Genomic DNA, 72,089 nt, shown 5'->3' on the forward strand with positions numbered 1-72,089 from the left:
ATTTGCATATCACAGCATCTTCTTCCTGTCAGTTAAATTTCGCGTCTGTAGCACGTCATCTTCATGGTGTACCAATATTAATGGCCAGTAGTGTATTAAAGGTTTGGGGGTGAAAAGCAGTATATCCCACGTCACGTCAATATCCACAACATTATTTTAGAAAGAGAGCTTTTAGCGCCCTGTGAAAAAATTTACAAAAAGTTTCAAACCTTTACAAAACTTTTTCTCGCTGACGATTTACCAAATGATAAAAGGAGGGAAGTTTATCGCTTACTAGATTTTCGCTGTTCATACAGTAAAACTGCTGCATGAGGCATGACGTTTTAATTTATTATTTCTGTAGTGGTGACTGTATTAGCGTAACTTTTTGCAGACAGTATTGACGTATACCACTGAATGTACCTTAAAAATTGTATCGTTGTGCAACATATAGTTCAGGAGATATGATGTCGGATACACTGAGATGCATGAAAAACTGCCGCATCATACAAGACGTTCAAATTTATTCCATTGTTGCTGCTAACTCTATTCGCAACACTTTTCTCAGACAGTATCCACATCTCCCGCAGGATGTACCTACAAAAATATATGGTTGTGTGAAATGTAATTCAAGATATATGACGTCATAAACAATGAGAGGGGTCAGAACCTGCGGCATCATGCATAACACATTAATTTATTATGTCTTTACTACTGACTATATTTGCAATAAATTTCGAAAACAGTATCCAAATATACCACTGGATGTACCTGCAAAATTGTGTTATTGCATAGTACGTAGTTTAGGATAGATGGCATGAAAATTGAGCTACGTGAAAACGAAACTGAAGGGCGAAATTCGCTAGAGATACAGGTGAAATATGTATACAAATACGTGTGAAAAATGTTAATTATATCTGAAATACCGGCTGATTTTTTCCACCGTGTACAGACTCTAGGGATTGATCGATGAAAGGAAGCGGAACAAAAAAGGCCTAATGTACTTACGTCCGGAATTGCGTAGTTTCCATGCTCCGTTTGTTCAGTCACACAATATTACAAAGCCTGTGGTGTAATACGCACTGTAACAAGCAGCCACAGTTACAATATGTGCTGAAAATGGTTTCCATGTGCCTGAGGGCATGCATATACTCTCTGTAGCATGTTCTATCTCGTAAGTTCACATCGGCCAGGCTGCAACCGAACAGTGTCAAAGGCAACATGAATAAGCCGCTCCAGTGTCTCCATATCTGGAATGGGCTCTGCATACGCGATACCTTTGAGATGACCCCTTAATCAGAAAGCGCGTGGGTTGAGATCCAGTGAACGAGCAGGCCATGCAACCAGACCCCCTCGTCCGGTCCATTGACCAGGGAAGACACGATTGAGATGCCTCCCGACGTTAACGGCGAAGTGGGCTAGAGGACCATCATGTAGCAGCCACATAACCCTTCGAATCATCAATGGCACTTCTTCCAGCAAGAGAGGCAAAGTCACCCGCAAGAAACGCCGATAGTTCCAGCCTGCTACGCGACGTGGAAGGAAAACTGGTCCCAAAATACGGTCGCCAATTATCCCGGCCCACACATTCCAACTGCACCGACGCTGGTGATTCGCTGTCAGCATACCACAGGGGTCCTGCACACTATCCCACAGATGACTGTTATGAAAGTTAAAGATACCACTCAGCACAAAGGTGGCCTCTTCTGTGTATTGGATGGATGACACATATCCTGGAATTGTGGTTGCCTGGTGAAGAAACCAATGACAAAAATGCTCCAGGGATGTGGAAAGTCCGTCGCTAGTAAGCCCTGTACACGCTCTAAGTGATAAGAGTAGTAAAAATTATCATGGAGAATATTCCACGCGGTCGCCTAGCTTACCCTGTACTGGCGGGCCAACTGCCTTGTTCTGACTCGGAGGTTGTCTCCCACAGTGTTAATCATATTTTCCTCCAAGTCTTGTGTCCGAACATTTCGGCTACATTCTTCGTGATTTCCTGCTTCCTGAAAATACCCTATCTCAGACAAAAGGCGAAACACTGTTGCAAACACTGAATGCTGTCGTTGATGTCGGCAGGGATAGGTCTCCTGATAGAACTTTGCTGCCCGCCACCAGTTGCCATTTGCCTTTCCGTAAGTAAACACTGTGTCGGCAAGCTCTCGATTTGAATACGGAACCATTGTGTACAAGGCTGTATCACACCCATTACAAGGTGAGTCAGCAAGAGAATTGAATCGGACACAACATTACCAAGGAGAGGACGTTGGGGATGACAAATGAGGAACAGTACCTATCTCTTGGAAGAACCATGCATACTGTAACTGTGGCTGCATTGTACAGCGCAATTTTGACCGCAGTCTCTGTAACAAAGCATAACTGAATAAATGGTCTCTAGCATGTAAACCACTCATATCCGGACATAAGTTTATTAGACTTTCTTTGTTCCGTATCCTCTCATCAGAGTTTATACACGGTTTAAAAAATCACCCTGTATATCTGATATGCGTGTACGTAGGCAAAACCACGGATAAAAGGCTCATCCTAAACAACTCGACGATTTCAACGGAATTTGCACTCGAGAGAGGGGATGGGTACATGGACAGCGAGAGGCGAAAGGAGGAGAGGGACAGAGACAGATGGAGCAAGAAATAGGCAGAGAGAGAGAGGAGAGGAGGAGATGGACAAAGGGAAGGAGAAATGGACAGAGAGAGGTAGGAGATGGACAGCGAGAGGGGAGAGGAGGAGATGGACAGAGGAAGGAACGCGGAGGAGACGACAGGGAGAGGGGGAGGAGTAGATGTACAGAGAGAGGGGGGAGCTGGAGAAGAGAGAGGGGAAGAGAAACAGACAAAGGGAGGAGGGCGGAGAAGATGACATTAGAGGGTGGGGGAGGAGGTGGATAGAAGTGGAAGGAGCAAGTGGACAGAGGGGGTACAAGGAGGTTGACAGAGTGATGGTGGAGGAGTAGATGGACAGAGAGAGAGAGACAGGAGGAGATGGACAGAGTATGGGAGTGGAGGTGGTGGATAGAAAAAAATGGCTGGAGTATGTCAACAGAGAGAGGAGGAATGAGAAGATGGGTAAAAATAAGATTAGTATAAACACACACTTGAGCTATGCTAGATATTAAGCTAGTCCTACACAGACGGATAATGATGAGCCGAAAAATTATCACTGTCCAGCGTGAGGTACGTGCCACTTGGTGGCGTTGCGGGTACGTGACGAGTTGAGAAAAATTGATAAGCGAAGCAAAGACAAATGGGTATCATTTCCACCGACGAAATGCGCCGCAAATGGCTAAATCCATCACTTAAGAAACTCTGTAAAAAGACGAACTGTTATAGACCGGCAGCATGGAAGTAGGACCTCGGAATTGCCGAAGCTGGTCTGCTGTTGGAGTGATATCGTCGCGAGCGTCTACGGCAAGTAATTGAAGGACGGTGAAATCACGAGAACGCGACAATGTGTTGGATGTTCACGCCTCTTCACAGAACGTGGAGGTCGGAGGCTTCCCTACCCTGTAAAGCAGATTTGTGACAGACCTCACGACAGTGTACAATTGTGGTGCATGGACAAGTGTTTTGGAAGACACTGCATAGCGCCAGTTGCAGACCATGGGATTCCTCGACAGACAATCGCTATGTGTTCCGGTGTTGAGCCATCGGCATCGTCAGTTACGATTGCATTGGGCAAGGGATCATCAAGCTTGCACAGTGGACCTATGGAAACTTCGTGAAATGGACAACCATCAGCTGTGTAGTGGAAAGACGACAATGAAAATTAATACCGGACCAGGACTCGAACCAGAATTTCCCCCTTATCGCGAGCGGTCCCTTACCAACTGGCTATCCGAGCATGACTTAGCTAGACCCAAAGTTCCGTATGTCGTCAACGGATTCGAGTCCCGGTAGGGCATAAATTTTCATTGTCGTCATTCCATTATACAGATGATGGTTATCCACACTCGTAACTGCGAATACGTTTCATGTATTTCATAACTGCTGTAGTCGCCGAATTCGTGCATGTCCGAAGGAACATTTCATCGTAATTCGGAATAACACAGGCACTGAAATACCGTACTATGAAAAATTGTCGGTTGCTCGGATGAATCACTTTTTCTTAAATTGTTCGGTCGTCGTTTGTAGATACACGCTCATACAGGCGCAAAGATGCTCGAAACATGCAGCGCGCCACGTACGCAAGCTTGTGGAGCCAGGATTATGCTATGGATGACAATCATTTGGACATTCACGGAATTTGTAACAATAATCGGAGGCACCATTACAGCTGTGAACAACTTGAACAATGTTACAAGCCATATGCGGCCCTTCATGTTTGATGATCTCCCTGACCAGGAAGACTATCCTTGTCACAAGATCAAAGCTGCTCTGCAGTGATCTGAGCGGGGTGACAGTGAATTCATGTTGATTTCTCGGCTACTAAATTCACATGATCTGAACCCAATGAAATACATCTGGGAACCCATCTGGCCCCTAAACCACTGACCTCTAATATACGGGCGTACACATCTGGTACTATATTTTTCTGGAAACTTTCCAACGACATCTGGGATTCATGCCACGCATTCGCGATACAGTCACACTGTCTACTGCTGTGGATGAGTTGGTGATTACCATTTTGATGTGGCGTTATAGGTTTCAAGCTTGTACCCATCATCAGGTACAGTTACGAGCAGGTTTTGTTACTACAAGTTGCATTGCAACATCTTGTCCGTAGACAATAGGTACTAAAAGTAGCTTAGTAACTTAAAGTAAACATTTTTTGCAGCTAATGCACCAGCTGAGCGATGTAATGTTTAATCGCTCAGTCAAATGTTAATCTGATTAACATCACTCACAATGTGGCTTTTAATTATTTTTTGGTTTTCTGTAATGTCAATTTTATTTCTGAGGTTCTGAACAGATTTAAACACTGTATATAAAGAATTACAATTTTGTGTTGTGGTATCGTGCAGAGAGTGTGGTGTCACACCAAAGTCGACACCGCATATCGATACCACAGACATCAGCGTGGGCTCCCTACAGTAAACCAATAGGAAGCTCTCCAGAAGACCACGCCTCCCTCTCAACATAGCAGGGCTCTTACGCTGAGGTCAATATAGTGTCGAGAACGCGATAGGTCTGCCCAAATTCGTGACTTCATCTGGAGGAGTCAACATCATAGTGTAGGACCAACGATTTGTGGAAGTTCAGATCAAATTGTACTGCCGTAATTGTCGAACATTGTACTTCAAGAGAACAGTTTGTTACCTAGTGATTCTTTCATAGTAGGTGGCAGTTCTGATTATCAAGCATTCCTGTTGCAAAAGAATAGGTGTCGAAATTAAGTAAATCTTTTATTCATTTACGTAGAAAGGTGAACGAATATTTCATGTGTGTTAATTTGATGAGCCTTCCCCGAAAGCTGTCAGAGTACCCACAGTTATGGCCGGACGAAAATGGTTTCATCTGGTCGAAACACAAGTAAATTTGAAAAAACGATCTACATTAATATATTTTGAATAAATTAAATGTGTTGACAGTGTTTACATTGTTTTGAGGTAGATGCCACTATTAATATAAAATTTAATAAAGAGTTTCAAATGCTTTTAAAATATTGTATTTGTATCTATTGAGTTGGAAGTATTAATTATGTTATGTAGCAGTACATTTTATTAGTGTTACTACGTGAAGTCTTACCAGATGCCTAGAAACGATTAAGAGACATTGGCATATATTATAAAAATATGTGATACTGAAATGTAAGCAACAGATATATCTTAGGCCACAAATCATAAAATTTCCCATACCGCACACTGAAAATGCTATTGCAAGAAAAAAATAAGCGTAGTACTGGAAAGCAGTTGGCAAATTAGATATCATGAATGCTTCCATAAGATGGCAGAACCAATGTCAAAATTTTTTACGATAAACACCAGTGTGAAGTTAACTTTAGGAAGCTAAACGGCAGTACTATGATATAAAAATATGCACGACGTGACATGAACTGGAACGTGCAAATAAATTAAAACTGGGCTATTAGGCCCAAATTAATCACCATGTCAGACATCGCTATGGATTACGAGGAAAAGCTATACACAATGTAAAAACCTCTCACTACTGAGGTTAATGTATTTTTTTATGAAATGATATCTCAACAAATCTGATTTAGTTCATATATTTCCCGAAACACGAGGCACATCTGCCACTATACGATGAAAACAGGCGTTACCACAGATGTTGTTTATGCTACCACCTTTCTTTCCGTCCGGAACATGCGATACCAGCTCTGCGACTGTGGTGGTATATACTGATGTGACAAAACTCACGGGATAACGATACGCACCTACACCGGCGGCGGTAGTATCTCGTATGTAAGTTATAAAGGGGCGGTTCACTGTCCAAACTGTCATTTGCTCTCAGGTTTTTCATGAGAAATGGTTTCCGACGTAATCGTGACCGTACGACCGGAATTAACAGACTTAGAAAGAAGAATGGTAGTTGGACCTACATTCATGGCAGGATCCATTTCAGAAATCGTCATGTTCCCACACGACGATGGAATTTTTTTGGTTGACGATGCTCCATGGCGCTGGGCCACAACTGTTCTCAATTAGTTTGAAGACTATTCCGGACAGATCGAGATCCACAATCTAAAGAATGTGGCGAGAATACCAGATTTCAGGCATTACCTCTCACCACGGACAACGAGGTGGCCGACAGCCTTTACTAAACGACCGAAAACACCGGCGTTTGCGTAGAACTGTCAGTGCTAGGTGACAGGTAACTCTGCGTGACAAAGCCGCAGAAATCGGTGTGGAATGTACGATGAATGTATCGTTTAGGACAGTGCGGCGAAACTTGGCGTTAATAGGCTATGACCGCAGACGATCAACGCAAGTGCCTTTGCTAACAGCACGAAATTTCCCGCAGCGCCTCTCCTGGGCTTGTGACATTATCAGTTGAACCCTAGACGACTGTAAAACTGTGGGCTTGTCAGGAAAGTCATGATTTCAAATGGTAAGAGATCATGGTAGGTTTCGAGAGTGGCCCCACGAAGCGATAGACTCAGGTTGCCAACAACGAACGGTGCAAGCTGCTTGTGGCTACGACCTCTGGTGCAACTGAACCGATCACTAGCTAGAAATAGTAATGTTCGACTACTTGGACATCATTTGCAGCCGTTCAAGAACTTCATTTTCCCACACAACGATGGAATTTTTTTGGGTGACAATGGTCCATCGCACTGGGCCACAACTGTTCTCAATTAGTTTGAAGACCATTCTGGACAGATTGAGCGAATGATTTGGTCAACGAGATCGCCCGTCGTAAACCTCGTCGAACATTTATGGGACATAATCGAGAGGCCGGTTAGTGCATAAAATCCTGCAGCGGCAATACTTTTCAATTATGGACGGCTGTAGGATCAGCATGGCTCAAAAAAGTATTTCTGCAGGGAACTTCCAACGACTGGTTGAGTCCATGTCACTTCGAGTTGCTGCACTACGCAGGGAAAAAGTAGTTCGACGTGATATTAGGTGGTATCCCATGTCTTCTGTCACCTAAGTGCTGCTAACCGTACACCTGCCCAACGGCACTTCTTTAATGTTACTGAATGGGGGGCGTCTGTAGTTACGCTACACTAGGACTTTAAGCCGCTTTAGTGTCTCTGTCGTCGCACCGTAATACTTGTCCATTAGTTTTTAGGCGCATGATAATTATAACTTACATAACCGTTTAAAATTAATCGAGTTTTGGCTTTATACAATGTGTGAATAAACCTTATGAGTGTGTAACACTGTAGCAGTACGCCATTGTTTTGCTAATCATTTTCGACTGCTACGGTAACAGCGCGTTGAAACAGTGGCCATATAAAGGGCGTTTCAAAAACAGTTTTATGAACTTTGGGGAAAGGGTTCCTTACATCAAAAGAAGAAGAAAAAGTTCACAAAAAGCATCCGTTAGGAAATCCTTCGTTTTCGAGTTATTAATGAATGTTTACATTGTTGGTGAGTGGAGCTCATTACCACATAAACTCATAATAAATACTGTAGACGTTCCCTTCTGGCTTATAAACACGCACGCACTCGTCGAATCATGGAATTTCGCACCCTTTTAAATACTCCGTAATGGTTCCAAATGTTTTCACAGGCTTCCAAGACACGTCGAAGAAGAGTTTCTGCCTCCAAGTGGTATGCTGCATAGAAAAATTGTTTAAGGGTCCCCAGAGATAATAAACCGAAATACTGATGTTGGGCTTTGGAACTGGTCCTTATTTACCTATTCGTCTATCGTGGTAGATATAAGCCAGTACACCACGAACACTGAGATCGAAATGTGCTGGATCTTCATCATGCATAAACCACATGTTGCTTCTTATTTGCAAAGGCACATCCTCTAGTAGATCTTGGAGAGTTTTCTGAATAAAGTCTCCGCAGACAGAAATTGTAAGAGTGCCGAGAGAACGTGAGGCACTACCCGACAGTCATCTGCAGTTCCACCCCACACGTTAATTTTAATTGTTGCTGATGTCTAATCTGTTCTGCAGCATGAGGATTGCGATCGGCCCATATGTGTTGTGTCAGGTGAAAAATTAATAAGGAAACGAGGAAATAAAATTTTCTGTCTGAACAACTGGCGTTCACTCGATCACGCGGAAGTATCAGCAGCTGCCAGCCAAGAAGCGTAATCACTGCAACACCGTTCCTCGGCCAGGAAGGAAGACAGCAATCTTAGGATTCGAGCGAGCTCAGCACAGAATCATTAGAATAGTGCAAATCGTAACTTTATGTAAGAGACACTAGGTAGAGCACAACAGTGTCTAACAGGGCTCTGACTAAGCAGTAAGGGCTCTGTAGCAAATTTGTTAAGCAAATGTAGCGTAAATGAGGACCACTGGCTACTCGAGAAGAACAGAATCAAATCATTCACCACAAATGATGTCGTACGTAATATTGGTAATTTTCTCCTGACAAACATTAGTATACAAACATTAGTAAGCGCCTGATGGCCTGAAGTTATCAAAAAATTGTGATGTAAAAGAAATGAACCGTCGCATAACAGCAACAGAATATATTATTCTTTACCTTTCCGGCTGTAAATCTCTATGTACAAGTTTTCAGAACGTGCTTGAGTAGCTCAGTTGGTAGAGCACTTGCCCGCGAAAAGCAAAGGTCCAGAGTTCGAGTCTCGGTCCGACACACAGTTTTAATCTGCCAGGAAGTTTCTATGTACAAGTATCGATTAATGATATAAAAAGAATTCTTTTGTTTCAAGACCAATGAGGCCTTGAGGGCTTCGCCTTTTACTGTTTCTGTTCCATGAAAGGCGGTCGTGGTCTTGCAGCGTTCCGCAATCTGTATTTTATAATTTGTGCAAAATAGTTTGTAAATGTGCTAATTGTCTTCTCAATCAGAAAATATAGTTTTACGTAATTAATTGGGAGCAGGCACCATCAGGAGGACATTAATCTCAAGTATTGCCTGTGATGTGCGAAGCTTTTGTTAATACGCACTAGCTATTGTAACTGTAATGTAAAACGGTACGTACCATTAAAAAATCTGTGTTATATATTAAGTGTGCTTATTTAGACAAATTATCCTTAATTATCTCCATCTCCTCTTTACTTGAATGTTAATCATTTTGTATCAGTTTATCTCCAGAAATTACGATCACGCTGATGGACCGAACGCAGCATTGAGACAGGAGGAACATTATCGTTTTCCTATCATTTCTTAAACAATCCTTTTCAATTGTGTAGTGTTGATTTATTTTAAAGTCAGGAACCTTTTGGTCCCTTAGTTTCGATCCGGGTATGACTGCATTGCGGTCATGAAAATGAGTGGAAATGATAGTATTGCTTCCTACCAATCTCAAATAAATTAATCTGCCGTTCCATGTCCAAAGGGTGTCAGGTATTTAGTGACTTGTTACTATAAGATAATTCAATCAATCTCTGATTCTGTCACCAAGTAACACAAAACATCATTATATCTTCAACACACACACACACACACACACACACACACATATATATATATATATATATATATATATATATATATATATATATATATATATATATATATACGGGTTCCATTGATCGTGACCCGGCCAAATATCTCACGAAATAAGCCAAAGAACGAAAATTGTCTAGCTTGAAAGGGGAAACCATACGGCGCTATGGTTGGCCCACTAGATGGCACTGCCATAGATCAAACGGATGTCAACTGCGTTTTTTAAAATAGGAAGCCCCATTTTTGTTACATATTCATGTAGAACGTAAGGAAATATGAATGTTTTAGTTGGACAACTTTTTTCGCTTTGTGATAGATGGCGCTGGAATAGTCACAAACGTGTAAGTACGTGGTATCACGTAACATTCCGCCAGTGCGGACGGTATTTGCTTCGTGATACATTATCCCTGTTAAAATGGACCGTTTACCAATTGCGGAAAAGGTCGATATCTTGTTGATGTATGGCTACTGTGATCAAAATGCCCAACAGGCATGTGCTATGAATGTTGCTCGGTTCCTGGACGACATCATCCAAGTATCAAGACCGTTCGCCGGATAGTTACGTTATTTAAGGAAACAGGAAGTGTTCAGCCACATGTGAAACGTCAACCACGACCTGCAACAAATGATGATGCCCAAGTAGGTGTTTTAGCTGCTGTCGCGGCTAATCGACACATCAGTAGCAGACAAATTGCGCGAGAATCGGGAATCTCAAAACCGTCGGTGTTGAGAATGCTACATCAACATCGATTGCACCCGTACCATATTTCTATGCACCAGGAATTGCATGGTGACGACTTTGAACGTCGTGTACAGTTCTGCCACTTGGCACAATAGAAATTGCGGGACGATGACAGATTTTTTGGACGCGTTCTATTTAGCGACGAAGCGTCACTCACCAACAGCGGTAACGTAAACCGGCATAATATGCAGTATTGGGCAACGGAAAATCCACAATGACTGCGACAAGTGGAACATCAGCGACCTTGGCAGGTTAATGTATTGTGCGGCATTATTGGAGGAAGGATAATTGGCCCCCATTTTATCGATGGCAATCTAAATGGTGCAATGTATGTTGATTTCCTACGTAATGTTCTACTGATGTTACTACAAGATGTTTCACTGCATGACAGAATGGCGATGTACTTCCAACATGATGAATGTCCGGCACATAGCTCGCGTGCGGTTGAAGCGGTATTGAATAGCACATTTAATGACAGGTGGATTGGTCGTCGAAGCACAATACCATGTCCGCACGTTTACCGGATCTGGCGTCCCCGGATTTTTTTCTGTGGGGAGAGTTGACGGATATTTGCCACCGTGATCCACCGACAACGCCTGACAACATGCGTCAGCACATTGTCAATGCGAAGGGGAACTACTCGCTGTTGAGAGGAATGTCGTTACATGTATTGCCAAATGTATTGAGGTTGACGGACATCATTTTGAGCATTTATTGCATTAATGTGGTATTTACCGGTAATCACGCTGTAACAGCATGCGTTCTCAGAAATGATAAGTTCGCAAAGGTACATGTATCACATTGGAACAGGCGAAATACAATGTTCAAACATACCTACGTTCTGTATTTTAATTTAAAAACCTACCTGTTACCAACTGTTCGTCTAAAATTGTGAGCTATATGTTTGTGACTATTAAAGCGCCATCTATCACAAAGCGAAAAAAGTGGTCCAACTAAAACATTCATATTTCTTTACGTACTACACGAATATGTAATAAAACATGGGGGTTCCTATTTAAAAAAGCGCAGTTGCTACCCGTTTGACCCATGGCAGCGCCATCTAGCGGGCCAACCATAGCGCCATCTGGTTTTCCCCTTCAAGCCAGATAATTTTCGTTCTTTGTAGTTTTTTCGTTCTTTGGCTTATTTCGTGAGATATTTGGCCCAGTCACGATCAATGGACCAACACTACACGCACAGCGGAGCCTCTCCTAGACGGCATAAACTATCCATCCCCATTAACATAGAGCACTCATTCAGTAGGATCGATTGCGTTCGTATCGTTCGCACTCGACTCTATGATTATGCTTTGGTAACATCTTGTGTGTGAGATTTTTCTTGTATTGGTCTTACACTTGCTGTGTTACCAGAGAATCAGCGATCCGTAGCCAAATGTAAAGAAGTCCAACATCCCGTACTGAAGTCAGCACAGCAGCCAGCACCGATGGTACTCCAGGAGTGTACCAGCATAGCTCCGGTCCACGGCAGAAGCGTCCTAGTTACTGCAGTGTTGCATGAGTCTGACGGCCTACCGTACCGGCGAGCCGAGCTCAGAGTTCAGTACATCACGACATCCGACATCGTGGTCACCCTGACGGAACAACGCATGCACTGATCTAGGAGGAATTGGGTGCTCCCCGAAACGGCGTGTGAATGAAACATACACATCGTAGTCACCGCCAATTCCAAGAAGGGCTACCGATGGGCGTGCTTACCTCGCCAGCAGGTAGGAAACCACCGCAACAAGGTAGCAACAAGTGTGTCAACGACTTTCAGTCTGAGCTGATGTTGCGTCCTTGACAGCTTTGAGTTTGCTCTTAGATTCATCGGATTCCTCTCCGGTTTACGCAGCCACCAACCATCGCAGAAGACATGGAAACGATTTGTATTCTGAGAAATATACAGAATAATCTTGAATACTGTTTTATTCTCTAACGACGCCACACAGGTCTCCGGTCTGCACCTTGACAAAATGGTAGGGCGGCCCCTACAGTTGATTGTGGAAATGTGTTATTCCATCCCTACTTAACGTAGCGTCATCTTTAAACAAAACTGAAAAGACAAACAACGGATTGGCAGTTTGTGCAACAAACCATCAGTAAACGTTCTCCCGTGGTGGGTGATCGGCAGGCATAAGGCCCTGCACACAATGAAGGTGAAACGGATGCATGAGTTGCTCATGATGTATACCCCACGCTGACCTTGGAGATGTACTACATGCCAGGGCGACTTGTCTTGCGGTGATACCTGGGTCTTTTTCGACAGTCCATAGAATGTGCTCTCTCTGGTCAAGAGTACGAACAACACGTGTGCTGCCTCAGTCAGTAGCAGGTGATGCTACGGATCCTCTCCCAACAGCGCTGCGATATACAGCACCAAACTTGGGATGACTCAGCTGGCTTTGGTCCGGAAAGCCATCTGATACAACCGCGCAGCCTCGTGTCCATTACCATTCAAACAGCTGTACGTAAAAATCATGCCTGACTGCTCACGAAATGAATGCATTGCCATGTTTGGACGGAGGACTTCCGGTTAACTCACTACCTCTAGAACCTGTACACAATTGAACCGTTGAAGACAGAAAAATGACGAATGTGAAGAATACTTCCTGGCAACACAAAGCCATGTAGCATACAATGAATGAAACAGATGACGATATAAGTGAAATTGTTGGATTGTACCCGTAAAGGCATTGTTGGTCGCGTTTAATTAATAACTCGAAAACGTAGGATTTTCGGGCACATGCTTATATTAACTTTTTCTCTTGTCCACGAAGTTTGCAAAAGTATTTTTATAACCCCCTGTAATACACTAAGCAGTGAGAAAATTTTCAAGTAACGACAGTGCATAGTACCGAGATGACGTAAGTGTGGAGCCCGTTCAATCAAAAACTCCCCAAAAAATTTTTACAGCTAGTTGGGAATCAAAATACCGCATGATAGCTGAAGAAAGGAGGATATAAGAAGCAGTCAAACAGACAAAGTGGCTATTTCTTGCGGGAAAAGGCCTACTAATGTCGAAGATAGGCCTTAATTTGAGTACTAAATTTACGAGCACGTGGCTGAGGAGTAGAATATTATGTGGATGTGAGTTATGCACTGTGTGAAAATTGGAAAGATTAGAATTGAAAAGTTGGAGATGTGGTGCTAAAGATGGATGTTAAAACTTAGGGTGACTGTTAATAAATGAGGAGATTCTGCGCAGAATCGACGAGGAAAAGAATACGTGGAAGTACAGGGTGTATTAGATACAGTCATCCGATTTAAAAAAAAAAAAAAAAAAAATCATACGTGGAAGTACAGGATTATCAGATACAGTAATACTATTTTAAAAAAAAAAATTATAACTAGAGTGTTATTTGAGATATGTGCGTGAACAACGTACTGTTGGAAAGAGCAAACTCCCGAGTCCTACATGGGTCCTTCTAGGTAGCAGCAGTGTGCGGCCACTTCACTTCCAGTATAAAAATGGTGTCGGGACAACAGAAAGCATATTGTGTTTTAAGTTTTGTGCAGTGCGAGCCAGTAATAATTGTTCAGCGTGACTTTCTTACTTGCTGTGGTGTTGATCCTCCTACAGCACAGAGCATTAGACATTGGCTTGAACAATTCCGAGAAACAGTTTGTTTGTGTAAAGGCAAATCGTCAGGCCGTCCCTTAATGTCTGACAGAGACATCGAACGCATCCGCCATAGTTTCACAAGCATTTCACAGGAATCCGTTCGCCGTGCAGCTCGACAGCTCAACATGCACCCGACGTCCGTCTAGCGTGTGTTGTCTGTTGCGTCGACGTTTACGCACGAAACCATACAAAATTCAGCTACTGCAAGCTCTTCGTTAAGGTGACAAACAACAACATGTGGAGTTCTGTAAGTTAGTTCTCGGCAGGATGGAAGATGACAGTTTTCTTCCACGTCTGTGTTTAGTCATGAGGCAACATTCCATTTAAATGGAAAGGTGAACCGTCATAATGTGAGAATATGGGGTACGTACGGAAAAACCACATGAAGTTTTACGAGATTAGAGGGACTCTCCAAAATTTAAAGTTTTTTTTGTGCAGTTTCCCGGGGAAAGATGTATGGTCCATTTTTGCTTGCTGACAACACTGTTACAGGAGGCAAATCTCTCGACACGCTTGAACACTTTCTTTTCCCACAGTTCGAGACTGATTTGAGCGACTTCATTTACCAACAGGGTGGAACACCGCCCTCTTGTAACTGGAAATGCTGGAATTTTTAAATCAAAGGATTACTGAGTGATGGATCGGTCGCACTGGACCAAATGATTCAGCCTTACATTACTGACCTCCAGAGTCACTGGACATGACTGTAAGTGATTATTTCCTGTGGGAGTTTAAATAGACTCTGTTTTTGTGCCTCCGTTACCAAAAACAATGAATGAACTGAGACTTGGCGTAACAGCAAATGTGAAAGCAGTAAATCAAGACATGATCGCTGCAGTATGGGAAGAATGTGAATACCGCATTGACATATGCCGTGCATCTCAATGGCGGCACATGAACAACTACGAAAAGGTATGACAAAAAAGAACTTTTTCAGTTTCCTGTTCATCAAAAAACAAAATTATTAGTTTCAGAAGTATAGACGTGCCAAATTGGATGATTATTTTTGGTACACCCTGAATATCAACTATAAGAAGGAATCGGATCAATGAACATGAAGCCGCGTGGGGTATCCGCACGGTCTAAGGAGCCTTGTCACGGTACGTGCGGCTCCCCCCGTCGGAGGTTCGAGTCCTCCTTCGGGCATGGGTGTGTGTGTTGTCCATAGCGTAAGTTAAAGTTAGATTAAGTAGTCTTTAGGCTTAGGGACCAATGACCTCCTTGTTACTATAGGAAGCCACAGAAAGCAAGAACGGTAGGGAAGGACAGATATAGCAATATAAACGATTGAATATGTTAATTGTAGTAAGTCTGAGATGAAGAGAGGGTACAGGGCAGGTGGAAGTCGCGGTGGACCACATCAGACCAGTCAGAAGACTGATAAAAGAGAGAGAGGGAGAGAGAAACAGAGAAAATTTGAACACAGGACATTTGTTGTAGTAGGCCAGGGATCGTGACGCATACGGAAACAAATTTTCTTAGATTATAGCTTTAAGGTTCGCCGATGACATTTTAATTCTGTCAGAGACAGCAAAGGACTTGGAAGAGCAGTTGAACGGAATGGACAGTGTCTTGAAACGAAGATATAAGATGAACATCAACAAAAGCAAAACGAGGATAATGGAATGTAGTCGAGTTAACTCGGGTGATGCTGAGGGAATTAGATTAGGAAATGAGACACTTAAAGTAGTAAAGGAGTTTTGCTATTTAGGGAGCAAAATAACTGATGATGGTCGAAGTAGAGAGGATATAAAATGTAGACTGGCAATGGCAAGGAAAGCGTTTCTGAAGAAGAGAAATTTGTTAACTTCGAGTATAAATTTAAGTATCAGGAAGTCGTTTCTGAAAGTATTTGTATGGAGTGTAGCCATGTATGGAAGTGAAACATGGACGATAACCAGTTTGGACAAGAAGAGATTAGAAGCTTTCGAAATGTGGTGCTACAGAAGAATGCTGAAGATTAGATGGGTAGATCACATAACTAATAAGGAGGTACTGAATAGAATTGGGGAGAAGAGGAGTTTGTGGCACAACTTGTCTGGAAGAAGGGATCGGTTGGTAGCACAAGTTCTGAGGCATCAAGGGATCACCAATTTAGTATTGGAGGGCAGCGTGGAGGGTAAAAATCGTAGAGGGAGACCAAGAGATGAATACACTAAGCAGGTTCCGAAGGATGTAGGCTGCAGTACGTACTGGGAGATGAAGCAGCTTGCACAGGATAGAGTAGCATGGAGAGCTGCATCAAACCAGTCTCAGGGCTGAAGACCACAACAACGACAACAACATAGTATTGTTAGTCAAATGGTGTCAAATTAAATAATTTTATTTTTCAGAGGATTTCTGTAAACTAAGAATACTTGACAATTTTTCTAATGTTCTCATTCCTTTCGAACACTGCTTTTGCATTAGCAGGAGCTTCCTTGGAAAGTGAAGTGAAACCTCAGAGATTGGTGGTGACATAATAGAAATTAAGAGTGCTACCAAAAGCGTTAGAAGATTTGATCGTAACAAATCGAGGACCTCAGAATATGTAGCGAATTTCTCAGGCGCCTGACCTGTGAGACTCGAACTCAAGTGTCTCGCGTGGGCGAAAACGGCCGTGGTACAGGGAGCTAACGACACCAGAAAATATTTGCGAGTATCAGCAGTTCGCTTTTTCTGCGCTGATGGCACTAGGACCTATTTCCATTCCGTTTTGCCTCTTTGTGGCGCGCGCCCTGCTTTTCTCTGTATAGCAGAAGAGCAAACTCTGCGCGTCCAGAGGTTACAGAACGGAACGGGTTCAGCGTTGGCGCTCGCGAGCTCTCGGCCGGTATTTACCTGCGCTGCCCGCGTGTTTGACTGGCGCGTGCCCCGCTCTCTGACATTTGCGCGTGTTATTTCTGCGGAGACCTGACACGACAATGTAACGCACACCACGCCGTGGTACGTGACCGCTTGTTTGCCCTGCCGAATGCTCGAGACTTAAACGAAGGCGATCTGCTTGTTTACTCCGGTAATGGAAGCACACATAATCTATGGACGTTGTTCGTTAGAACAGTGCTGCAGTATAAGAGGAATATTTAGCGCTCCTGAATTAGAACCGAGAGTATTTACTGATTTTGGTAGTCACTTCAAAGAGTGCCACAATGCCACTTTACTTTGAAGGTTGTTAGATTTATCCGCCACCTGCTGCATTCATGAACATCGTTGTTGCTGTGGCCTCTGGCTCAAAGACTCGTTTGACGCCGCACCCGTCAGTATTCTATCGTCTGCAGACCTGTTCATCTGTACATGACTGCTGCAGTCTACACTCATTTGAACCTGTCTCCTGTTGTCGTTCAGGGATCTCCCTCTGTAGTCCCCCCCCCCCCCCCCTCGCCTGCCGCTGTGGCAGAGCGGTTCTAGGCACTTCAGTTGGGAGCCGCGCTGCTACTACGGTCGCAGGTTCGAATCCTGCCTCGGGCATGGGTGTGTGTGATGTCCTTAGGTTAGTTAGGTTTAAGTAGTTCTAAGTTCTAGGGGACTGATGACCTCAGAAGTCCCATAATGCTTAGAGCTATTTGAACCATTTGGAACCCCCCCCCCTCCCACCTTCACCCCCGCCAGACGCATACACACTGCAAGACGCCACTGGGGCTACAGCTGTAATCAACATGATTTGCCATTGACACGCAGTGAGAATCACCGCTCGAGGAGATACAAGTCCTCACTACGGTGGCAGGTTGGAATTCTGCCTCTGGCATGGATGTGTGTGATGTCCTTAGATTAGTTAGGTTTAAGTAGTTCTAAGTTCTAGGGGACTGGTGACCTCAGAAGTTAAGTCCCATAGTGCTCAGAGCCATTTGAACCATTTGGAACTAGCACGTGAATCGTAGCTGTATGCCATGATAAATATTAACAATACTAAGTAATGATATGGTCTGTCAGCTACTGTAATGAAACGCGGGCTACAAATCACCTTCATTTATTGGTTGCAGATTCAGTGATTCCTCAGAACAAATAAGGATCAAATACTCGTCACGGGAAAGTGAGTGTACATAAAGATATGAACATATGATAATTGTGGATCTTTGTGAAGGAAAGAAAAGGAAAAGTTCTCTCAGAAGAGACCGAAGCAACAAGAAACCGTGGTACCTGATTGCTAATCATGAAATTAAATTGGTGGTGATGACAGCATTAGAAGATTAGTGAGCCAAGAGAAATAGAACCCGAAAGACAAAAATCATGCCTGAGAGGTGACAGTGACTGATTAATTAATCTGAAACAACCGTTCTATCATCCTGTATGAATTTCGTGCAAAATTTTGCTACGAGACTTACATCAATCGCTGGAGACGAGGCATGGCGATGGACGCTGACATGGTTTGGCCCATCTGCTTGCAAATCGACTGCTACTCTCTAAGTACAGACTTTGACCCTGCATCAGCTACAGACATCAACTACCTTACTCCGGATCCTAATACCGAGGTGTTGCTCTCTCTACCACTAGAGACGAAGAAGTTCCTTGATACTTTGCTATTCTGCTCCTTCGCGCTATGAGGCCGCCAAAATTGCCATTTTTGGCCAATCTGAGATTGCATACTTAACTTCTCCAATTCGAAAACTTAAGTTTTATTCTGGAACGTTTGGTGCCGCTTTTTGGAAGACTGCAAGTGCAGGCCTACCACAACCCGTTTCATAAACTTGTGGATGCCGTCCTATGGAAAATCGTCGCTCCCATAGATTGCGAGCGCCTGTCTATCAAAAGACATGCCGGCAAAACTTCCTGTAACTTTGCCTTCTTAGTGTTGACACATGATGTGCTAGCGGCCCAGCGGCACGAGACCAAAGACTCCCATGTGGAGGCGGCTCGTGGCTACTTCACAACAGTGAGATGTTATCTTCCAGGACACGCCTCCAGCCGGAGGTTCGAGTCCTCCCTCGGGCATGAGTGTGTGTGTTGTTCTTAGCATAGGTTACTTTAAGTTAGTTTAAGTAGTGTGTAAGTCTAGGGACCGATGATCTCTGCAGTTTGGTCCCTTAAGAACTCACACACATATGAACATTTATGAACAGGACACGCCGTTTGCGTGGATGGCCTGCTTCCTTTCGAGGAAACTCCGTATCCCTATTTGTCATGCAGCGAGAATTGGAGGACTTCACTAAACTCACCAGGCAAGCGCTTTCTTCCGCCAGTTTTTGCTAATTCTGTCAAAGATGCACGCCGCCCTCTGCCACTGTGAAGCGGCGGCTGCGGCGGCTGCGCCCAGTGACTCGCGCGTTCAGTGTGTAGCCCCGGTCAAAGTGAGTGGTCACTCGCCTCGCCTGCTGAGGGCAAGCTGAAGCGAGAGAAACCGTCACAGTGACTGAAGCGAGAGAAAACTGCAAAAGCCATGCTTTCACTCCCCACTAACTACCGGAAGAGTGAGTTCAATATGCATTATAGAATTAAAAGAAATTAAAGGAAATCCTCTACAGTCATCATCTACTCACATGGATAATACTGCTCCTTTGCATGTATGTCGGAAATTATCGATTGAGTAAACCTATCATATCGAGGAATTGAGTATACTGAGTGAAAAAGTATGAAACATGAAGCTGGCCACAGTCTGACACGTTTCAACACACCCACAAACGCTCTCTCCTTTACAATATTAACTTGATGCCTCAGGATGTAAACTATCAACGTGCCCTTCTTTAGGTCAGATTTTACCACGAAGACTTTTTCTCCCAGAATCGTTGCAATAACTATTCATTAGTGACCCCATTTACCCATCTAAGTTTTAGTATTCTTATTTAGCACTATATATCAAATCTCCTGTCCCCTTATTGACTTAACTGTTTATTTTCAACATTTTACTTTCAGAGAAGGCCATACTCGGAACAAACTTTCAGAAAATACTTCCAAAATCTTTAATTTATGTTAGATACGATGGGAATTCAGTAAGTTAAGCAACAGGTTTTTTTTTTCTGGGAGCAGTTTGCTTTTATTTGTGATTCCAATACATCACTTTGTTCCCCACTCTTCTGATTACAAAATCCTATTTTTCATTACAATCTCTGTTCAATACTATGGTCTTACACCACTGACTGGGAGGGCCTCTATGCCCGCATGATACCACGCAAGTTGTCGACATCAGAGCCAACGTCCTACTGCATCAGTAACATCCACATCAACCACGTACTACTTCATTGGGCCAAACAAATGAAATTCGGAAGGTGCGAGATCCGGGCTGTAGTGTGAATGAGGAAGAACATTATAGTAATTTGTGAGCTCCTCCTGGATGTGCAGACTTGTGTGAGGCCTTCCGTTGTCATGAAGAAGAAGTTCGTTTGCATTTTTGTGGCGGCTGACAAACTGAAGTAGGAGTCACAGCAGTGTGTGCGGGCGGCTTCCACGCAGGAGATCGGACTGGTCCGCGAGACCTTGTTGCAATGATAAACACTTCACCCAACGACACAGCGTGCTTTTGTTCGCTGCCAGGTCTCCGTAGATATTCTGCAAGCGTCTATGAATGTTTGCAATGCTTTGGTTTTTTACCAAAAGAAACTCAGTGGCAACTCTTTGCTTGGAAAGCCCTTCCGTTACAGACGCCCTTTTGAAGTAGCACCGCCACCGATCGGTTCGTTAGTTGGTTGATATGGGGGAAGGGACCAAACAGCGATATCATCCGTACCACCGGATTATGGAAGGATGGGGAAGGAAGTCGGCCGTGCCCTATCCAAGGAAACAGCCCGACATTTGCCTGAAGTGATTTACGGAAATCACGGAAAACCTAAATGAGGATCTCCGACGCGGATTTGAACCGTCGTCCTTCCGTATGCAAGTCCAGTGTGCTAACCACTGAGCCACCTCTCTTAGTGCCAGCGATCGGAGCTTCATGGAACTGTAGGGGTTGAAGCGAGAATATTCCATGATGCTCCATATCAAATCCTGCATATCTTCAACCGAAATTAGCCGAGAAAAAAATATTACATTACTTATTCAACGTCTCTTGGATTAACAAAATATTCTTTGTCAAAAACACTTTTCTGGCCATTGCAAGCCCGTATTTTGCACCCTGTATATTTCTACCGTCCTTAGTTATTTAGCTGTCGAAATATCTACTGTTTTTAGTTTCTCATTTTCTAGCCTAAATCCCTCAACAACATCTGACTTGTTTCAGCTACCACTTTTGGAGGTACCCAGTGCTCCCGCCCAGTACTGGTGAAATGCATACTTGAGTTTTCAGAGAAGCTCCTGAGTTGGAGACGATTTGAGTATGTTGTCCTTAGATCAATTATCCAACATTTTTTCTCGTCAATGAAGCGCACTAACGCAGCACTGTATTCATCATCTGCCGACTAAGCACATTGTCCCTTGTTAATATCTAGTTTCGTTTCCGAGTAATTATTGTTTTTTAGTGAAAGGTGGTAAGATGCTACTTTTTCTTGAAATGTCTAATTAACGAGAACAATCACAATTCTTGAAATATGGTGTAGAAGCGGGAGCTTTCAAGAAAATGTTTGAATTTTGATAACACGTAATAGAGATAAAGCTCTAGATGTAACACTGAGTCACGAACAGTTTTACCTATTCACAAGTGGCCAGTATGATGAAAAAGGGCATCGAACTTAACCAACCACGTTCTTCTAAGTAAATGCTGGGCAGTTTGTCATCGGATTTATGATTGACAACACACAGCTTTTCATAGCTGAAAGTTAGTGATGCGTCACAAAATCCTCTTAATAGTCTGCCTCCATTTTTCCGAGTGTTGTGCATCCCGGAATAGCTGGCCTCATATTTGGTCTTTCTTCTCCTTTATCTGGTCCACCCAGCGTCGTGGTGGTCTTTCCCTGCAATTTTCCCGCGTCAACTTTGCCTTTGATGATCATCTTTCACAAGTTATCGTCCTGACGTAGAATTACGTGACCAAAGAACTGAAGGATTCTCTGGAAACAAATACTTGACATTATCCTCTTCATCCTGCGTTCTTGAAGGATTGATTTGTTGGTCTGTTTGTCCATCCGTGATATTCTGAACGACCTTCTAAACGTGCACATCTCAAAAGCATACATTCTTTTGCAGTCGGTTCATCTTTCAGCACCATAAAGGAAAATTGGAAACACCAGACATTTCGTTGTGAAATCTGATTGGAACTCCATTACAACGTGGTGTCTTCTAGGTCCTAAGTAGTGATAATTATAATTGTAATGGTACCATGATCACCTTCCTTTGCAACATATAGATGCAGATAAAGATGTAAAAATTTTCGGTTACGTTTAGTGTAACACCGAAAATGCAGGATGCATGGCACCTGCTACCGAATATATATATATTTTTTGCTAAATTTTATGTAAATATTTGCAGTTTAAATGCTTTCTTTTAATAAGTAAGGACATTGCCTCACTGTATGTGTAAATTTAGGTAGAACTCTGTTGACATTTCATTGTATTTATCTGTTGTGTCTTACTGTGAAACTTATAAGCTCTGGGGAAAAGCCAAAAGACTTTTTATTTGCATCGACTAGCAAAGATAATAGCCGTGCTTGTGCGTTGTAACATCTTTGGGTACGGAGTTTTTGCGCGGAGCGCGCAGAGAGAGGGAGACGGGTTCCAGCGCTTGTAGTGTGCGGAAGTGTGGTGTTAACGCTCTCGCAGTAGAGAGTACCATTTTCGGCGCCACCATGTACGCGCGCCGGCCAGATGTGTAGTATCAGGAGTACGGGCAGTGGACGGGCGGAAGAGGCAGTATTAATTACGATTGCCCGTTCCTGTAACTAGCTGAGGCTCCACAAGATGCTACCTTCTTCGACAACAGCAGCGGTTCCCGCAATACAGTTTCGTCGTCGGTTCCGAGTTTCGTCGTATGCAGAGCACTGAAGTAAGACTGTTCATTGGCAGAAAGTATTAACGGCTAACCCAGCAGCACAATTGAATGTGGTTTGATTGATAAAATTTATTTAAATAATAATCAGTTAAACTCAGGGCGATTGTGTCTTCATTGCCCACAGACATTGTTAGCAAGCAGGATCCTTGTTACTTTTTTTTCCTTATGTGCTAACTGAGTGTCAAAGAAACAAACTGAATAGTTACAGCCAGTTTATTAATGAATAATTTCACTTTTGAGAATTTTAACCTCAGTCTACTTTCAATTAACTGTTGTACAACAGAGGCTTCAGTATATGACTAAAGTAAAGCAATTTCATTTTTCAATCACTGCAAAAAAAAAAAGAAAAAATCTAAAGAAATGCACAAATTAAGAATGCGGAAGTTTTATTTATTTTACATATAGCTTGAAGCACATGGCTGTTTGGTTTGGTACGTATTCTAGCATTTAGTTCTGTTCAAGTCAGTAAAAAAGGCTCAGTTGTTCAGACAATAATACGAAATCCAATTTGCAAAATAAGTAACTGCAAAGTAAAAGTGCTTGCTTTTGTTTTATAAATTTCTTTGATGACGTTATGTTGAGGTCACTGAAAGTCATTATTCACGTAACGAAGTTCAATACTAACATACAGTTTAAGTGCATATTTTCAAATCATTACTCGATTGCCTTTTCCAAAATTTAATGCCAAACACAAAGCAAAAGTGACTTCTCAGTATTCTTTGTCATTACATACTCACTTAAAGTAAGAGTCAAAAAGAAATGTGACAACCTTCAGTTGCCACGTCAGTGTTTAATAATACATGTCTTTTCTTTCGCATCATCTTGTGCAGGAATTTGGATGTAAATTTCCATAGTGGCCTGGCGACAGTTAATTATTTCCTTTTCGTTCATTAGTGTAACTTTTTGATTCATGACCATGGTACCCCTTTTCTGTCCAGTGTTGTTCGTGAGTGAATGCACAAAATAACTTCCATTTTTTTCAAATTGTAGCCCTGTTCGGTTTAATTTCTTTTTATTTTATTTTTTTATTTTTTTATGTAGACTTTTCCATCAGAAGGGTCGGTTGTACACTTTCCTCCTACTTATCGGTATTACTTCTTCGGGAGAGACAGCCTTATCCAATCAGTAGAAATCTATTAGTCATACACGCGATCCACGGTCATATTTTATATTGCAAGCAGAATATGCCGATTAGTAAGGGGGTGGTTACATTAGAATTGACCTAACATGAGAGGTGCCTGTCTATGACGCAGAACCTACTTTTTATGGAACGCCAACTTGCCACTCTCACACTTAACTCCATGTAGTTTCGTGAGTGTCTCGACTTGATGAAATGAAACTTGACTGTCAGTTGCCAAAGAGCGGTAACCGATTGCACTGGCTCCAGACCACACGAGTCTCTCATATGTAACACAGCGGAGCCGGCGGGCGAGTGCTGCTCTGTGATTAATCCTGGGACGACAGCGCAATGTCCAGGTTATGGGAGTGGAGCACCTCGGCACAGGAACACGGTGAGAGGCTGCGGGCATGTACGGGTGATCAGCCTTCAGTGACACGTAATATCCATAGCGGCCGGCCTTTGACAGCTGTTGCCACCGTCGCTATGCTCGGAGCCATGACAACAACAAAGCCCCTCTCTCAGAACATAGGCAATATTAAGAGCTGACTGCAGACTCCGTGACCGCTGCGACACGTCATATCCTCACACAAAGCGCCTCTCAGACAGATTTTTATGTCCCGAGATGCTTTAAAGGCAGTTTGCTACAAGACGAAAATATGCAGTGCGTGTCGAAGGAAAGAAAAAGTACCAGTTTGTCATTTACCACTAACCTTAACTAGCTGTTGAAGATGCTACCTATGGTTACCTTGAAACACCAATGCTTTATACCACCGATGTTGCCACAACATCTTACACCAGTTATGTACATATCACTGTATTATGAATTTTGTACGCTTTCACTTCTGTGTACCTATTTTACTGAATGTTATTAGGAGATTTATTTCGGTCTGTATGTTAGTGTGAGAAACATATTATGTAGCCTCACTGGAGATGCATAGTGAACTTAGAATTGTAATCGATAGCAAATGTGTGGAAAGTCTCTCTGTGCCTTGTGTAATAAAACGTTCTAAAGGAAAATGTTGACTAGCGTGATCCAACGCATGAACGATGGCCACACATTGGAGTATTCGCTACGTGCAGTGGAAGGCGAGGCTAAATTACATACTAAGTGAGTCTCAGGTGGACATAATTTTTATATTTTGCAGCGGGGATATTTATTGATTATTCTAAATTATTTTGACGTCGCTAAGACGAGTTTTTGTAGAACATTGTACATGGAGCATCAAAGTTTCATATTACTGTCCAGCGCCACCGCCACCACACCGTTTCTTCAACACCTCCAGGCAAAGTAACAATTTTTTTTTATCAGAACTGTACTAGTGCACGAATCAGTGGTTTCATAGCATTTGTTTAACAGAAGTGTAATGTAAAACTATGTGGGTTAGGTGTATGTCATTGACCTACATCAGGTTACTTATGTCAAGGTCCTGTTCCTAATCCATGAATATTTTGGAGTGATCACAACAGTGAGAATAGTTGTTTGAACAGTTAATTACAGCAACTGCTGAAGTAGTCAAAACCTAGAGTAAAATCCGTTTTCCAACCAGAGAGATAAAGCTGTCTTCAACTGCTACAGTGTTCAGAAAGCTAAAGAACTGCTTAAAATGTGTGGCTAAATTTGCTTGCTTTTCTTTAAATTAGTATTACAAAATATGTTTTATGTGCTCTGTGTTTGTAAGTATGAAAAGTGAAGCTCTTATTGCTGTTGAAAGCCTAATCAGATGTAGGACCCCCATATTCTATGCACTTTGCTGGTGAATAATTAGTGGCCTTTATCACAGAGTGTTGAGTTTAAATTCTATGTGTATGTTTATAGCAAAAGTTCTTCCGGAAGTGTAGTTGGATACCATAGCAGTTTTATGGTAGTCACATGCCAGACAACGTTTTCAGCCATTAATCAATTAATTTTCATTACAGAAACTTGTGTTTATCAACTTGATCAGCTAGTAAGCAGTAGCTTGACACAATATGTTGCTTCATTCATGTTTAATGATAGGCAACTTCATGGTGGTAATAAGTGATTCATTCTGTTAACATATTCTCTTCTTCTCACATTTTCATTTTGACTTCAGAACATAAAAAATGTTAAAAGCTTAAATTGTATTTTTGAAGTCTGAAAGCTGCTAGCACTTAACCCAAAATATTTGCTGGTTTTCTACTGACAACCGTTTCATTGCCCTTGTCACGTATTATTGTTATTGCTGGAGGAAACTTGGTTTCGTATTCCGTTACTGGTTCATTCTCTCTCTCTCTCTTTCTTTCTCTTTCTCTCTCTCTCTCTCTATTACGAGGCTATGTCAGGAAAAAACGAAGTTTACCGCCCGATTGCTTTAACCCTTTAGCCACATGTTAAGGTCTTTTAATCCTCTAAAAGGGGTAACATATAATATTTTACATAAAGTAACTTAAGCCGTAGTATTATACCTGCTATTACCGTGATGTAAACTGTGCTAAAGTATGTTTAGACCAGTAAATTAATCAGTCAATGATCTAAAATTGCATTAATATTCAGCACCCAGTTGCTTAACGCTACATGCTTGGTTATTCTAAATGAACGTCGAAGTTTCGTGATTTTTTTTAGAGGCATACGATTAGTGTCGTTTCAGGGACGGATATACACAAACTAACGAAATTTTGTTGTGCATCGATTGTGAGTACCTCAGTGAGTGAAGTAAAATATTCCAAGGGTCCAGTAGTAGGTTTTTCTTGACAGAGAACACTGCTAGTTATAGACATCGTGAAATACAAAAGGTCTCCAGTCCTCTCGGGCACTCATTATTTCAGAGTAATTGGCCATAAGCGCAAACTTTGTCCACTTCTAGCGCAGACTAAAACTACACGTATATTCCTTTAAATTTTCGAGGATCATGTACAGCTGCAATACACGTTAAAACAACTATGAGTGCCTATTAATTTTTAAATACGTGAAACCATTACTTGTAAACAAAGAGAAATTAATCGTCAGAAAATTTAATTATTGTGACTTGAACAAACTCACGACACGTTAACATATACTTCGGCAAAGAACCTACTTACAATATTGGGAACCAAATACACCTTGTTCATGCAGTTTGCCACTAATATTTCAATATGAACAATTTTCACGCAAAAAATAATCCAATCAGTCTAGCTGTGTGTTACATAGCTTTATACAGAATCACGAAGATGCATATTCTAAGTCATCTGTGCAGTATAATGTAGATAATCCTATCGAGAACTCGCATTAAAAGCCAAGAAACCAACAGAGAATTGCAAACAGTTCTACAGAGTAGAAAAATCGGCTACATAGCTCTTTTTATTAACCCATGTGGAGCACTGTGGTGCCAGAACGAAGTTTGTACGTAGGCTCTGATATTACGTTACACCAGCAAATCAGTAAAAATATTTCCAGGTATTGTTGGAAGTAAGTTCCGCCAGTTATGCAAACACATTAAATCTGTAAAGTGAACATTTTTACCAAATGATTATAAAATTACGGAAAATTTAGTTCAAACAACTATTTTTTACTGTTAATACTTTTACATTCGGTTTGCATGGTTTTTCAGGACCACTTGCGTATTATTTCGTACTGGTAGCTTATCATCTGCAAGCAAACGATGTTGAGAAATTTTGTTGGTAGTTAACCTATCATTTTGTGCTTTGAATGTAATTTAGTTCGTCGCGATATTTCGCGCATATATTAGTTTTTACTTACGTTTGCGTGCGGCAATCCCTTTTCTCTCAGCATCCTGATGAGTTTTTGTTAAGCACACGTAAATGTAACACTTATTTTCAGAAATTTGGTCGTAAAAAGCGCTTTATACTTCACCAAGGCACACAGCAATCGTGGTTGTTGTGTGTCCCAGCCCAGTCAGTGTTCATTTGTTCTCCAGTGAGTTTGGCGCCAAATTTTAATTTTATTTACATTTTACTTGTGTGTGTGTGTGTGTGTGTGTGTGTGTGTGTGTGTGTGTGTGCGCGCGCTTGTGTTCTGTCTGCTTCTTAGCTGTTTACGTGGGGTTTCTTTAGTGTGTTTAGCAAGACAACACAAACAGCTAAAAGTCTACCATCTGCAACAATATTCGATCGCGAGAACTCGCTTTTAAGAAACTGAAGGCTTACTCGCTCGGCTGCCGGATCCTAGCAAGCGAGCGACCGTACAAAGTATATAACGACGCCTATGATTTTCAAATTAGATTTTCTGGAAATGGTTGAGGTTGCGTCTTCCTGTTTAGATATGTGTAAGTCTGCCTTGAACACTATGTCCGTGGACGGAACGTTAGACAATGAATAATTCCACACACCATTACGTAATATCCATGCAACAAAAATCACCAAAGATATAATGCAGGATATTTTCCTCCTCAAAAGCAAAAGAAATTCTTAGGTCTCGTGTGTGTTTTATTACGTGGTGTATGCTTTACATCTCGATAAAAATCAAGCATTCGCAACATCTCTTTTCCTTCAAGATAGTAAGGACTTCCAGTTTGTGGCGAATGTTAATAATCTTTGCTTGATTCGTAATGATACGAACGCTGTTCAGCATCAGGTTACTGGCACCCAAATGCTCATCTACAACTTCAGTGCACGGCGCGCCTGGACGCAGATTACACGCGCAATACAGTTGCAACTTGGGTTAACTACAAGCAGAAAACGGAGATTCGGGGCCTCGAAGCTGCGTTCATACTCGTATTTCTGCCACAAATTCTATACATTCCACACAATCATAAAATACATGTCTTCACCGAGGGAAATGAAATGTTTATTAAACATTTCCGAGCTTTTGAACCGTAGTCGAATGAAATTTCTTGATAAATCCTCTCGACATAATGTTGTAGGAAAATAGAGCAGTATTAACTTACAAATATAAGTGTTACAAAGATATTCATTTGATTTCAAAGGTTGTAGATTCTAAATTATTGAATATAATATCTTGGGGCGCAGTGTAAATCAAGTTTACAAAACTAAACTGGAAGTTTACGTCGGCTCCAGTTTTATGTGGCCGGTTTCTGTGGCTGTCTGTAGAGGTGATCCGGTTCGCTCGCTAATCACCGAATGTACGTCAATTCGAGACGGCGACAGCACAACAACAGTAGGCAGTTTTCGTTCTCTTCTTCAGCAGGTGGGACTCAGTTACAGCTGTGCGGCGTGATTTTTGCCGAGAGTTCACCAGTGAACTTTCTATAACTGAAAGCACTCGATGATATCAGTAGTTCCAAGACACTTGATGTTTATGTAAAGGAAATCCACAGACCACCTACGTGTGGTCATTTAAGAGGTAGAGCTCATGTGTCAGGCATTTTTACGTGGCCCACAGGATTCTATTCGTTATGCCAGCCGTTATTTAGCTATATTTCGTGTACCTGTCTGGTGTGTTTTGAGGCGAAGTCTGTGTTTCGAACCTTGCAGGATTCAACTGCTACAGGTCCTTGGTGATGGTGGCAAAGAACAACTTGCAGAATTTTGTAACTAAGTTCTTGATGAGCAGATGGACTAAACAGGTTACATTCAAGTTTAGTGTTCGGTGATGAGGCTACGTTCAATTTAAGTGGAAAGGTGAACCGTGACAACAGCAGCCGTGTATCATAATCGAAAAGGAAAGAGACGCTTCAAAGCTTCACGTATTTCACGGTCTTTCCAGAAAACATATTTACAGCTTGTTCTTTTTTGTGGAAAGGATGGTTGCAGGAATCACGTACCTGGTTATGTTGGAGGTCGACTTTTCAGAAATTTGCGGAAACACAGAAAACTTCATTTTTTCGACAGAACGGAGCACCAGATCATAGACTTAACGATGTGGTGCTACAACGATGGATCGGCTCAAAGCGCCTGCTACGGACGGATGTCAGATGTACTGGCCGGCGAGTTATCCATTAGTTCTTTACTCTTGTTTTCAAACAAGAGTTGTGTTTGCTTCTTATCAGTCAATCTTGTCGGTAAATCTTAATTAAAAAGAAGATAACTGCGCTCCGTATTTAATATAAAACCTGTATTGAGTTCCGGAACCTGTACAGAAAATTGAAATAGAGATCAACAGAAACATCATTTACGCCCTTTTTATTGCTCATGTAAACCACACGTTGCATGTTGTACCACCATACAGCAAGACCTTCATAGGTGGCGGTCCAGATTGCTGTACACACCGATACCTCTGATACCCAGTAGCATGTCCTCTTGCATTGTTGCAGGCCTGTATTCGTAGTGGCATACCATCCACAAGTTCATCAAGGCACTGTTGGTCCAGATTGTCCCACTTCTAAACGGCGATTCGGCGTAGATCCCTCAGAGTGGTTGGTGGGTCACGTCGTCCATAAACAGCTCTTTTCAATCTATCCTAGGCATGTTCAATAGGGTTTATGTCAGGAGAACATGATGGCCACTCTAATCGAGCGATGTTGTTATCCTGAAGGAAGTCATTCACAAGATGTGCACAACGGGGGTGCGAATTTACGAAGACCAATGCCTCGCTAATATGCTGCCTATATGATTGCACTATCGGTCGGAGGATGGCATTCACGTATCGTGCAGCCGTTACGGTGCCTTCCATGACCATCAGCGGTGTACGTTGGCCCCACATAACGCCACCCCAAAACAGCAGCGAACATCCATGTTGCTGCGCTCGCTAGACAGTGTGTCTAATGCGTTCAGCCTGACCGGGTTGCCTTCAAACACGTCTCCGACGATTGTCTATTTGAAGGCATGTGCGACACTCATCGGTGAAGAGAACGTGATACCAATCTTGAGCTGTCCATTCGGCATGTTGTTGGTCCCATCTGTACCGCACTGCATGGTGTCGTGGTTGTAAAAGTGGAACTCACCATGGACGTCGGGTATGAAGTTGTGCTCCATGCACCCTATTGCGCCCAGCTTGAGTCGTAATACGACGTTCTGTGGCTGCACCAAAAGCATTATTCAACATGGTGGCGTTGCTGTCAGAGTTCGTCCGAGCCATAATCCGTAGGTGGCGGTCATCCACTGCAGTAGTAGCCCTTGGGCGGCCTGACCGAGGTGTGTTATCGACAGTTCCTGTCTCTGTGTATCTCCCCCATGTCCGAAGAACATCGCTTTGGTTCACTCTGATACGCCTGGACACTTATCTTGCTGAGAGCCCTTCCTGGCACAAAGCAACCTTGTAGACGCGATCGAACCGCAGTTTTGCCTGTCTAGGCGTGGTTGAACTGCAGACAACACGAACCGTGTACCTCCTTCCTGGTGGAATGACTGGAAGTGATCGGCCTCGGTCCCCATCCGTCTAATAGGCGCTTATCATACATGGTTGTTTACACCTTTGGGCGGGTTTAGTGACATATCTGAACAGTCAAAGGGACTGTGTCTGTGCTACAATATTCACAGTCAACGTCTGTCTTCAGGAGTTCTGGGAACCGGGGTGATGCAAAACTTTTTTGTTGGGTGTTTGAAGTGGATCAATATTTCTACGAAACCTTGTCGACAAATTGTGAACATTGCTCTAAATTCTTTGGGGGAATGTATTATGTATTGCAAGTCGCCTCGTTCAGAAGTCGTTCTCTTCTACGAGTTTCGCACTGTTTTTTTATTTTTTTATTTTTGGGATTGGCGGAGGCGTGGGGGGGGGGGGGGGGCCTTAATAAACTGACGTCAAAGTGTTCATCTTTGCCACACAACTGAATACAGCATCACAAAGCATACTAAGTTCAAAATTCATCCACTGCGCACGTTTATGTGGATATACTGTATAAGCCGACGTCCAGTAGTTCTTTTGCTCGCATGTCATACCATGTGTGTCACGTAAATTCTGGAACCTAACGTTTTACAAGAGGAAGGCAGGAAAGCGCCGCCGTCTCAGCAATAGACAGGGCAAACGCCCCTGACAACCGGCGAGTCTTCCTCAGCCGTAGACGTCGTCGAACCCCGGTATGGAGAGCTGTGGGAGTCAGCACACTATTCTCCGGTCGCTGTTGGGTTATCAGACCTACTGGGTCAAATAACTCCTCAACTGAAACGTCCTGGCAGATTAAAACTGTGTTACGGATCGAGACTCGAACTCGAGACCTCTGCCAACTGAGCTACCCAAGCACGAGTCAGGACCCGGCCTCACAAGTTTACTTCCGCCAGTACCTCGTCTCCAACCTTCCAAATTTCACGGGTCGTGAGTCGTGCTTGGCTAGCTCAGTTGGTAGAGCACTTGCCCACGAAAGGCAAAGATCCCGAGTTCGAGTCTCGGTCGGGCACACAGTTTTAATCTGCCAGTAAGTTTCAAAATCAGCGCACACTCCGCTGCAGAGCGAAAATTTCATTCTGAACTCCTTAACTGTCATCAAGAGGCTGAGTGCATCCCCTCCCAGCCCTCCCATTGAGGAAAAATCCCTGGCAGTACCGGTAATCGAAACCAGATCCCCAGATAGCAGTCAACCGTATTGGTCAGCCAGCTACAGAGGCGGACAACATTTTACATAGCTGTACAATTTAAATGGATTGTTCGAGTTACTGTCTCACTACCTGTAACTGACTGTATCAAAAATTGTACGTGTGTTGTGGTTATAATGAGTATAAGTAGAGTGGTATGAAAAACGTAATACGAGAGTCATTTCAAAACTCCTGCACTCAGCGGATGAGCGACCGTTACGGTGGCGTGGTGAAGTTGGAATTCATGTCAGTTGTGAGCGAGATCTTACGTGTGACTCTTGTACGTGTTTGCTGGTTAGGATTGCTGCGTCGTGAGTAATTCAGCTGAATCAGAATCAGCTTGGATTACACATAGTAACCAGCATTCCTACATCAAAATCGAATCCCTGCGTGGACAGAACCCAACTGAAATAAACGTTTTGAGAGAAGTGTGGAGGAATAGTACAGTGTATCGTAGGACAGTGTCACGGTGGTCAGTTCTTTTGCGTGAAGGTCGGGTAAGCACTGAGAACAATCCCAAGAAGTGGAAAGGCATCAACTGCAACAGCCTACTTCTCTCAGGTTATTGTTGGTTACATTTTGAGAGAGAATCGACGTAAAACATGTGAGGACATTACATATGAGGCCAGAATGTCTGTCACTTCAGTTTACAGAACCAAAACTAAAACGTTAAAGATGAGAAAAGTTGCCGCTAATGGCTTCCAGATGATCTGAGTGGAGAGCAGATCTCAGGTCGCAAAAGAATCACGGAACGTTGTCGGAGGAGAACAGTTTCTGAGAAGGACTATTGGACATGGAACTTGGATACATGATTTTGAGCCAGAGGTGAAGTCTCAGTTGTCACAGTGGAAAAATTGCGACTCACCAAGGGCGAAAACATTCCGCCATCACCAACGGTAATACTGACGATGACTTTTGCATATGACATGTATGGAGTCATAGCTACAAACGGAGTGCCTCATGGGACGTCTGTAACAGGTGCTTACTGCAAGCTGTTCCTGCAAAATCTTTTGTTCCCGAAAATTAGTCGAAGAGGGTCTGACATTCTTGCAGCTGGTGTCCTCATTTTGCACTATAATGCAACTGAGCCGTGACTTCCTGCGATGCTCTTGGCAGGATAGTTTCTCTGTCGAAGTTACACGCTTTGCGGCGTCCTGGTTGTCTAGCGCCCTCTATTTAGGACGGCCGTGGCTCGCGACCGGGACTCGGTCAGGGGCAGTGACGGAGTCTCGGTTGGCGGCAGTGACAGAGGGAAGACAGCGCACGGAGCATCGCGAGTAGTCAGTCGGCGCTTGGTATACTGCGAGGGCCCTCGGTGTTGACATTCCGGCGTCTGGGTCTGGCGGCGAGCGGAACTGGAGTGCGGAAGCAGTCACTGGTCAACATAGGCTCTGTTTAAGAGTCGTGGCTATCTCGAGTCCTGAGGAGAGCGCGAGAGTTCACCCTGGCGTGCATGTTAACAGCGAGCTCCTGGACTAACTTTAAATGGTGAGCCACTTTGTGGTGGAACTTTTGGATGTGATTGTTCCGTGTAGCCATTTTTATTTTCGCTAGTCATTCCTTAAACCACCTGGACGTGGGTCCGATATACTTGCTATTGCAAGTCCATGTGCCCCGGTTCCATTGAATTTATTTTGAATTAAAAGTGTGGCCGATATACGGCGATTCCATTTTTTATATCTATTGTTAATATGTTAAGTGGTCAGTTTTATGAATCAAAGTTTATTCTTTGTATAAAGCTTCAGCCGCTAATTTAAATTGGAATTGCAAACGTCTTCCTTACTGATAACTATAATAGTAACAATTTTGCGCCGTCAAACGGTGCTTTGGTATTTAAGGTTGTGTGCAGATTGTCTGGTCATTATCACCTTGAGCTAGTTGTGGTTTATAAATTTATGAAGGTAAAATTTCACGTTATTGGAGATTGTTTAATGAACTGTTGCTTTAGTAGTAACTGCAGTTGTCGCACTATAACGTTTAACATCTCTTCCTGCATTTGGAGCTACCCTTTGCTCGGCTGTTGGTTTTAGTGGTTTTGTTAACTGTGTATTAATGTTGGGTTTGTGTGTTCTAGAAGCCGTTATTGGTGTGCGCGGGCCCTCCTGCCTGTTGTTGTCACTTGAGCTCTCGAGGACGGAATTCAAACGCGCAGCTCATGTGAACGCCAAACTTCGAGAATGTGCTGATTGCTGTGTAGATCTTTCAGGCTATCATAACACCATATTGCCGAATGTTTTCCATAATACTTAATTCACATGTTTATGGGATCTTGCTATTTGAGTATTTTTGGAACTTGATAGCTTTTCCAAACCGTTATTTTTCATATTCACAAGGCCTGATAATTGACTTAATTTCACAATAGTAAGCTCAGATCTGCAGTTATATGAAAGTTATATTTGTGTAAGTTATTGTTTTATTAATTTAAAGTTGGGGCCATAAGGCTGTTTAGTTTTTAAAAATTTTTGAATTATTCCCGCTGCTTTTATCACCGTAATTTGCAAATGCTAATTAATCATTGTATGTTGCTAGTGCTTTGTTTTAATTAAGGTGGTGAAAATAAATTTTTCTATCCTCAAGTGTGATCAGCATTCCACTGCAGCAGCCTATGTGCCCTGCTTACCAATCCTATTTCTTACCAGCAACAACGCATATTGCCCTACTATTGGGAGAAACGCTCTACAAATATGGATGGAAAATACTTCACCACCCACCATACAGACCAGATATGAGCCCACAAAACATTGATTCCTTTCCCAAATTGAAGGAACAACTCCGCAGGAAACGTTTCGATACAACTAATGAAGTTTCCCGTGAAGTGACACGAGTAATCAGAAAGCTCTACAATGAAGGTACCTTATCCGGACTACAGAAGTTGCCAAATTGGTGGGAAGCTGTCATAAGCAAGAATGGAGATTCTGTTGGAGGTCTATAAAGAAATTATGTAAAATATATTCTATCTTACAGTGTACAGAAATTTTGAAGTGACTCTGGTATTTCATCAGTTATGAACAATATTTTTGGTTTCCACGAATTTTGTTTGTCCTCGTTCAGCCAATTATTATTCATAATGACACGGTGTATTTACACGGATACAGAATTATTTTTGAGACTTCTCGAATTTTACAAGTATCATGCATGACTATTTCATAGTAAACTGATGACTGTGAGTTATAGCTGCTTCTTCTACAAATCTTATTACGATTATCTGGTTTGGAAAACCATTTCACTATAATTCCAGTGTAAGTACTTTCGTAGATGATGTAATATTTCCACCTTTCGTGCTTGTTGGTCAGTATCTTCCAAGGAAGTGCTGAATATTTTACAGTCGTGGTGTAATAAAAGTTCATGTCCATTAGAATTATCCGGGTTGTTATGCCGTGGTCGGTTGGTGAATTCTTTGTCAAATCCCAATGTTTTGTCCCCGTCTGCGGGAGGCATCTTCAAGTGGGTCTACAGGATCCGCAAGCATATAGGAAGCTGAATGAGGACCCCACTAAGAACGTTCTTAGAACTGTGTCACGGTTAATAAAAAAGTCCTCCATTGAAGAGAGTGTACAGAAATGTCTCTGCAATTCGGTTGCACTACCACCGAGCCTTTATGGACTGCCCAAAATTCATAAAGAAAATGTACCGTTAAGACCGATTCTAAGTGCCATTGGTTCGCCCACCTACTCATTAGCCAAGTTTTTGACTACGCTGTTAACACCACATGTGGGACGTTGGGGCTCTTATATAAAGAATTCGACACATTTCATCAGCAGATTGAATGGCATAGTGGTCCTGCGGGAGAACATATTGGTCAGCTTCTATGTGGTATCGCTGTTTACCATGGTTCCACTTAATGATGTATAGGAACAGCTGGATCGAATTTTTCCTGCCTATATTTCAGAACTGTTTAAGTGTTGTTTGACGACCACATACTTCAAGTGGAATGAACAGTTTTATGAGCAAACGGATGGCGTGGCTATGGGAAGCCCCGTAATTGCAAACTTCTTTGTGGAGAAATTCGAAGAACAGGCCTTAGGTACTGCCAGCAAAAAACCAAATGTATGATTCCGATACGTGGATGACACGTTTGTGCTGTGGAGACATGGCAGGGAGGAACTAAGCCGGTTCCACGAACATCTGAATAGTATAAACTCGAGAAATCAGTTTACAATGGAGGAGGAGGTAGACGGCAAATTACATTTCCTCGATGTGCTTGTTTTTAGAAACGAAAATGGTAGTTTGGGACACTCAGTATACCGCAAACCCACGCACACGGACCGTTATTTGCACCGGGATTCGAACCACTACCCACAACAGAAGCGGAGTGTTATCAAGACGTTAGCGGACAGGGCTAGAAATATTTGTGAACCTGAGTTGCTCGACGCTGAGATGGAACATCTCCACAATGCACTAATGAAGAAAGGATATACGTCCACCGAAATAAAACGTGCGTTGGGACAGCCACGCAGAAATCATAGTGTCGTACAGGCTACTGCAAAATCTAAGGTTTTCCTGCCGTTTGTTAAAAATGTAACGGAAAGAATAGGAAGGATCTTGACGAAGCGGAATATCATCGTAATTTACAAGACCAGCAGGAAGGTACAGGAATACCTTAATCCTGCCAAGGACGCTCGCAAACCATTGGAAAAAGCTGGAGTGTATAGGATCCCATGCAGCTGTGGAGATGTTTATGTGGGTACCACTAAAAGAACGGTTTCAAAACGTTTGGAAGAGCACAAGGGCAATTGTAGAAGAGGAGAAACGAAACGATCAGCTGTTGCGGAGCATGCTTTCCAGCCAGGGAACCATCGTATTCGTTTCGAGGAGACGCAAGTACTAGCGGCCACAAGCGGATATTACGAAAGGCTCTACAGAGAGGCAATCGAAATCGCTAAACACCCTAATAATTTCAATCGTAAGGAGGAGGGCGTGAAATTAAACGGTATATGGATGCCGGTGTTAAAGAAGATGTGTACCACCCGTCCACTACTGGGTAATGGCAACGGCGATCGACGGCAACGGACAACGGCCAATTGAACTGACGTTTTCAAAATACGTCACGTCACGCCGCGGCGCGGGAGCGCGCGGACACGGAATTTAGCGGCAGTCAGCAGCGAGAGAGTGGGTGTGTTGGACCTTCCATCGAGCTACAGACCGCCTTGAAGATGGCTCCCGCAGACGGGGACGAAACGTTGCAATTTGACAAAGAAATCACCAACCGACCACGGCATAACAGCCCGGATAATTATAATGGACATGACATTTCCGGCCGTGAAAGACTACATTTTAGTAATAAAAGTTCATACAAAGTCTACTGCTGTGGGGATCACAGTGTGTTCTGTACAGGCGATAACTGTCACATCATGTTCCGTTTCCATTGGCAACGACAGTGTATATTGTTAGCATTTTTCGTAAGCTTCCACTATTTTATAGTTTGTTAGTGCGCAGACCTCGACTAGACAGTAGATGGAGATGTATTCTTTTCTCCTGAGGCTACTGAGAGGCTGCACAGCACCAAAACCCACCCCTAATGTACGGCAGGTGATATCAGCTAGGGTGGCTAGAGACAAAGAGGGTCAGACAGGAGAGAATCGTGGTCCGCGAAGGAACAGCGCAGCGGGATCTGCTGTTGTCCGGACAAATGGCCGCCTTCGGCTGGAGGTCGCCTGGGGCGCACGCCCTGCTGAGTAATCTGTGGGGCGACGGAAGGGGGGAGAAGCCGGGAGGCCGCAGGTGCTGGCACGTTCTTTTTCCAAGGTTGGCCGGCCTGGTCTTATCTCCCTCGCAGCTTCAGAAGGGGAGTCCCCGCGCTGGGAGTAGGGAGGGGGGGGGGGGGGCGGCCATTACGGCGACAAACGGACAACACCGCCGGCCACTTGGCGGCTCTCCCCTGATTAGCCGCAAATTAAACGCCGCCACACGGCATCGGAGTCTCGGAAAGGGGGAAAAAAAACAGGGGAGAAAAGAAATCCGAGCTGTTCTTACCGAATCTTCAAGCTGATAGAACAGTGAGGGGTAGTCGCAGTCTTCGTCAGGGAATACCAAACAAATTATTTACGCAGGGGCAAGGGCAGGCAGTAGAAATCAACTGCCCTTCAGCTGGACAACGAACTGAATTCATCGTAATTAAACTACATATTAAAAGGTCAGAAGACAAAATACGATACTAGCTAAAACAAAACAAAAAATGGTTCAAATGGCTCTGAGCACTATGGAACTTAACATCTGAGGTCATCAGTCCCCTAGACCTTAGAACTACTTAAACCTAACCAACCTAAGGACACCACACACATCCATGCCCAAGGCAGGATTCGAACCTGCGACCGTAGCGGTCGCGTGGTTTCAGACTGAAGCGCCTAGAACCGCTCGGCCACTCGGGCCGGCTATTTAAAACAGATGATCATGTGTGGATGATGGATTTTGTGACGTGCCAAAAAGGTGTGGCTGGTGCACGGGGAAATTAGTCACACAATTTTAGTTAAAGATCAACAATGAGTGGCCAGTTATACATAAATACTACCTGACATAAGCCTTTTGTACAAAATATAGGCATCGGTACATAAAAAGCAGAGAGACTCTATCAAATTCCACTGCTGATTGTAGCCAGCACCGCGGAAACTCTGTAAAGGGACTACAGAAAGAAAGAATGAGGTCACCATACGATTCCACGACGTCCATCCACTACAGTAAACACTCAGGTTACAAAAGTCATGTTGGTGGTGGTCAGTGTTTAACGTCCCGTCGACAACGAGGTCATTAGAGACGGAGCGCAAGCTCGGGTTAGGGAAGGATTGGGAAGGAAATCGGCCGTGCCCTTTCAAAGGAACCATCCCGGCATTTGCCTCAAACGATTTAGGAAAATCGCGGAAAACCTAAATCAGGATGGCCGGAGACGGGATTGAACCGTCGTCCTCCCGAATGCGAGTCCAGTGTGCTAACCACTGCGCCACCTCGCTCGGTACAAAAGTCATGGGATAACGATATGCACTTATACAGATGGCGGTAGTGTCACGTACACAACGTATTAAAAGGCACTGCATTGGCGAAGCTGTCATTTGCACTCAGATGGTCCCCATGAAAAGGTTTCCGACATGATTATTGCCGCACGTTGGGAATTAAAAAACTTGAAACGCGGAATGGTAGTTGGAGGTAGTCGCATGGGGGATAACATTTCGGAAATCGTTACGAAATTCAATATTCCGCGATCCACTATGCCAATTGTGCCGCGAATATCAAATTTCAGGCATTACCTCTCACCACGAACAACGCAGTGGTCGACGTCCTTCACTTAACGACCGAGAACAGCGCCGTTTGCGCAGTGTTGTCAGTGCTAACACACAAGCAACACTGCGTGAAATAACCTCAGACATCAATACGGGAGGTACAACGAACGAATACGTTAGGACAGCGTGGCGAAATTTGGCGTTAATGGGCTACGGCAGCACACAACTAACGGGAGTGCCTTTGCTAACAGCAGGATATCAACTGTGGCGTCTCTCCTGGCCTCGTGACCATATCAGTTGGATCCTAGACGACTGGAAAACCCTGGCACGGTCATACGAGTTCAAATTTCAGTTGGTAAGAGCTGACAGGAGGTTTCGTGTGTGACGCAAACCTCACACGTGGCCACGGACTCCAGTTGTCAAAAGGGCATTGTACAACCTTGTGGTGGCTCAATAACGGTGTGGGCCTGTTCACACGGAATGAACTGCCTCCTCAGGATGTTTGGATACTTGGAGACCATTTGCAGCCATTCAAGGACGTTATGTTCCCAAACAATAATGGAATTTTTATGGATAACAATGCACCATGTCACGGGGCCACAAATGATCGCGACTGACTTGAAAAAGATTCTGGACATTTCAAGAGAATGGTTTTTTTAGCCAGATCCCCCGACGTGAATCCTATCGAACATTTGTGGGACATAACCGAGAGGTCAGTTTATGCACAAAACTGTGCTCCGGCAACACTTTTGCAATTACTGCTGGCTACAGAAGCAGCACTGCTCAAAAAAAAAAAAAAAAAAAAAGAAAAAAAAAAAAAAAAATAGAGCTTTTCTGCAGGGAACTTCCAACGACTGGTTGAGTCCATGCCACGTCGACTTGCTGCACTATGTCGGGCAAAAGGAAGTCCAACACGATGTTAGGATGTATCCGATGAATCTTGACACCTCAGTGTACTTAATTATAATTAATAGTCTTGTTCTTTTGTCGGCTTTTAATGGCTGGTCAGTTTTTAGTGCACACTTAATGGTAGTCACGCAGAGAATTTGATCCGGAGTTGGTCAGATGGCTGAGTCAGTTGTAGAGTGCTGCTTAATGTCATAATAGAGAAGTGATCAGGTCAGTTCAAGGGAATACGTGAGACCGAAAATTTAACACTGATCCATTGAGCGGTATATTCGGCTAATTTATTGACTTGTCTATGACTCGACTTACATGGTATTTTGAATGCCCTGTGCAAGGAGGGGAAAGCTTTCAATGGTCTTAGAGAGATAATTTTATCCGGAGCAATTCAAAGTAAAGATTTTGATAGGAGAAATCGATCTGATTACCCGTGCGAAGTAAAAACTGGGTTGTCTTGGAAATCAGGCTTATGCAAACACAATTAGGTGCTTCAAACCTTAGTAAAATGAGTTTTTCAAACCCAAGCCAAATGTACGAAGTAGTTCGGCCCGTGCTGAGCCACATCTATTGACAGTGTTGTCTGCTATGAATTGCGGGGAACGAATATGTGAAGGTGCCTTGAATGGTTGTGATAAACTTAATGTTTGGTCAAGGCAACCCTCGCCTATGTATTTCATAACGGCCCGAAATATGAAGCGTTTCTGTTAATTCAGAAACAGGTCTTCGTCCAGCACCGTGTACATAGCGTCAGAGGAGTCCGAAAAACAAACAATTTGTGTTGAGAACAATATAGGGGTTGTTTTGCAGTTTTTGAAAATAATTTTAATGATATAGAACTTCTAATTTAAATGAGTGTAGTCAGTGTCTGAATAAAAGGAATATTAACGATAAAATTTTAGGTAAATAACTAAATAACTTTATTCGGTTTCATATTGAAGTTTTAAACGTTTGGGTTTCGAAAACTGTGTTGTAGAAAATACTATTGTTTATTCTGAAAAACATTGAATGTTTTATTTTCATTGGGAACTGAGACAGAACTCTCAAACGATATCTACTTCCACTTTTTTTCAGAGAAAATATGAATGTATTTTTTACGTTCACCTCTTTCAGAAAAAAGATAATTTTTTATAATAAGTGAACGTAATAAGAAAAAATATTCATTCCTCTTAATTTTCCATGTATTTTAAAACAAAATACACATTTTTAAAATGGAAATACGTGAGCTAGATCTGGAAATTACTTGACAGTAGAAGTATTTAGCAGGTTCTAGATATTTTTTTAAAGCTAACTCTTTACTCTATTATTGTAACAGGGACTACTGTTTGAGCCACTGGACATTTTGAGTAGCTGAAGGGCTATCTTATCCGTTAAACTGGGGCTACAGTAGAACACGATTAAAGACTATGTAGAGAATGAGAAATAAGTGTTTCAATCATGTTGTTTCGTAGTCTTACATGAACATTACGAATAGCAATTCTGGTAAAACGAACTGAAATCATCTATTAAATAAATTAATGACATCTCTTAAATAATGTCACGTTGAAACAACAATTCAGGCCAAATCCGAAGGCAAAGTCGTTTATGAAGCACAACACTTAGAACTAAAAGCACATCTATTTCCGATACGAATGTGCAGTCAGAATAGAAATGATATCGTGAGCGGGGAGTGAAATTATTTATACAAACATCAAATATTCCAGAATGTTAGTATTTATACAAACTTAGAATGTCCTAGGTATACAAAAACTAAAAACAATCGGTATACTCAGTGGTGGACCAAAACCTCGCTCACTCACTGGCTTGTATGTGAATGATACAGCAATCACAAAGCTACTAGCCATCAAAGATCACATCGCGTATACCCATAACCTGCGCAGCGTATTATGTCGACCACTGAAAAATTCCGTTTGGAAAAATATCCATTATACAGTTTTGAAGTATGACACATCGAATGAAAATGGATCTTACATTTCTTCTTGAATATCAAAAATAAGCTAGAAGCCTTACAAAAGCGTATCCGAAAAAACACCCAATGTGAAGAGAAAATTTAGACCAATGAAATCGTATGATAACGCTATATAACTATACCCACTGGGAACATATGACACAAGAGAAAGTGAAACTTTCTTTGCACAACGTACTAATAATGGGCATAAAAGAGAAACTGGACTGAATTCAGTAGAGACAGGCATATGGCCTAACATTAACAATATGTAAGTAATTTAGCTTATAGCCGAAGTATGTGCTACGGTAAAGTTTGATCTAGGCTGTTATCCTAGCATTACTAAGTAGACATATGAATATTCAAAGACACAGCCGATTATATTGTGAATAGCGTGAAGAGCAACCGACCTCTTCTGCAACGTTAATAGGTGCCATGCAGTCTATTCTGTCCACCACTCAATGAGAGTTAACTGATGGTATCGCTCGCCGCAGTTATTTGAAATATGTAGATATTTGTCGCGACCATAGTGCGAGGGGGTTATTGCCTCAGCTGGTGGTGGAATGAACATTGCACTGAAATAGTCCAGTGTCGGTTGTAAAGTGCGGCTCGGCTTTTAACACACCAGAATTTGAAGTTAATGTCAAGGGATCATGAATGAAGTTGCGAGTATTTCAGGAGAATATATGATTGTATTTAAAGCATGAACGAAGCTACCATTAAGTGGGCGAAAACATGGAACAAAGAATCACAACAGATGCAATATTTAAGTGTAAGGAAGTGAATGTACATCTGAAAGTATTAAGAAGTGATTTTTAAGCAGGAATGCGATGAGCTCAGATGCCCTAATATTCGGATAGATAAGTATAAACCCGGTTATGTAGCGTGTTTCCAAGGTTACACACGTCACAAAGCCACGAACGTATTATCAGAACTTAAAAGTGCGCATTAAAGTTCTACAAGTATTGGGAATTACGCTACACTCAACGTTGTAATGTGAGTTAGAAAATAAGCACACATTTATAGCACGACGTCTACCTCTGCACGAGAGCCTCTGACTTCAATTCTACATACGACTCGACTATAACAGCGCACTACCAGCTGTCGAGCATCAACCACTGATCAGACTTGCTTTGTACACTCAAGCCAAAGCATTCTCTACTCTTATTGCCTCGCTGAAGGAGCATCTTACAAGCATGCTACTGAGCGTAGTGAAAGACAGTTATGTTTTCAGACCTCGATAGCTTGGTACAGAATGTAATTTTTCAAGGTAAATCCAACCTAAGAAACAGCGATAGGAAGTCAATACTGAAAGTTGAGAATTTGACAGAAAACTTTCAACATGATCGGGCGTCAGTCCTTAAAATCAGTCACAAACTGATGTGCCCGAAGCGATTTGAAGTGGAATAACCACAGAAATCTAGAGGTGAGGAAGGCTGCTCCTAGACACTTATTTATATGAAGAATCCTGAGGAACACAAGAAAGAGTGTAAATGTACGATGTTGTCCTAGCATGCAAGAAAAGTAAACGTATGAAAGAATAATTAACAATGGTGAGCATACAGTGAAGGGGAACATCGTATGATACTCTATCTTAGCACATTACTGCATTTAAAAATGTAAGCCGTCATCAGGGCCGCATTTAAGATCAGGCTATCTAGTCTGCAACCTGTGGTCCATATCACAAAGCGCCAGTCCATAATAAAAATGACAAAAAATGTCTGTTTTATTACTACAGTGCTAGTCCCACATAAAAAGTAAAAGACATTGATGTGTCTCCATCCCATAAAATTCCCAGTGGCACTTGGTCAAAGGTGAGGCACTTCAGTTGGCAAAACCGTTAAGGTTTTCGTAAGAATGAATAACGGAGTGTTTGCTGTTTGAAATGAGGTAATTTTCGCAAAAACCAGAATTCTTCCGAACCTCATTTCATTCCAACAAGGGTACACGAAATGTAAAATTTGTTTACTAATATTGTCATCTCTCTAATAATGTATCTCTTACTTATAACCACAAACATTTGTGGAAAAAGTTCTTCTTCAAAACCAATGGTTGTGGAAAATAGACTTCAGATTTGCACGGTAGAAGAGAGGCTCAAAAACTTTGGTTTCGCTCAGTGCTGAAAGGAGTACCTTAAGACAACTAAGTTCCAATAACATTATAAGTAGCTTCATTAGTCTGAAGTGTAGGTGCAGATAAGTTAACCACTAAGGGTACATAAACTTTCATTTTAAGGCTGCTTATTTTGAGAGCATTTATGTGAATTAAATATAGGTAAAATTTTTGGCAGCCAACTGACAATGAATATATTCGGATGCTGCTGTAAATCATTATAATGTAATTTAAAGACGAAGACGTAATCGTCCTGCAGACAGTACATCTCTAGCTTGTGCATTACTGTCTGTGTGAGTTTCGTGAATAAACTGTTTTAAAAGTTGATGTACAAGTTGATGTACAACTCTTTTCCTAGCATTTGTCTTGAATACATGTTACCTCTTTCTTTTTAGCCTCTGGATTACCGTGTCCGATAATGAATTAATTAAAATTTATTGAAAATTACATTCTGTTTTATTTAGTAGAAGATTAACTAATATCCTGCACTGATAATTATAAATATTTTACGTGATTTCAACGTATTAATCCACTTAAAAGTGGTTAGTTTGGTGACGTTAACATCGCATACCACAAGCGTGCTGTCGTTTCAAAGTTACTGTATACCTCATTCAAGCCTACAGTGCATAAAATTAACGAAGTCCCATTACAATCAGTATCTTCACGCAAAACTAATTTTTTTTTTTTTGCGTAAACCGTAAGAATTACATGGACAGCAGGCCTCACAAAGCTCACTATTTGCCAGCTGCAGCCAACAACTTTGAGAAGAATGAAGATATGAAAACACATATATGATATTAAAAACTATTTTACGCCGTCTCATTGAGGTCAGCAGCAAAATGCTTTTTCTTTCTCATCATCTATGTAATGTGTCCAGTCACTCAAACTGTCAACTTTGAACAGTCACATCATTTTCTTTTAACTTGATTTCAGGGATCCATTTCACTAGAGACATAATGAAAGGACAAAACCTTTTATATATTTTGCATATGAATTTTATTGTCATTATATTGTTAAGAACTTCTTGGTGTTGTTTCATGTAGCATAAAATCGACGAACCATGGAAGAAAAATTTGTAAGTTGAAGAGATCAAGAACTTTTTAAAAAGGAAGTCAAGTAATCAGATCACACGAATAAACAGAATAAAAAAAATTGTAAAGAGTGATCTATTTTATGACACAATACAAAAGGCAACGGCAACTTCGTTACATTGTTCAGTCTCCTTTGCTTATTCATGTAGTAGATTTTGCTCTACAGATATGATCATTAATTGCCCAGTTTCGTTTGGTATTGAGTTAATTCCACTTTTTTAGTAAATAGTTTTAATAATAGTGTATTTATTTTTCAGAACTTGGTTCACTTGGCATCACGAAAGGTTGTAATGGTTTGGCGCTTGTTTATTGTGTCAATCAATTAATGTTTCTCTCTGGAACATTCATGCTCAAAAATACTGTTATTTTTATGTTGATATTAAATTGAAATATGTGGTTTTACACATGTGCGTTATGTCATCTTATATGTTAGAATGAAAATAGGTAGTCCACCAAAATGGGAACAAAGACATATAATCATCAAATTAATACAGCATTTAGCTGTACACCAGATCAATTTAGTACATTTTATCATAAGGTGGAGGCTATGATAAAAGCACATTTTCAACAGATGTTAAACCAGTTTAATGAAATGTCATCGAAATATAACGAAATGTCAGCTGAGTTAGACTCTACTAAATGTAATGAAATGTCCACTTAATACAGTGAAATGTGATCTAACATGAATGAAATGTTGATTCAGTGCAATCAAATAACAAGTAATGCAATGAGTTTTCGTCTAATGTAAATCAAGTGTTGATTAAGCTGGATGGCACGTCATCTGAACAAGAAGTAAGGTACTCTGAGATCTCAACTAACCATAATAAAAAATTAGGTTCAGAACTATCACATTTAGTGCAACTGTCTGATACCGAAGTCTCATCTGAGAAAGAGGCTTCAGAAGGAGTTGTTAAAAGTGAATTCAACTCTGCTGCAACTGTATTATGTAAATATTTACTGGAGTTCCAAGATTAAATTACATCACAAATTAGTAGTGTACAACAGGTGCAGACTGTTGTAGAACTTGCAATTCCAGATGCACCGACTTTTGTTGTAGCACAACTAACGAAAATATTAGCCTTACACTGAATGTAGAAATTATAGTACCAAAACAAATCTTGCAAGTCTGTCACCCATGGACATATCCAAGGAGGTGGGGCAGCTCTTTATTTACAGTCAATTTTATCACATGACTGTGTGCTGAAAAATGAAGAAATTCAGGTGTTCACAACAAATATATATAACAATAGTAGCAATAACAATAGTGGTGAAGCTTATTCCACTCCACCGCATGCGAAATTTTACAGTCATGTAAGATCAAAACAGTTTTTTGTCAATCCTGCAACACAACGAGTGATACTTCCATTACGAAATACTCGGCATTCCAAATGCAATGCACTGGATGGTATTAACATACAGATGGATGTCAAAAATATCAAAACGTTTATAATCATGTTGAGATAGGATAATACCAAGGATATAACAAACACAGTCACCTAACTGTAAATAAAATGCCCTTGTGTGAAGGTCATGTAGAAAACTATTTCACTTAAGTAAACTGACAACCACAGAAACCCGTCATCAGTATTATTACGGTGGCAGAAGAATCCCACCACATAATGGAAGTTTAACAAATTAAATGAAAATCACAAGCTGTGGGGTAGCATGGAGGCAACTTGTATAACTCTGTAAATACATTATGATAAACTGACCACTACAATATGATGTCATAACCATAGTGAAAAAACTGCTCAAACTACTGTACATACTATAGCAGGGAAGGTACAGTCTATAATTATTGACCCTACGCAACAAGTAGAATTAAAGAAATTGCTTCTTAAGTGTGTACATGTATCTGAAAAAAGCCTAGCGTTATTAAAACATACAGTTTCAGATGGAAGGTTGGCTCAGTTAAATACACAGCCAGAATACATACTCCACTCTATGGACTGCCATTCTATGGAGTGCGTCATTAAAGAAATATGGTAGATGTTTGAGTGGAATATTATACAGCCCTCAATGTCACAATAGTGCATCTTTCTACTAGCTATGACTAGCCCAGTGGAAATGTTCACCTAGTTTTAGATGCAAGAGCTTTCAGTAGAATTATTATTCCCTTACAAGCTAGGCCAGGAAAGTTAGATGAACATTTGCTGAAGTTTCATGGCCTTAAGTACCTCACCAGCATCGATGTGAGATGTTCATATCGGCAGATAAGCATATAAAAAGAATCCACTAAATATAGTCTTTTCATATTTGATGGAAGATGCTATCAATTTTTTATTGACATTCCGCTTAAACGTAAGTCCACGTGTTTTAATAACTGTCTTGGACATTGTCTTAGGGCTTGATTTGCTAGATAAGTTAATACTGAGCATTGATGATGTATTAATAGCGACCCTAACATGGAAAGAGCATTTAGGTTTGGTCGAAAGAACAACATACAAACTTTCGGAAGCAACAGTTACAGCAAATCTACAGACGTCAAAATTTGTGAGACTCCTGGTTAAATTGATAGGCTATATAATTCCTTACGCAGAAACAACGTTAGACCCATACAAAATCACGGCTATACACAATGGCTGAGGATTTTCTTTCGCTATACGCATTTTCTGATGGTGAAGGTTACTGGGTGGGCACAGAAAAAGGACATTACACTTTCACTGAACGTAGAAGAGCAAGTAGGCAGTAATAGAAGGCGTGATAGATTGCAAACTACTGCTGTTTTGCGATGGAAGTGAAACTCTTTCTCGCTTCCAGACAGGGAAGGAATATGTAAAATATTTGCCTCAAAATTCTATTCAGAAAAGTGATATGAAAGAACGTTGAAATAAAAGGGTCACGCTTTTTCAAATAAATTATTTGAATTTAGTTATTTTTTTGCTCAAATGGGGTTCAGCGTCAACAGAGAGCCACACTGAGTGAATGTTTTCTTTGTGTGATGTGAAAGTGGCATGCGGCGAGAGCACAGGTGAATAAATTTATAACGAGGCAAGGCAGCGGCGACAAACAGTTGCGCTGGTTGTCCGACGTCGCCCCGACATTAATGACACTGTGGCGTTTGTTTTCTCTGAAAGCTGAAACAATTCAGTTATGCAGCGCAGGCGCAGTATTGGTCAGCTCAGGCAAATGGCGCAACTTGTATCTAAACGTGCCGAGGGCGAGCAGAACAAACAATTTATGCACAGTTTCAAAGGCTGTGTGTCGGCTAATGTTTTCGCAGAACATCATTTTATGGGCAGCGTGCGTAGTGAACAAACACACAACAACTTCAAACGACCTGTGGTTTAAATGTGCCCGGAAGCTTTTAGCCGAACAGTGCACATTTCCATTCTTTCTATGCAGAAATACTTCAGCACTCTTACGTGACAGTTTTATGTTCACGAGATCGTAAAAATTTCCACACTACACTCTGTCTCTTGGTCTTTTTAGAACAGCTATCAGTAGTATCTAATCTCAAATAGTCTTCTACAGGCTTATGGATGGATGTACAAAACATATTTACAGCTACTGAAAACTACTAAAAAGGTGTAAGAAACTCCACAAGGAATAATATATTTTCACCTACATAAAAATGCACCCAAATTTTTAGTAGTGGTCATTTAATAATTATGTAGTATGAAACCTAAAAAAAGTCGAGCATTACAGGGGTGTGTAGAATATCGAAAAGCATTTACGATAATGGCTACACATCATGAAACACAAATGTAACGCATAATACCACAGTAGTGAAACCGGAATGACCATATAAAAGTAGTGTGTAGCACTGGGCTATAAATTAGATAAACAAGAAGAATCATGAAGAACGTTTAGGTTTAATAAGAAGCACAGAACCCGGGAAATTAAAAAAAAGGATGAAGAGATGACTCAAACATATGAAAATAGCAGTAATAATAAATTATAGAAGTCTGTTAAATTTTAGACGTTTAGACATAAAACGAGTGAAAATAGCTTACAAAACACTTGTTAAACTACATCAGGGTAAGAAATTACCAAGACTCTACAGCTGAGGAGCTAAAAAAAGTTCACAAATACAGAACTTAAAAGATGAACACACAGCAGAGACAAACGTTTCTCGATTGTAAGTATTCAGATCAGAAGTATTCCAATAAACCTAGCGAAAAGAAGAAATAATTTTGGAATAAAAGCGCTGAATAAGAAAGAACTGAAATTAGTAAGTGGGACCAGTTTGCCATAACTAAAAGAAAAACGAAATTACTAAAATGGTGGGTGAAGATGGACTCATGACATTTAAATTGAGTAAAAATAAATGTGAGATAACTCTCACAAATTTGTCTTGCTTAGCTCTTATAATTGATAAACTTAAAGAATGGAATCAAGAATATCATTTCTAAAGATGAGAAGCATGTATGTTGCTAAAACATATCTATGAAGCTAGCAAAGAAAACGTTTTTCTGAGGCAATGTGGTTTGAAATGTGGCTGCTAGCCTCATTTCAGTACTACAATTTATATGTTTCATCCACTAATTTACTGGTGTGTAGCATCACCAAGGATGAGTAAGATAGAACGTAATTTTCACTCTACAGCGGAGTGTGCGCTGATATGAAACTTCCTGGGAGATTAAAACTGTGTGCCGGACCGAGTTCGAGTCTCGGTCCGGCACACAGTTTTAATCTGCCAGGACGTTTCATGAGTATGATAGTTCATCCCTGCCTGTCCTGCTCTATAATGTCTGAGCCAATATGGGGGCAGGTGACAGCAGTAACTTTTATGTGAGTTCTTTGTTTGTCGGCTGAAAGTTCAGCCCACAAAGACGTTTTCAGTTACCAGTAGGATCTGGAGGGGGTTTGATGGCAGTATCTGGAGGCGGACATAGACTTATGTGGCCTTGTTGGCGCTTATTTTTGCTGTTCTAGCCTTGCGTTGTGCGTGAAGTACATTGCAGCAGGTAATTCTGCTATCACTCTTAACTGATTTTTTATTCGTGTGGCTTTGCATGAGTACGTTTATGTATCATTTTTCTTAATAATTGTGATGTGGCAAGTTCCCAGTCTCTAAGGGGTTTTTCATGATGTGGCCACATGGTTGAGTGTATCCATTCGATATTTGTTCATCATCATCATCATCATCATCATCATCATCATCATCATTTGTATCTAGTCTGACTAGCCTCTTTCAGAGAGATAACCGAGTAAATTCTAGCTTGCGGATGATATTTTGTTAGGATAATCTGTAAATTTTTTGCAGGATTTTCTATAAAATTATTTTATTATGTGTAGTTAGAAAACACATGTATTTCAATGCTTGTTTCAATTCGTGTATTACGCCACTGTTTGTCCAGAAATGTTAATAGAAACATGCTACTGTTGTAGATTTTTGTTACTGTTTTTCTTTTGTAATTTCGGTGAGACGCTTTTTATATTGTGAACTGTGTTGGGCAGTGGACTCAAGTGTAATTAATGATTTCGTTTTCTGGTTGAGAAGCGCAATCTGTGCTCTACTCTGTAACTACTGGTCAATAAAGAACCACATAAAAATTAATTTCGGTCACATGAGTGATTCTTCTGGAATCACAGTAACATCTCCTCACTGTCCATGACTATAACCAACACAGGGCTATGCCAGGGCATGTTTATTCTTTAATTAACTTATTTTTTATCGCTCAGCCCTCCTCCTACTACAGTCTCCTGCAGCAGTAAGACGTTGTCCGTGTTTCTCATGATTTTAACCTTCGTCAAGGTAATTCTGGATAGTTGTGACCACATGTCAGGTGTGGAACAGAGTTTGGGTCTTTGAGAATAAATGCTCCCATGCTTCAACTTTTCTTTCAATTTGTAGACAGAACAACAGATCTACTGTTATTGTAGTCAGGTGCATAATGCACATTTTCTCACTTCAATTTTCCTGTAGATGCATAGACAAATCAGTTCAGATATCATGATTATCATAGTCATAGTCATTGCTCATTCATCAGTGCCTTGACTTTTCCGTAGACTCACAGAAAAATCGATAGAGATGTTATTATTATCGCAGTCAAATGCATAATATACGTTTTGTTTCATTTATGAATACTTCGCCATGTCTAAGTTCATAGACAAAGCGATGGAGATATATTATCACAGTCAAATGTGTATACTTTCTTATTTATATTCTTTTGTAATTATTGAACCAATACAGACAACAAAAGCATGTTCCTCACATGGGGTATTCCTACAGTGAACAATTTATTTATTTTAAAGTATAGTCAAGCAGCATGTATTCCCCACGTTTAACATTTTAAACTGATTACTTAACGCTTAACTGGTATCATACGTTTGTGAGAGAGTTCTCGAACATTCTTGTGGGCATCTCCTCATTTTCCAGAGTCGTATCACCTTTTCCCTCTGTGTACCTTTCAGTTGGAGTGGCGATTTCTAGCTCTGAAAGTGGGGTACCGATCGCAATATTTGACCTTCAGTAAATCAGCAGTAAAATCGTCGAAACGTCTAGCAGAAGCTTATCAGTTGCGTGATTATTATTCGTCAGATGTGTTTATCAACATTTCACATTTACTGTGAATAATCTGGTGTAATACATTATGATTAATATTTTCAGTATCCTTTAATTGATTTGCAATATCTAGTGCTCCTACTAGCTCTATCTTGCCATTAATAAGAGCCTGAACAGAGCGGCCATTCTCAACGAGTTCTAAGAGTAAATGAACCCAACTCCAAAATGCATTTGGAAGAAATGATTAATAAACTTTTGGACGACAGCGATATTGAGTCAGATTACAAGACAGAAAGTGCTGATGGCACGAGTTCAAAACAGGAAGTGGATTATGGTGGTGATGATGAAATGGAGGACATAAAACAGGTTAAGATGATCTGATTGTGAGTGAAAATAGTCATATCGCTCTGATTCCTACTTTTATTGCAGGGGAAACTGCTTTAAAAGTAGAAAAGCACAACCGCCAACTAATTTTAGAAAAAGACAGTGTAACACAGTGTTGCAACTTAGGTCTAATGCATTGGGTAGGAATCCAGATATTGAAAAAATATAGCACCATCATTTTACTCATGTATTTTAGATGAGATTCTACAATGACTCCAGATCCATGTTAAGTGACCTCATATTTTGTATATTGCTTGTGTGTGAGAAGGGATTTATTTTGGCGACTATAATTTCAATCTTCTGAAGATTTAAGTAGGAATCTTGGTAATTTTTGTGCGAAATTATCATATGTTTGTACTCTGAAATAAGATCGTGGACTTCCTTGTCTGGATGTATTAATAGTGCTTTACATGAGGTATTAATATGTGTTGACTTTCTAATATGCATGTACTCTTATCAAGGATTTGTTAATGATGTTGTGTAGTACATTACGGTGTGGATAGTTATGTTGTTCTTAGAGGCACTACTGTATGTCTTATGTTTTCTTTGTAGTGTTGTAGTGGGTTTGGTACTGAAGATTCAAGGAGGCCTATTCCGATTTGCTTTTTCTTGTATTCTATGTGCATTATTCAGGAATATTGTGATCTGATTACAACTGAACGAGTGTTTGAAGATGTTAAAAAATTGAGTTATGCTGAGCTTAGAAAATTTTAAGATTGTAAGAAGCCCCCTTCCCTCCCAACCCCCCCCCCCCCCCCACCCCCTCCTTGTGTGTCCAGAGTATTAGTGTGTAATTCCAATTCAATGTGATATGTGGTCGATCAATATATTAGCATTAAGGAATTTGTGTGATTTTGAGTTCAGTTGTACAAATTTTTGAACAGATTGTAGATTTTGAAGAAGTTTAATTGGTTGATACTCCTGTCCTGAATCCTGATTTGTGTCCTCTTACTACTGTGCTAGGTATATTATTTATGTGATGTTGAATTTATAAAGTTATTTTGCTTTTAGTTGGGATTTGTGTCTTGATTGAGCTGACTGAGGTGTTTCACTCAATTTGTGAGTAAAGGTTTCGCTGTTGTACTGTTGCCTGTTATTCATGACTTGCTTCTTCCGTACTTCAATTTGGATATTCCTTTTCTCTTTCTGTAATCTAACTGACACATAGTTGATTAGCTGTTATAAAGGTAGAGAATGTAGTCCAATGCAAGATAGAGAATAACAGAAGTAAGAGCAGGGAGACTAACATGTTAAGTAATATTGTGTCAGAAATGAGGTCTAATAATGATGGAAGTGTAAGGTTACATGAGCCCTTGGAGGATGCCCAAAAATTTCACAATGTTGTAGTAATGTACAAGATAGAGACTCTTTTAGTTTACTAACGGATACACTCCAACAGTGAAGTAACTGATCTTATATTTTAAACATAATAATTTCATGAACTTACAGTAAATACAACATTAGGTAACATTTGACAATGTAACAAAGTACAAAAAATCTTATTAAATTTCTAAGACACTTTATCTAATTCAAAAATTTTTCACTGTAGAAAAAAATCAGGAACTTACTTATTTTCAAAGACATATCTGAATTTTTTTTTGAAGATGACAACTGTAATACACTGAATAGTCAAATTTGAGTTTGAAAACACGTTAGTCACTTTTATTTTTACGTGAGTAAAATGTTTTATGACTAACTACATAACATTATTAAACATACTAATTCTGTAACTCTTACAACACAAAGAGTTGAATTTGAAAATAGTTTTTTGTGATAAATTTTGTCAGATGACCTGTAAAGTGCATTAATGCACCCTAATTTTTGATATATTATAAATTTTAAGTCCCAATTTCTACGCCGACATAGTCGACAAGTTCCGACCTATTTGCAGCTACAAGGTGTAAGATATTTCCATTGCTTGTGGGCTGCCGAATTAGCTGCTGAATGCAGATTTTAGAAAATGTGTTCAAATTGTAACACCTCCGTTTTTATCCCGACCTGATCTGATCGAATAGCAGTCCAATATTTATTATTAACATGACCGTGAACCTAATGGGGCTGGTAATCGGAACTGACTGCTACAGAAGTTGTTACTTTCCAGTTTCCTGTTCAATACTGTAATACTGAATATCTGGTAATGAGGAACACCAACACAGTTTTACTAATTACGAACTTATATTCTTCTCAAAACACAGAAAAGGAGACAGCCACTGCCTTCGTCATACATATCTAATTACGGCTAATCTCAACACAGGCTTTCTTCATTTTCCATTATCGTCACACGCTAATCCATCTTTGCATCCAACACTGCAATCCAAGGTTAGGCCGGCGCGGCAGACGCGAAACCAAATATCGGCACTAGTAACGTCACTGATAACTTTCGTAATGATACTTCTTCACTTTCCCGGTATTAATCTATTACATAGGGGTCTAACCACGGCGATGGCGACACCATTCTCCGTTAAAGCACGTATTTCAACAATGACCTTCACACACATAAACCCGCCAACCACACTGGCGCAACTCGAAACTCGCTCTCTCAACACGTCGCAATCGATTGTTCGTCCTATCGACCTGTGCCAAGTGCAAAGTTATAATAAGGGCCTATGGACCCCTTACAAAATGTACTTCACAAGACCGTCTGTCTGTAACCCCTGCAATGAATCCATAGACGTCTCAGTCTGTACTCGGTATGTTAAAGTCGTCTCCAACTAGTATGGCATGATCTGGGTATTTACGCGTTACTGACCTAGACTTCCTTTGAAGGACTCTACATGTCACAGCGGAATTGGGAGGCCGGTGAAAACATCTAACGATTAAATTGGTTTCACCTAGACCTGTGATCTGCGACCATGTAATCTCAGTGTCACACTCATCTTCGACCGCAATAGAGTCAATATTTTTGTCAATTCTCCTCCTATAGCGTCTAATCTGTCTTTCCGATGTATGCATCATGACCCGCTCAAAATCTCAGAGCCTTCCACTTCGTGTTTCAGCCAACTCTCAGTCCCAAGAATAAGCTGAGCGTGAAAACTTTCCTGTATGGCAGTAAATTCGGAAACTACGTTACGAACAGTTCTACAAATTACTGACAAAATTTTAACAGTCGAAGTGTCGTCACTCTGAGAGTGATCTGACTTCCCTTTCTGCGTATGGACTAGCGAGTGTTCATCAGAGTACCTCAAACTACCGCCTAGCTTTAAAGACCCACATATACACTCCACAAGTACTCTCCTACCCAAGCAGCTGCTTCCTTTGTGTAGTGCATACCTGACCTATCACAAGGAGCCCTTCAAAATCCCCACCCAGTAACGCAGGTTTAGAAATCTGCAACTATGATTGTCACAGAGTCGACGAAGTCTTTGGTTAAAGCTATCCACTGGGTTCCAAACCAAATGACCCAGATCAACTCTGGAAGCAATCCTGTAGATCGTGAAGTCCACTTGCACCGCACGCACAAGGCCCGCAGCATTCACTACCTCCACCAGCCACCCGTATGAACTGAGGATGGCCTCAGGTCCAGTGCAACAAGCATCGTCGGTGCCGTTGTGAGCCACAGCTTGCAGATGACTGCATCGTGCACACCTGATAGCACAGGCAAGGCCGCCTCTTCATCTCGAATGAGGCCCCCTGGGAGACATAGCGAGTGCACATTGGCTTTCTTTCCAGCCCTGAATGCTGTCTTCCTAAGGGGCTCCATAGCCCAAGTAACGTTGGAGCTCCCATGAACTAGAAAGCCCCTACCCACGTGTGCCTTCACAGACTTTGGTGAAGGAACGACCGCCTGTTCACTCACAGGGCGAATAGGCAGGGTCAGATGATCAGCCCCCAAACTTGCTCTCCGCCTCGAGCGACGTGACTGTGTTACTGCCAGCCACCCACCCTGCTGTCGCGTAGACTAGGAGCTGCTGCGGCAGCAGAACCTTCGGGCAAAATAAGCGACGTCTGGGATGCCCTAACATGCCAGGTTCTCCTCCATCCAAGGTGGCTGACCATAGCTATAAGCCCTTTTCATGAATTGCAGCCAGATCCTCCTACGTCCGCATGCAACATGCATGCGTCCTACCCATGCTAGCAAGACTTACTGAAGAAGTAAACTATAGAAGGAGACAGAAAACTAGAAGTACAACCAGCTACCCTCCGGATGTGTCACCAATGGACGGGGACGCTTTAATGAGCTGTGTAGCTGGTTGTTCCGCAGAAATAAAAACTGCACTAAAGTCTGCAAAGATTCACACTTACAGTTAAAAACGCGTCGTTAAACCTCTTGATTAAAAAAAGAAAATAAAATAAAAAACGTCACGAAATTTAAGAAATATACTACCATTAAATCACAGGAAAAGCTACAGTGACTGACTGAGTGGATGAGGTCCTGAAAGAAAGGTGCAGAGAGAGATGTGGGGCCATACTGACTCTAGAGCCATGGACAGCTGCGCTAGGTTTCTCAGTTGGGGATCCATGACGTGAACAGCGCGATCGAGGTAGTTTCACAGATTCTAGATTGAGTTTAAATCCGGAGTTTGTTTACCAGGAGAGCGTGATAAGCTCATCCTGGCTCTTCTCAAAGCACGCATGCACACTGCGAGCCAGGTAGTAGATGTCACCATGCCGAGGAAACACCAACTCCATTTAAGGGTGATCATGGTCCACATGGATAGATGCGTAGTTATGTTGGCCCACTGTGCTTTCCAGGGAATACCACAGAAAGATTCCACAGACCATACCGCTCTTTCCTTTGGCCTGGACACTTCCGACTATTGTTGTACGGTGTTTGCTTTCAAGCATATCACGCCTTATACACCAGCGGCAATTTGTCTGATGGAGCATAAAACGTATTTCACCTGTAAAGGCCACCTGTCACCAGTCAGTGGACGTCCAGTTGCCTCACCGACGTGCAAAGTTAAGCCTTCTAAATAGCAACCAGCGAGGATGCATGAACTAGGCGTCAGTTGTGGAAGTCCATATGCAGGCAGCAACATTCGCTGAACGGACGTTCAGGAGAGACTGATGGTAGCCACTCGGTTCATCTGGGCGGTCAGCTGCTGAACAGCTGCACGTCTATTTGCCCATATACAAACATCAAGAAAGTTTTGTATCACTCCGTTTTTCAGAACTCCTGAAGATAGACGTTAACTGTGGATATTGTATCGCAGACACAGTCCCTTTGACTGTTCGAGGATATCACCAAACCCACCCAAAAATGTAGACAACCATGCATGAGAAGCGCCTATTAGATTGAGGGGGTCCCACAGCCGATCATCTCCAGTCACTCCACCAGGAAGGAGGTACACGGCACGTGTTGTCTGTAGTTCAACCATACCTAGACGGTCAACACCGCGGTTCAATGGCGTCCGCATTGTTACTTTGTGCCGGAAGGGCTCTCAAGAAGGGAAGTGTCCAGGCGTCTCGGCGTGAACCAAAGCGATGTTGTTCCGACATGGAGGAGATACAGAGAGACAGGAACTGTCGACGAGATGCCTCGTTCATACCACCCAAGGACTGCTACTGCAGTGGATGACCACTACCTACCGATTATTGCTCGGAGGAACCGTGACAGCTACACCACCACGCTGAATAATGCTTTTCGTGCAGTCACAGGACGTCGTGTTACGTCTCAAACTGTGCACAATAGCCTGCTTGATGCGCAATTTCACTCCCGACATCCTTGGCGAGGTCCATCTTTGCAACCACGATACCATGCAGCGCGGTACAGATGGGCCCAACAACATGCCGAATGCAACGCCAAGAATTGGCATCACATTCTCTTCACCGATGAGTTTCGGATATGCCTTAAACCAGACAATCGTCGAAGACGTAGAAACGTTCTTCCCGTGTTGGAGCGCGAGTGTCCTCTGACATATGTAATTCTTGTATTACCTGTGTCAGCTGATCTTGTACTTCCCGGATTTCTCTTTGGTGTTGCGTATTAATTTGATTCTGATTTTGTTTGAATTTCCTAATTTGTTGGCGCTCTTCTGTGTCATTAAAGACTACCGGTTTTGTGTCATTCAGATTATCATCTACCTTTGTAGCTGATCCGAAAGTTCGACTGTTTTCTCTGATAATGAACTAATTTCCTCCATGTGTCTTTCTGAACCAATTTTCAGAGTATCTACTGTGTCCTTTAAGTTTTCCTGAGTTTTTGCAAGTAGCGTAACCGAATCGGTAGATGCAACTGAGTCAATTTTAACCCACAAGGTCTCATGATTTTCATGAACAATGGTTTGCAGTTCTTTTTTGGCTGCTTCGTGATTCTGTAATGCATTTTCATGCCGCGAAAAAATAGGTTGAAAATGCTCACAAATTTGTGTTTTTACGTCATTACAGACTTTTTGACATTTCGATTCAATGTTATGTAACTCAGTAGTTAAATCTTCACGTGTTTGTTCAAGTGTGGTGTCTAACTTCCGAAGATTTTGTTCCATTGTGTCTAACTTTTGAAGCTTTTGCTGTGTTTGTCTCTGATTTTGTTCCATTGTGTCTAACTTTTGAAGCTTTTCCTGTGTTTGTCTCTGATTTTGTTCCATTCTGTCTAACTGTTGCTGTGTTTGTCTCTGATTTTGTTTCATTTGTTGCATTAATTGCAATTATAATGTATTAGTGTCTGGAATCTGTTCCTCTATGCTTTTCGGCAGTGCATTTGCACCGGCAACATTCATATTTTGACAAGCAGAAAACGTGTCTTGACTTATTTGAGAAAACGGTGAGAACGCAAAACCTGAATCTACAGTATTTGCAAGATTGTGACCTGTCATTTCGGATTCCTGAGGCGAGCTGTTGCCGACCGATCGATCAATAATTCTTCCCTGTTCACTAATTGTTTCACTGACTACACCATTATTTGCAGCCCGCTCCATCTCCCTATGCACAATTACCAAATTACTACTTTGAACATTAGTTAATTCATTACCCGGCGGCGCTAACACACTGCTTTCGTCTTCACTGTCATTTCTCAGTTTACTTTGGAGCCTAGTATTACGTTTTTCACACGCCATTATTGTCACAATATTTCACACGACAACACAGAAAAGCACAATTTGAAGAGCAAAATAAGAAAACACATTAACATAGCACTGAAAATAATATCTCCTTAATTGAAAGTGCAGCTGCGAAATACTTGGTGCAAATATACATGCATGCCACAACTGTTTTACTGTACAAGAATGAAAAACTACAACTACAAAGGAAAGTCTCTCTACAATTACGAGGTAGTAATAACCAAAGGCTGCACTAATTACACAAACTACAAGAAAAAATCAGAAGATTCCAGTGAGGTATCCTCGGCTAAGGGTCGACATATGAAACGTCCCCTTAGAAAAATTATACATGACTGTGTTTAAACTGACACACAATATTTTTAGCGCAACGGAATCTGACTTTCAATAATCCCTACAAAAGAATGGCCCTGACTAACATTAACCTATACCTTTCACAAATCACTTACCTCACAAAAATCTTCGTTACTCAAGCTACTGCAATACAGCGAGCGCCACTACTGCCAGCTAAATAAAAGATTCAAACTACTGAAGACACTAACTACTGATACGCATAGTTGGCAAATGAAAGATTTTGTTAGAGAACTAACAATGTATTTACCTTAATAGTGTTCAAAAGTCATTATATATGCATATCAGTTCATGATATACAGCCATACAAATTTACTGTCTCTGTTGGACACACGTCCAGATCGTCCGCTCTCAAGATTCCGCCATCTCTCTCCCCACATCCACCACTGCTGGCGGCTCATCTCCAACTGCGCAACGCTACGCGCTGTTAACAGCCAACTGGCCAACACTACAATAGGCAACAACAATGCAAACCAGCCACAGACTACACGCAGCACAGCAAGTGATTTTCATACAGAGCGCTACGTGGCGTTACCAATATAAAAACCTAAACAGCCTACTTACAACGTGTTTGGAGGCAACCCGGTCAGGCTGAACGCCTTAGACACATTGTCCAGTGAGTGCAGCAAGGTGGAGTTTCCCTGTTGTTTTGGGGTGACATTACGTGTTGCCGACGTACGCCGCTGGTGGTCATAGAAGGCGCCGTAACAGCTGTACGATACGTGAATGCCATCCTGCGACTGATCAACCATATCGGCACTATATTGTCGAGGCATGTCGTCTTCATGGACGAGAATTCGCGCCCCCTTCGTGCACATCTTGTGAATTACTTCCTTCAAGATAACGACATCGCTCGACTAGAGTGGCCTGCATGTTCTTCAGACATGAACCCCATCGAACATTCCTGGGATAGATTGAAAAGGGCTGTTTATGGACGACGTGACCCACTAACTCCTCTGAGGGATCTACGCCGAATCGCCGTTGAGGTGTGGAACAATCTGGACCACAAGTGCCTTTGATGAACTTGTGAGTTTGAGAGTTCCGACAAAGAGAAGAGATACAGTGGCAGATTGTCGAGCCTGCAGCAATGCTATGTAAGTGAACAGTCACACTAAATTAAGTTTGTGCTGTAATAGGTACTTGCGAAACTTGACTATACGTATCTATAGGGTAGGATTATTCGTTACCATCCTTCACTTATCAACATGTACCTGTGTCTGTGTGTCACTTACACTGTGACGTTTACTAGAGCCTAAGGGGTCGATCAGAACAGCACAATCTTTCAGCTACATGGTTCGTGATGTGTAGCATCCTACAACACTGTTTTACCCCAATCACAGTAAAGTTGTGGTCCAGCATGGGCGTTTCTTCCATTGACTGATTGGAGAATCTAGTAAGCCTCATGTGTTGTTTTACACTGAAGTGCCAAAGAAACTAGTATTCAAATACAGAGATACTGTAAGTAAACAGGCAGAATACGGCGCAGCAGTCGGCGTCACCTTTATACGCCAACAAGAGTCTGGCGCAGTTGTTGGATCGGTTACTGTTGCTACAGTGGCAGGTTATCATGATTTAAATGAGTTTGAACGTGGTGTTATACGCTGCGCACGAGCGATTGGACACAGCATCTCCGAGGTAGCGCTGAAGTGGGGATTTTCCCGTATGACCATTTCACTACTATACCGAGAATATCAGGAATCCGGTAAAACATCAAATCTCCAACGTCGCAGTGGCCGGAAAAAGATCCTGCAAGAACTGGACCAACGACAACTGAAGATAATCGTTCAGAGTAACAGAAGTGCAACCCTTCCGCAAACTGCTGTAGCCTTTAATGCTGGGCCATCAACAAGTGTCAGCGTGAGAACCATTCAACGAAACATCATCGATATGGGCTTTCAGAGCCGAAGGTACAATGGTGTACGCTTGATGATTGCACGACACAAAGCCTTCCTCGCCTGGGTCCGTTAACACCGACATAGCACTGTTGATCACTGGAAACATGTTGTCTGGTCGTACGAGCCCCGTTTCAAATTATATCGAGCGGATGAACGTGTGCAAGAATGTAGACAGCATCATGAATCCATGGACCCAGCATGTCAGCAGGGGACTGTTCAAGCTGGTGGAGGCTCTGTAATGGTGTGGGGCGTGTGCAGTTGGAGTGATGTGGTACCCCTGATACGTCTAGATACGACTTTGACAGGTGACAACTACGTAAGCATCCTGTTTCATCACCTGCACGGACTTTGGCAATTCCAGCAGGATAATGCGACACCCCACACGTCCAGACTTGCTACAGAGTGGTTCCAGGAACACATTTCTGAAAATGGCTCTAAGCACTATGGGACTTAACATCTGAGGTCATCAGTCCCCTAGACTTAGAACTACTTAAACCTAACTAACCTGCACACATACATGCCCGAGGCAGAATTCGAACCTGCGACCGTAGCAACAGCACGGTTCCGGACTGAAGCGCCTAGAACCGCTCGGCCACAGCGGCCGGCTACAATTTTCTGAGTTTAAATACTTCCGCTGGCCGTCAAACTTCCCAGACATGATAATTATTGAGCATATCTGGGACGCCTTGCAACGTGCTGTTCAGAGGAGATCTAGACCCCCTCAAACTCTTACGGATTTACGGACAGCCCTGCGGGATTCATGGAGTCAATTCCCTCCAGCACTACTTCAGACATTAGTTCAGTCTATGCCAAGTCGTGTTGCGGTACTTCTGCGTGTTCGCGGGGGCCCTACACGATATTAGGCAGGTTTACCAGTCTTCAGTGTATAGATCAGTGTCTGTGCATTTCTGCATATTCCTTGCTAACATGCAAAGAAACAATAAAAAGTAGACCAGTAAGCTAACCCAGAGTCTCATTTCTCCTAATGTTACCGTATTTACATTTTTAGCCTAACATCAGAATCATTCTGTACTGCCTGCAAACACAGAGACCTGAAAAATCTCAGCTTGACCACGTCACTGTTTTAGGCCGTACGCAGCCGCTAGTATACCAAGAAAAGGAAGACCAAAAACCCCATTTCACCTCAGATGTGAGTGTGAGCTTCTTAAGTAAGTATGTGGCGACCCATGTCGGTTTGCGACACTACGTTCAGCTTTCCATGAAACACATCCAGCCACAGTAGACAGGTCTGGAACTGCCTGTAACCGAATAATGCTCCGTCGTCAAGAAACAGTCACAAAAGTCATCATGGGCACATCTTGCAGGATTTTATTTTTGAAAGATAGCGCTACCGATTTCGGTACAGCAGACAGTTGTAATAAAGATTTGCAAAAAGCATGTCCCTCTTACACAACTCACTGAAGGCCAAGAGCCGGCTGAAATTTTAATTTGCAGCTTCTGGTTCTTTTCTTGAAAATACCCAGTCTAGGATCTTCTAATGCCTGCACAACTTTGATCCAGAGGAGCATTGCAGAAGGCACTTACTCTCTCTCTGGGTAGAAGCATCCGCTCTTTCAGGATATCAGCAATGGGCACATGCCACACGGCCCAGCTATTCAATACAGAGAGATGAATCTCGGTTTCCCATTGGCGGTCGTGCCGGAGGGTGCTGAGGGAAGAATTTTGGAGGTGTGCAGGAGAGCTGCTGTGCGCGGCGAGCAGCGGCCTTTGATGCGTTCTGTGTGGCTACAAACGCCTCCCTCCCTCGCCCACCAACGCCCCCACACTACCCCCCCCCCCCTCCCGTTCCCATCACCGCTCAAACGCTGCCGGCTGTGCCAGAGATACGCTGCTCTGGCCGACAGTTCCCTTTGATCAATTACGGCACTTTTTTACGCTCCACTGAAACCTCTGCAGCCTTTTCGCGCATTAACTCCGCCAGAAACGAGCAAATATTAACAAGTGCCTCCGACGCAACAGGCCGAAGCTGAAGTCATTATCGCGCGCAATTTCGTGACACGCAATGAAATATGGAAACTGCTTGCGCCGTGATGCGACGGCCAGAGTGAGACATTGCTCGCGCTCCGTCAGACACTTAGCGCAACAGCACACGACTTGAACTAAAATTTCAGCTTGTCCGATCTGTGGGTAGTACAGTGCGACTGTGACGGAATGATGTTCTGCTGCCTATCAGCTTTCCTTATCAGACACGAAGGTACATTCACCAGCTGATCTGCTGTCCCTGGACCGCAAAGACTTTGGGCTTCTTCTCTCCGCAGGGGTTTTGTAGCTTAATTGAGAACTTCATTTACTAAAGGTGGAGCAGTTGGAGAGTTACAGAACATGATAGACTCTAATGAGACAAATTACGCATCTGTTTTGCAATAAGAAACACGAATGGGTGGTAGCCCAGTTACACGTTTTCTAACATGTGCTGTCTAGACAGATAGGGCTCGAAACTACTTTGCTGTAGGACAAGGAATAATACATGAAATCACATAAAACACGCACCTTATGGTGAACGATGATACGTGAGGAGTAATTGAATGAGAGAACGATAAGATGCTAGCCATGACATCCGAATTCCGAAAACAGGACGCAGAGGCCGAACGAGAAAGCTTACATCATTACCAATCCACGGTGCTCGCGGTATAAACGGTGTAACTGTGCAGTAGCCAGCAACGTGACTGCTGCAAGTTTCCCAACGCGAACCATGGTAACCCACACGGACGGCCCTAACACAAGGCTGCTCACAAGCTAATGAGAGACATCACTTACATCACAAATTGGTGGCAGCTTCCGCAGTTCTACTGTCTGCGATGTGAAGGCGCCTGACATCAGCAACCAGAAAACCCCGGAGCTTGGTTGTCAGTCGCATTTGTAAACTCATGCACCGAACAATAGTGACCGTCCGCAGTTAACAAGAGGATCTCCGCCGCCAACGTGACATGGGGAGGGAACAAACGGTAGGCGCAACTTCGTCCCAGTGTGCGGCCGGGCCTCATGGAGTCTCAGACTGGAACATCTGTTTGCGCGCGAATTAAGCAACATTCCAATGTAACGGACAAGAGCTCTAAAGGAAATTTGCCATTTCGAGCATTTTCTATCTTAAACAACTGGAGAACGTGAAAATTACTCTGCCCCCTCCATTCGATAGTCCTCCTTGTAAGCAGTCTCTCGGTGATACTAACTCGCTGGGGAAACTTAGTATAACGGGCATAGAACGATAGATCTAGTTTGATGAACTGTTTATTTTTAATCCAACCGATTTCACATTATTAACAACGATTTCGAAAATTTGTAGGCAACTCGAAACTGTGGTTCAAATTCTCAAATTAATTTTATTTTGTTACCATTCTTTGTGATGTCGACTGGTTGGTACAGGAGTTGCGGCCGTGTCACGCATGTTGTAAGTCCTGAAAAGGACTCTGCGTTACAAAATGTTAAAGGGTAACTAGTCAGCGACCTATCCTAATATTATGTAAAACTGGATCACTGAGGTCTTCACAGTCGTGCTCGTGAACTGAAAGAGTTTTTGGCTAGTCGTACCAAATAATTTCCCTTGAAGCTTTCTCATGACTTGCAAGTCCCTTCCCATGGGTCCTTACAATATAACTGATTGAGTTGCTCGAAGCACCGACGTATCAGTTCAGACTGTAGTTGTTCCAACAATGTCATAGCCAGTGATAATTCGTGCCAGGAGATCTTCTCCAGTTCCGACAGGGTGTCTCATACGTGATACTTTTGACATGACGCACAAAGGAGGTATAACGTCGGCCCAAATGAGGCGAACTAACGGGACACGCAACAGGATCTTCTCTTACTATCCACTTTTCGGGAAACAATCGTGTAGGAAGAGATATTAAGAAGAAATTATATGATTTAATGTTCCGTTGGTGGCAAAGTTAGTACACAGGGTGTTAGTGGTATAGGTGTAGGTTTGTGATGATAGACGTACTGACTTCAGTGTGTTAGCTGTTCTTTCTCTGTGCCTAACAGTCTTCCTGCAACCACATCACATAATTTATTACGTGATGTTTCCTGCTCGATCATATGTATGTCGCGAAGTGGACCACGCCTGTCAGTATAGATTATCGATTTTACGTCTTCACGTCCCCACTTCAATATCTGACCTGTTGCCCATGGGGAAATAAATAATAATGCTTTGCTTGTGCCAGTTGTACTTGGAGGTACTAACCAACCTAAAAACGTACTAGCTGCTACAACCATAAATATTAATCTGGACATGAAGTAAATACTGACGTTGTTCAGTACACTGTTCTCAGTCGTCGACAGAAGTACTTGCAAAAATGGGTATAAGCACTATGGGACTTAGCATCTGAGGTCATCAGTCCCCTAAACTTAGAGCTACTTAAACCTAACTAACCTAAGAACATCACACACATCCATGCCCGAGGCAGGATTCGACCCTGCGACCGTAGCAGCAGCGCGCTTCCGGACTGAAGCGTCTAGAACCGCTCGGCCACAGCAGCCGGCGAAGTATTTGCACTTACGTGTATGCCCATAACACGTTTTAGAGTACCCACATTCGTACTGTGGAACGATGGACAAGAAAACTGGTCTTTTCAATGAAAGAATCCATTCCGGAATTAACATTAAACGACTTTGGGAAGTTACGGTAAACCTAAATCTGGTTCGATGAACGGAAATTTGAAATGCAGTCCTACAGAATAAGAGTGCAAGGTACACTGTTGGCCATATTTTTTAAGAAAGTGTGGAGCCCTTTCACGTCCACGCCAGCATGATGGACAACACAAAAGGTCTACTGCCATCTCTGCATAGAGGTTAGTGTTCACTAAGTAAGGCCTTCGCAGGATGCGGGTAATACGATGTTTGCATACGTCTGGTTAAGATTAACACTTATTACGCTCATATTTGGAGATAGATTGGGTCGAAAATTGAACGAAGGGTAGCGGTTTGAAGGGGAGAGGAAAAAAAGTGTCAAGACAAGAACCGAGTGAAAAAAACCTCAGCGATAGTTGGGGCTGTAGTAAGAGCAGTAGCGGACATCTTGCTGACTGTGACAGGTCATGCAAGGGTAGCATAATAGAGGGTATCATGCAAGCGCATACCATGTCAAGGCCATCTGTTTGTCATAAGAGGTTAGTCCGATTCTGTGCGTCAGCACAGTGTGCTGCTGTGTGAGCTGCGAGAGCCTCCTGCCGCGTTGTGTCAGTGGTGACTGGGCACGAGGGAAGGCTCGCGTCACCCATCGGTGTGTGGTGGGCGTGCTTCGTAGCCAAACGACCGGAGATGTTCGGTCGCGTAGTGGCACCGCTCCTCCGCTGTTGGCTGCTTTGACAGGCTCAGTGAAGACGGCGGCCGAGTGTCCCCTCTGTAGCGGATGACGTAGCCGATGTCCTTGAGCGTCTGCTCATTGGAGCATCTGCTCGGAGTCGATGGGTTTCGGTGTTTTTGCGGCGGCAATCGGAGTGTCCGTCTCGTTGTTTCCTCGCCGGCTGTTCTGTGGGGAGAGTGGCGGGCCGCAGGCGTCATGTCATCTCCTGTGGTGTCCGCACGGAGGTCGTGTGACAGCTGTAGGGCAATTGCCGCAGCTGGCGGCTCGCCTCCTGCGTGTGCGCAGACAAAGCGACCCTAAGAGCTGCCCTCTCTGCTTCCGCGTCGGCTTTCAAGGCCGCAATCGCCTCCTCTGCCGCGGCCGTGAGCATGGCGCGCAACCCCTGCACTTGCGGCGCCTACTGAGGTAACACCGGCGGCCGGTCCCCCGCGCCAGTCTCACTACCGCGGTGTTCCGACCGCCTTTTGGCAGTGGAATCTGTCTTCTCGCCTCTCGGTTCCGTCGTCGTTGGCGGCGCTTACGTCGTCAACGTCGCCTCTTCTTGGTTCGCGTCTTGTCTTCAATGCATCGGTCGCCGGCAAAGGCGTGGCAGATATCAGTTGCCACATGTGGCCCGCCGCAGCGAGCAGCAATTGTCACCTCGCCTCGTAATGTACTCGTACACAAGGAGGAGATCATGTTGAAAGCTGGCTGTTAGATCGTCACTTTCAATGCCCAATTTTTCTATGCATTTTCATTACTTCACAAAATACTTATCGTAACATTAGGAAAAGATGATTCTCTGTCCACCATCAACTACATTCACTGACTATCTCTGACTTCTTCCCTATAAAGTGTGCGAAAAGCATGTAGTAGAGCACTTTCGATTTTCCAGGGCAAACACGCTTAACGTAGCTTTTCAAACACGCTTCTGTGGGGTGCGCAGTGACCAGCGGAAGAATGGCTGGTGTTGAATGCAGCGTCGCTGAGTTGCTGTTGGGGAGATGGTTTACGTTATTTGGATTATCCGTAGACAATGATCATCGGCAAAGTCATTTCGTTAATCACTCGTGAAATGCTTCCGTTTCTTGGCGATCAGTTATCACTCATTTACACTGTAAAATTGGTATGAGCAGCGAGAGTGGACATAGATTCCAGCACCGTTACGAACTGTTTGCGTCTTTGTTAAGGGATAATACTACCGTAACGGCCTACAAAAGGCGTTGATTTGACAAGTATTTTTGGGTGGACGGAAAGGTTACAGAGAAATAATACTTTGGATAATACTTGAGCATCTATTCCAGTATATTAAAAAAAGTTTTCGTCGAAAAATATTACAAAATTACGTCACTGCATCAAATCTCCCGAGACACGTTGAAATTAAGGCTATCTGTGGCATGCACTATAACTGATGCCTGTTTGAATCCTGAAAAAAGAAAAGAAATGTCTAATATATGTAGGTAGTGAGACATATAGGGGATTTTAAAAATATTGACTTTTGTGTAATAGCGTTCTGAGGTGTGGGGTTGATCTGTTATTCTGCGCAATGGATTAATCTGAGATGTACCCTTTCCCCTGTGGCTCCTGCAAGATGCAATTTCCACTCCCACACTACTACAGAAGTCAGACAGACACTCCTAACGTTCTAAAGAGAAATGCCTGAAAAACTTTCAGCAGTAAATATCTTCTGGAGTCGTCTGCTGTAAGGAAATGACACAAAGATTCACAAAATTTCTTATGTAACTAGTGGGATACTTGGGTACTGGAGTAGTGCTAGTTAGTGTAAGAAAAACATGAAACTAACGGAAGTTATTATTTATTTTGCAAAAATTCTGAGAAATCACAGTGGCACTTTCAGTTATGAATTGAACAACAAGTTATATTCTGGTTCTTTTCGGAATGTGAAGTTACCTCTCAAGGATAGGATTCCCTAATGAAATTTCTATACAAAATTTAAAATGGTTGTTGACTTGGCAGAAGGACTAGGAGATGTGCCTACTCAACTTGAATAATTATCCTTTAGAATGTTGCTAGGTACGGTTGAGGCTGTCGCGTGTGAAATGCAGCGAAGTGTACTGTTGTGGAGGAAATATAGGCTCGCAATAGCTGTAGCGCACAATACCGTAAGCTGCGATGACTGCTGTCTGGGCTGCTCGCTGCTGACAAATAAGATAACTCTCGTTCTATCTGGATTGACCTTCACCAATCAAACTCTCCCTATGCCTTGATGAAGTCAAGGATTCCTATTCGCCCCTAGTCTAACTATTGGGGTGGTACACCGGTCAGATAACCAGTCCACCACGATGCCACTCAAAATTCGCTCGCAGTCGTTTAACTATAACTCTGTCCGTTCACACCACACAATAAGTGTGTCGGCCAACACAGTGAACAACGCTTAATCACAAGGACTCAATATAGAGCAGCACTTCAATTCGCTCTCGACAGAGGTGCTCTCCCAGTGAAGTACTGAGGAGAGACTTGCTCCTTACTCCAAGAGCGACAACAGAACGGCGCCTCTCCGCGCCAGACGTGAAGGGGTATATCTTTCGGTCTCTTCCATTATTCCTTCAGCTCAAGGCGTCAGATATATTGTCTGCCAATCAGCATTGCTCTTCTAAAACGGGAGAATGACGTTTCGTTTAAGGCGACCAATCCAGAAACCTGTAGCATTGGCATTTGGCGTTCGCTGTCTCCCTGTGAAAATCTCTTAAACTGTGTGCTATGTGTAAAGAATGAGTAGGCTGGCTGCTCCCACACAATGTAGCGGAATTTGCTTTTAAGCCGAACACGGGGTCATTCCCACTTTTCACTCGGGCTCATGCTGTCTGCTACATGGGCGGTCACCGGCCGACATAGGCTGGGTCGTCCTCTGAAGGGACCGACATCCCGTTGTGCGGTTTCTCTCCCGAACTAAAAGCTTCTGTTACCGTCATGTCTGGAATGTATGTGTGTACGCCAGCCTCGAGTATTTCAACCACGGTGAGCTTACTTGTTAATTGCATATCGCTTACATGAATTCATACAACACTGACTTTATCTTATCGAGTTTGGGTTCGAATGAAGCGTCTTGATGTGCGGAATATGATTGTGAGGACGGAATATGTAAGCAATGAAGGTCAGGAGACCACAACGTCTTACAGCGTGTATATGAATAAAATCGTTCAATTTTCACCAAAAAACGGCACTCATTTGTTAATAAATATTGTTCAAATTAACTAATCGCAGACCCCCTAGTTGGTTCACTTTCAAATGTTATTTCTAAGTGTGACTAAAATTTAAAATAAAAAGATTGAATATTGTTGGAGTTATGCTACTAGGCATTTTCAAAAATCATATTCCGAGAAAAACGCTTTTGAAGTTTTGAAATGTATTATGGGCATGAACAAATGAAAAAAATCTACTTTTAGAAAACTCTTTCCTTCAATCTGCTGTCCCAAGACTGATCAGTCGTAGTGCTGCCGTTGCGATCGAAATTATATCTACCATTTCAACGATAGTCCGTCCATCAAATGTTTGGGATTTATGAAGTGTCTTGTGGTTCTTTGCATGCATTTTTACTGCCCCCACTAACCTTAATGTGGCCATATTCAAGGACGCTTCTTCCGAATATTTTTCCAATTTGGCTGCAGGTTTTACGTCACTAATAAAAATATATGCTCTCGGCTGTTTTCCCCGAAAATGGCGCTATGAGATTAGCTGCTGCGGGATCAATTGAATGTGTGGGTTCATCCAACACCGTTTTATTTTCCCCTGAATCAAGGAGTCTTTACTCCCTAACGACTTCCCGTTATTGCGTTCTCTTAGGCAGTACTTCATTAGATGCCCCTGTTGCGATGTATTTTCTAGCAATGTTGTTATCTGCACCTTGAAAGATTCCTTCATTTCATTCAGAGTCGCAGCTCGTTTGTCTGGTATTTGTGTGAACAACTGCCGTTATATTTGAAAAGGGGGAAACCGCACACACAATAGACAAAAAAGAGCTAAATTACACTAAATTCTTACGCCGTATCATAGTCCAACGAGAGTCTGTGGATTGATCTGTCCTGTGGCCGACCTTTCACACATACTACAGATAGCTGACACAGCTTGAACACACGGTAAGACGTGCCGTAATAAATTACAGTACAGACACCTCGCTGGCTGCAAATAAACTTCTCTAGTGTCCCTAGGAACTGGGGCAAGTCTGCAAGTTCCTGCAATCCAGCTATCGACACTTTTAACTTGCGGCGAAGGTCCCTGTGGCTCAGCATGGCCACAATAAAATACACAACATGAAATGAGAGAAATATCAATTACTCATCACACTGCCTTGTTAGAAACGGGAATTCGCAGATGTTGATATCACGCTGGATACGTGGTCAGCTGCTGTTGTCCTAGTCAATATTCGCGTGGGATCGGGCGTAGACGTCTCCACTACTGACACCAAGTGTAGGGGTCTGGTCGCAGATCCCTGCACCCATCAGGAGACAGCTGGACAGGATACGGTGGTGAGATCGCCAAGAAAGTATTATTAATAAGAATACATTTATTAAGCGGTAAAACACGGTTGTCTTCCAAGGCGCCAAGCCACGGTGAGGCGGTCGCCGGTACCCTCCCGCACTATGTATCGTTCTGCAAAGTGCTCTCGTTGATGGCGAAGATTTGCATTGAGGAGAGACGTCCCAGGTTCACCTTGAGTATTCGCTGTCATGCAGGGGCCTACGAAGTCCCAGTTTTGGGGACACAGTTTAGGGGCAGGAACGGGTCCGCTGTAGTGGTTCTCCCTCTCGAAGGCAGATGATG

Source organism: Schistocerca americana, chromosome 4, assembly GCF_021461395.2.
Source record: "Schistocerca americana isolate TAMUIC-IGC-003095 chromosome 4, iqSchAmer2.1, whole genome shotgun sequence".
Taxonomy (NCBI): Eukaryota; Metazoa; Arthropoda; class Insecta; order Orthoptera; family Acrididae; genus Schistocerca; species Schistocerca americana.